We start from the raw sequence: 71,189 nt of genomic DNA on the forward strand, positions 1-71,189 counted from the left end.
TTTATTTAAAATTACATAAAAAAATCATATTTTCTAGGATGTATGGAATATCTTATCCTATAGTTTGGATAAAAAGTGACGAAATATAAGTAAATCAATTATGCTGTTGAATATAATTGTTTAATTCTGCAATCATTCAAGTTGTTGAAAGATTGATGATGTAAGTAGTTAAAAGAAATAAATAGATAAGGAAAAAATGTAAGTTGAGGAAAGATCTGGTGGATGTTGTTCTCAAAAAAATGCTTGTGAAATTTGGAAATTGCTTAGAAGATTTGATAATTAAGACTGATACAGTTGCAGTAGTTGAGGAGGAGACGGAAACAGGAAAAGAGTTTGAGGACCTCGACAAAGGTACAGAGGCTGAGTTGTTCTTGACTGAATTCGAGGACAAGAATAAGCATTTTGAAAAAGAGGAGGATTCAAATGAAAAACGGGGAAAACCTGTGGACCAAACTCATGTAATTGACGGAAAGAATCGAATCAAGAGCAGAAATGTGATTGGTTTGCTCTCAAAAATTGATTCTCTCGGAATCAAACAAAAATTAGTCAGTTCGGTTCAGCAAAATGTGAACCAAAATCATGCAATTGATTGGAACGGGAAAGAAGTTGACTGTTTAGTCAAAACTCATCTCAGAAATGATTTCGGTTCGGCCGAAGGGAAAGAGCTCGACGGCAACGTCGATGCTCATCTCAGTAACAACTCAAGGTTTGACGAATTTGAGACAGAAGTTGGTCGTACGACCAAAACTCATCTCCTTAACATCTCTGGATTTGCCGGAGAAGAGAAAGAAGTCGACTTAAATATCGAAACTTATCTCAGACCGAACTAAGTATTGACGGAATCGAGAAAGAAGTTAACGAAAACGTGAAAACTCATCTCAGTGGGGATACTAGTGGAATTGACGAAAATGTCCTGAGCATTGAACTCTGAATTCGAGATATTAGGGTTCTATGCAATGAAGGCAAATCTCTATTTTTTCAGGTTGAACATCAAGTCGGCGAAGAAATTAAGCAGAGGGGTTTTACTCATTAGCTCAAGGCGCGTCGATTGATATCTTCAATTTAGTAAATTTTTTCAACTTTACTTTTAGGGTTCTAATGTAGTTGCTATAATTTAGGATAATCTGCATTTGTGTTTAGCATTAGGAATTGCTGCATATAATTGTTTGGAACTAAATGTAAGCACACACTAAGTGTGACTTATCGACATGTGGTACAACTCACTTGGTTTTCATGTAAATGAGTTTTCATGTCATTCTAAGTGTTGAGAAAGCTCATCTTAGATCATCTAGTTTGTGAGAATATACAGAAGACACTCAAGGCATGCCGATAAGCATTATAGAGGTGAATGGAAGATGAAACAATAGCTAGATAGTCACTGTCTTGATTACTTGGATGACAAGTATCAACTGTTGAAATTGTGTCAAAGTGTTCGACCATCTGTGTTTCATTTGTGTGTGAGGCCTTTCAAGATATAGCTCAGCACAGTAAATCAAGACTCACCACAGAAGAAATTCTCAAGGAAGGAAGAGAAACAAAGAAGTGCTTACTGTTTTTACCATGTTATCGAAAGAAGACAAGCAACAAAGCAGGATTAGGCAATTAGCAGCTTTTTACCATTTCTGGAAAAATCAGCAAGATAACAAGTAGTGGTTTACTTTATCTGTCTTTTTCAGTTAGAATAAGAGTCGTTGGCAGTTCATTTATTTTGTAAGCAATGAACAAAAGGCATTTGTAATGGTCTGATTAGTAGTCACAACTAGAGTTTTGAGTCTGTAGTTGTAGATAAGTACTTTTGTAAGAACCATTTCACTTCTAATGAGAAATTCGACTGTTATGAGTTTAAGTTTTTTTTTGCTTCTCATAAACATTTCTTTTTCTAATTTCATATTAATACTGTTTGAAGATTAAAGATCAATATTATGACTTGACTGCAGAGGAACGTTGAGATTCTGATCTGCAGCTAGTTTGAAGGACTGATTTTTACTTCTATTCATTTTACTTTCTTTTTCCTGTTCTATACAACAATATTGCTAAACAAGACGATATATTAATTTAGTTCTCTGTTTCTAGTCTCAATCTTGTCTTGAAGACTGAGACAACTGAAATTACATTTCCATTTTTCTTCACATGCAACTGAAAACTTTAGAATTGAACGTAATACATTGGTTTTAGAATATGAATTTCTGATTCATATATTGGTTTTTGGTGAATAAGTCAATCCCGACATCTATTTATCGAAGAGTTATTTTTTCAGAATCTGCGAATATCACTCCCAAAAAATGTTGTATCTGAAGATCGATCTAACTACCTCCCATGGAGAATACAATATGCTTGCCGAATTACTGTTGTACACAACACCTTGTTGATAATACATATTTCAATCAACAACATACTAGTTATAAATAAAAACATACATATTAATAAAATGTTGGGAGTTATGATGCATATTCGGACAGCGGAAGGTAAGTTAAATATAATTAAACTTGCTAATACGAGTAGTACTAGTTTTTATGAGATTTAATGACCACGCAACCGATAATTGACCTGCCAATAATTAATATACCAGCTAATTGCAAGCAAATATTCGCATGCAGCTCATCAGAAATATTTTCCCTAACTACAAAAGGGAAAAAAAAACGAGACATTCTAATTTATCCACGTAGGTTATTCCAAATGTAATTAAACATACACCAAACCTTTTAATTTTTTGGGTGAACGATATATCAACTGCTATAATTGCAGGGTTTGGTAATGGTTTAATTTTATTGTATGCACCGTTGAATAAAAAAATTATAAAAATAAAAAAATTATTGTATGCATGTTAATTAAATACTCCGTAATAATAAAGACGATATCATATATTTATTGACCAAGGCATTATTTTACCTAATTAATCGAAATATTACGACCCTACGTCATTGAAATTTATGCTATTAGTTTGATAGAGCATTAGAAATTGTTGAAGTCAATTCTGGTGAGAAAAGTTGACATGTTAGCTAAGCTAATTACAAGAGAAGTTAATTAGGGATCACTTGCCGATCACACGCATAAGGTGATATCATTATTTGTATATATCGAATTCAAATGCAACCATCTATTTATGAAACAAATTCTAATATAATCCATTTGTTAAGATTGTTAAAATCCTGTTCCCACACTTAGGATTGGACACTCATACGCTCCTAAAATGACGAGGATTTTAGTTCATATATCATGGAACGAATGGATACCGATATTGATGCAACTTAATTCCGACACGTAAAATCGGAACTTTGGTCCTACCATTGCCATTTTTGGTACATGATAAAATTAAATTTATAATTTAATCAAATCAAAATATATTGACGGAGCTATACGGTCCCTAAAATTTTATCATTTTTTCCATTTCAAGACTCTAGATTTCACTAATCTTAATATTTTTTTTTCTAGTCTAATAATCGTAACTTGCGTTCCTTTACATTTCTACCGTTTTACGTTTCACACCTTCGTGCATTCTTCATCCATTATTCGATGGGAACTTGATTTGAACTATTACCATAAGTTTAATAAAATAAATAAAAAGAAAAAAAAAGTTACTGCGAGACTCGGATTGGGTCCATGGGGAGGCTGGGTACATATAGTCGGCCTAATCCGTAATAGGCACGAAGTCAAATGGGCCTAGAGCCCAAAATCCAGTTTTTTTCCCTCCTCAGCTCTTCCATGAAAATCGATCAACCCTCTGAAAAAAAAAAACTCCCAATTGAAATAGTAATAAAAACAATTTAATTCAACTATTTGGACGATCTACATTTTACAATGCCAAGAAGACGTCTTCGATTGACCTGCGCTTCTGACGATGGAGAAGACGACGATGAAGTCCAGATCCAAAACCCTCATAACCCACCACCCGCTAACCAGGAACCCGTTACAATCATCTCCGATGACGACTTTGTCGACGTCTCAGACAACCTGTCAAATCCATCTCCTACTTCCCCACCGCCGCCGCCAAATCCCACCACTTTCCAGTCCTGTGTATTCTAGCATGAGCACTGGCTCTCCAATTGGGGATCTTCTGGCGGGAATGGGATTGAGGCTTAAAAAGGAGTGGTTAGATGCTTGCGTTCGCGGACTTGAAGGTTCTGTTCAGGGTTTCGCAAGTTTTGATTTGAATACAAAAGCGAAGCTCTGTTTTGAGCAGTTTTTGTTCTCCGACATGAATCATTCTGGTGGCGGGGTGTTGCCAGAAAATGTGCACACTTTAAACATGGTTGATTTAAAGGGACCCTTTGTCTTGCAGGTGCGCATAGTGTGTTCGGTTTTAGTGATTTTTTACCTCTCATATGATATGTTTTTTATGCTAGTGAGTAGGATAGTGTGTTCATATGATTATTTTTTTGCATGCCTGATGTAAAGTTTCAATTTTGTAGGTAGATGAGATAGTTAATATCAGCTGTCCTCTAAGAGGCAGATACCAGGAAACACCTGCTGGAATCAGGAGGTGTCTCAAGTTGTCCATGACAGATGGTGTCCAGCGTGTTTTTGCCATGGAATACAAGCCCATTAATGATCTCAAGGTTTTCTCCCCTGCTGGGTTGAAGGTCTTTCACTTTTACTTCTTCATCTTCTTTTTGTTACTGTAAGACTATTATTCTGGGACGTTTTTCTTAGTCTCTGTTAGTTGTAGGTTGCTATTTGTAACGTTTATGTCCGGCGTGGTCTTCTAATGCTGGTTCCTGAAGCTTTTAGGAGGGATAGTTGAAGAGCTGGAAGCAGCTCGTGAGCGCCTCGTGACTGAAGTTAATAAGCCACCAAGGGGGAAAAGGTAGTCGTTAAGTGACCAGGATGTCTAGTATTTTTTTTTCCCGAAATACTGATGTTCATGTTGCATGAGTCATGAGTGACAATGGCAGGTAGGAAAAATCTGTTTTTCAAGAATGTTGTTTTGAATTACTGGCTGTTACCATCCTTGAATTAATTAAATTCAGATCTTGTCTCGTCTCCGACAGTAGGTCTGCACAATAAATTGATTTATGGTCCTCTAAAGGTCTTTGGTCAACACTGATTTGTGGAATCCATAATCTAACGAAAACTCATGTTCAGTTGTCTGTCCTCAATGCAGAACAAGAGAAGGAGCTGCAACTCCTTTATCAACTCGAGCCACTCACGCTGCATGGCCATCAAATGTCGGTGATACTCAAGAGCAGCCTAATGTTTCTGCACATTTTGCAACTCCTTTGCATGCTGGTCAACAAGATTGGTTTGTTTCCCTTACCCTAGCAATTTCCTATCGTTGTCAATTGTTTCTTCTTGCTCCTTTTCTTTCGGTGTCTTCTTTTCTGAAAATGGTCGACAGGAAAACTTCTGATTACACTTATAGTGATGGTTGATGTGAGTTTGGAAGTTGAGGGTTGTGAGATATGGATTGGCTATATCTTGGAGAATTCTGGACCAGTGTGAATTTCATATAATTAACTTTGTGAAACTGTAGATAAAACTGGAAACTCTTAATTGCACTGCCTAATATTTACATGTGGTTTACAAAATGCTCTATGGATTTTATCATGGAGCACTCCTAATTTAAGACTCACACTTACTTGGTTGCCGCTACTGTGTATTGCAGCTGCTACTTCAATTGGATCTTGCACAATTAGATGCCAAAGAATTACGGAAACTGTACCTGTTCACAGTAGAGTACAAACTTCCATGCCCCATCGATCATCTACTGTTTTTCCAGATGTCGAGGAAATGCATACTAATTCTGTTCCTGAGAGCAGGACTGATGTTACTCACAACGTGAACTCTGATTCTGAAATGCATGTTGATACAGTTCCTGTCAGCAGGAATAATGTTACTTCTCATATAAACTCCGATGCTACCATGCATGTTGATGCTGCTCCTGTCCGCAGACAGGATGCTGCTAATGACTCGAATCCAAATGCTGGAATAGCTCCTGAGGATATTCATATGGCAACTGAGTTTGAGAACCCCCACTTGCTGTCTGGAGTCAGTGACACCCCATTCACGTACATGGCTAGTTTATCTTCCAAGTGGGCTGCAATGAATGGGAGAGCATCTTCTGTTCAGGGAAAAATTAAGGTATGCATGATTTCGATTTTCTTGTCAGTTTGACAAGTATAAAAATAAAAACAAAACTTGAACCAATATCTTGTAGTGCTTTTTGACCGGCGTTAAAGGATTCCAATACAAACAGAGGACAACAAATGAACTACACGTTTATGTTGATGATGGCAGTCTCATTTCTGAGATCCTCATTGATCATAATGTGAGTTCAGCTCCAACTTTCACCTTTTGATTTCATCATTATATGACGTTTGAAGTTTCATAATACTGACATCATTTAAGCTATTCAGGTTGTGCAGAAAGGAATAGGTTATTCTCCGGGGGAAGTAACTGCCGGTCTAAGTTCCAGACAAGAAAATCTGCAGTGATATGAAACACACTCTCAAACAATTCCAGAAATTTTTAGCCAATTTCGAGGTAATATAGTCTCATCTGCTCATTAATGGTATTTTAGTGTGATATCCTTCTAATAATTGTGGATCTTTCGATCCATTAATAGCGTAGCATGTTTCCGTTTCAGGGCACAATGCTTGTACAGATAAATGAAAGTTATACTCTTCCTGTTGCCCTTGAGATGAGTCAAGGATGTACTGCATATGACGCAAGGGCACTTCTTAGAAGATGTAAGAAGTCCTTAACTCCGGCACAAGCGCCAGTACACGCTCCTATTGAGGCCATTGATTTATCTCCTTGAGAAGCTTGCTTTAAGTTGCTCAATTTTGGAATGGAGTAGAAAAGTCCATAATGGAAACCACTCGTCCTAGGTTATGAAACGTTTTTCACTCGGAAAGCTTTTCAGATTCAGGACAAAAAGATTCCTGTTAGGATGTTTAAATGTCAGAATTAGTTAGGTTTATTTATAGATGATGATTGAATTAGATTCCTAATTATAGAGATGTAAAGTTCAACTTCTCCAAAATCTACGATTTATGTTACATAAGTTCGTATTAATCTGGATTAAGTTTGTAGATTAAATACAAAGTAAGTTTATTTGTTGACCAGTGAGCTAATCCTATCATCACAGACAAAAAAAAAACTACAGTAGCAGTAAACGGATTCAATCCGACTTGATTTGAGTGTTGTGGAGAGTATCTGGGTAGAAAATGTTCTTGGCTCCGGTGAAATACGAGAAATCTTCTTGGAAGGAGCCTGGTATGCGGGCTCACCTGGTCTAGCGAAGTAGAGGAACCTGAGAGTCCACTCAAGCACATCTGGGCAAAACACTTTCCAGTAATAGCTCATCTTGAACCAACCCGGAACCGTCACGTATTTATCTCCTCGGCAAGCTCCATTCACTATTGCCTTAGCACAATTGCTCACTGACGCCAATGGCAATGCTCCCACTTGAACCTACACGTCAACATAATGTACTTAGTTAGTACTTCGGCCCTTTGGGACTAGATTTTCAGCTGAGGATTGTCGGTAATTCACACACTTTTGACTCGGTTGCAAATAAATTTAACTAATAATATCATATATAAAAATAAACAAATAATTGCTATGCAAGTATTAATACGTACATCTCTCAAGTCCGGGTCAAAAAACAGTTTCTCCTTCCCTCCTCACAAATTTGCCTTGGGTCATCTCAGACTCCACGAACCCAGGTGTGGCAATTGTTATCGGAATGTCCGAACCAAATTCGGTTCGGAGAGTCTCAAACACGCTCAACAATGCTGCTTTACTTGCATTGTAGATGCTCATTCTTGGAGTCGGCAGCCATGCCCCTGAGGAAGAAAGAACCACAATCTTGCCATTGTTTGCTCTCAAATGTTCAACAGCGAATCGAGTTGTATATACCGATCCCCAGAAGTTCGTATCCTATAAACCATCATCATTACAATAACTACTAAGTTACTTCATTTTATAAATTGCATCTATCAAAATTGAATTAAGATCAGGAAAATTGATGATTTACCATGACGGTTCGAAAATCAGTGATATCATCTGCCTCTTCTAGACAACAAACTTGTGCCACACCAGCATTATTAACAAGATGGTCCACTGCACCATTCATACATACTATCAAATAATTGAGACATCTTCATATACAAGTAACTAAGCAAAGACTACTAGCGTGTAGTACAAGGCAAGATAATTAAATTTTCACTTACATCTACCAAAATAGTTCACAGTTTCATCGACCATTCTCTTACAATCTTCAACTTTGGAAACGTCTCCACGAATAGTAATAACACCAGGCGAACCGGTTTGGCGAGCTGTCTCAGCTACTTCTTCTAGTTGTTTCTCTCTTCGAGCCACTATTGCTAAAAATGCTCCCCTGCTTCCATATTCATACGCCAAATGCTGCCCAAATATATATTTTTTATTTTATTTATCATTAAATCATGTATAAATATGATCATTACCGATATGTTTTGGGATTAATGAATATGATTATACCTCGCCAATGCCGGAAGAAGCTCCGGTGATGAGCACAACTTTGCCGGCGACATTTTCACTTGTAAAGAAGCTTAAAACAGAGAGAAAACACTTGTAGAAGTAGATCGCAGGCACAAGAAAACAGAAACAGAAGAAACTGAACATTGGAGCCATTAGGTTTAAGCTCTGATTAATCAAATCCATTCTGATGGACTAAAATTAAGAGACAGACAAAGATTCTAAGGATAAAATGTGAATTGTTGAATGAATATGGATTTTATAAATGAGATATTGCAATGGATAAAACTTGAAAGAGAGTAGGAGGTGGATGGCGGTGTTGCATGCTCGTTAAGAACACGACACGTCGTCAATGGAGAGAAGATCCAAGCTTAGCTGACGTTTTGTCTTTTTTCTCGTATATCTTGTATGTAACCGATACTTTTGCCGCTTTGATTTTCTTTTTCTTAAGAAAATATTATGCAATTAGTTTGGAATAACTAAATATGAACTCCTTGTATTTATGATATTTTGGCAAATGGACCTTCCAACTTTGCTATAGTTTCAATTTGGTCTTCAACTTTTAGTTTCACTGGACTAATAGTAGCTGAATTTGTCCCTCTCAAACTTTAATATTCAACTAAGATAATACAAACAACAAATTTATTGATTAAACTATATATTCCCCTAGTTAGTTGATCACATTAACTTATTGATTAAACTAGTAATTTAGCTTCTAGCACCCTTCTTCTATTAACCCTTGCTATGAAATCATCAGCTCTTCTGCTAAGATCCACATCAGATGAAGTAACCTTAGCCGTCTGATCAGTACCAATCCGGTTAGGTCTCTCCATTGATTTTCCCTGAACTGATTCTGGCCTTGTAATTTCTAGGATTTTTCCTTCACCTTGCTTCTTCACAACATTTCCTAGTGACAAATTATTATCTTCCATCTTTTTCATCGTCTTCACTTCACATCGTCGGAGTTTTTGGCTCCGGCTAATATACTCGTCATAATACACGTCGGTTATTATAGCTGGAGAGTTAGACTTACCGGAGGAAGTAAAGAACTTAGACTCTCCAATTAGGGCAACTATTATAAGATTGCCTAATACTAGAAATAAAGACTTTGGTGTAAGCAAGACTGCTGAGCTAATAATGGATTTCATAGAAGACGACAAGGTGAAGCATAATACTAGAATACAGATTAATGCTATCAAAAAATACAGCAACAAACTGTCAAAAAATTGATATTGCTTGTTAATCTTCTGCATCTTGGAGTAATTAAAATGAGGGTTTACTTTAGAATTTTATATTATTTGTGAGCTAATTAATTAAATTATAATTACCCTGCCATTTGTGAAAATGAAGAGAGACTCTGAGTTCAGAGGCAGATCTCCAAAAAGGAAAATGAGAGAAGCCGTCTGACTGAATTCAAACCAAAGCAAATACTGGGATTTTATAGCAATTGGAAAGTAACTTATTTTGTGGAACATTGATCACATGCATTAATTTGCTTTCTACGACTTTTGTAAAAGTTATATGGCAATGTTAATGTACATTAGGCACTTTCGTTTTATGTTTTTTATTTATTTACTTTTGCTTTCTTCAATTTTTTTCTTCTTATGTTTCATGAATTCACCACATGTGAAATTAATTTAGTTAAAATTCCGTTATGAAACACTTCTACGTTTCGAAATAGACAAGCGTTTCAATTCCTACCTCTTGAAGCGGGTGATGACGGAACCAGTTGTACCGATCCTAAAGCGTTTCAATTCCTATCTCTTGAAGCGGGTGATGACGGAACCAGTTGTGCCCATTAGGATCGGTAGGAATTTTGCTCCTACTATTTTTACTTTTGATCCCTGATATAATTAAACTTTTAATTTGATCCCTATCAGAATATGTTGGTGGACTACACAGGCCCTAAAGTTTTTCATTTTAGTCCCCATAATTCTTTTAATGTTATTTTCCGTCCAATTTATATATATCCTTAATTTTGGCGCCTTTCACGATGTAAGGGGTCGCAATTTCCAAATGTTAATGTGCTGATTATAGACGAGCACAGTGCTTTAAGAGACAGTGACTCGAATATAGACGAACACAAAGCTTTATGACTCTTAACTAAATTGAAGGGTAAAGTCCACTAAAACTATTTTTTTACACTCTCTGAGTTTGCTTATTGGAGAAGAAGTGGACGGTGTCATAAAGGAATTGCCTATCCTTTTCCCAAATATATCGACGAACCCCACAAATTACATTTGTTTAAAGGAAAAAAGTTGGTTCAATAATTCAGAGGAAGTGGAGTACTAAAGTAGTTGTCTCTGATAAAGTCATTTATCATATTTTATATCAATTGTGTAATTTAAAATCGCCTAATTAAGGTGGTCGCACGAGTTCGGTCCGAATCACGGTTGGTTTGAAATCGACAATTTTATAGACGATATATATCATTTCGGTTCATGAACTAGTAGTTTCGGTTCAACATCCTTGATTTCAAATTTTATAATAGATGATCAATTTCAACTACATAGAATAATTTATATTAAAAATGTATGAATCGGCTGGCCAGCCTCTTGACCGGCATTGAATCGAATCAAGATCTACTCGTAAGCCAAAACCGCATAAATCGGGCCGATCGGTTTGATGAGTTTCGGTTCTGGTCCAGTTGAGGGTTGGAATCGGCTCCAGACCACCACCTCTGGATGCTAATTGAAGATAAATAAATTGATTAATTTGCATATCTCCAGTCTGGCGCTGGAATCATCAAAGATTCACAATATATATTAAGTTTTTTCCAAAGTGCACGAGTGGGTTTTAATTAATCGGTTAATTACTTGTAATAAACAAAGTACGTATACCAGTACGTGCATGTACCGTATAGTCTGTGGCGCCAAATGAATAAACATTAGTAAAAGTAAAACAAGATACCGTATCATCAAAGGTACGTACAAAAAGCTTTACAGCCTAAAAGCCAACAATTAACATTCCTTCGTCCGTGAATTAACGGATGGAATTAGAATTCCGTTAGCGAGCGCACTGTTAACTGTAGCATGGGCCTTAGCCCACGATAGTTCCATTATTCAAATTCAAAGGAATGTGTCTAATGGGCCATCAGTTGATTACAGCCTAATTAACACAAAAGGCAGCAAGAAGTAACTTTTGTAGGGTTTTTTCTTTTCTTTAGTGTTTCAACAAAAGGATTAGGAGGCCGAATATTATTATTAAATAGTTAAAAGTAAAAATGACCGAGCTCAGTCGTCTTCTCACTAGATAATCTTCGGATGAAATTTATAACACTCCTAATGTGATTAAAATAGTAGGTATTATTCTTCGGATGAAATTTATAACACTTCTAATGTGATTAAAATAGTAGGTATTATCGAAAAATATCACTGCCTATTAAATTATCAAACTTTGTAGGTTAGGTGACAATATCAAAAAAAGGCGTCACACGTTAGGTGAAGTTTAGGTTGTGTATTAACATCAACAAAATCGAGATACAGATGTTTTTTTCAAAGATCATTACATTAATTGTATCCGATTTACAAATACACGAGACAGAATTATCACACCATTTCGTATGTATCTTGTATTATAAGTTACAATATTCAGCGAATTACAATTAAAAGAGAAAAAAAAAGATCAAAGCAGTCATTGAGAGGATGAAGATTACACTGAAAGCCACCCAGAAAGCAAAAGAGCCCCATATATGTACTTCCTTTCTTCATTAGTAAGCCTCATGATCCTGTAAAATTCCAAAACACTCACTTATTAAATGGAAACAACAACAATAGCAAGACTCAGTTTCATCATGTGGAGTCGGCTATATTTGTGTTTGAAAAACGAGAGAGAGTGGAGTAATTGATTTTAGTTTATTAGAAAAAGTGATAACTTACTTTCTTGGGTATTATGAAATCAACAAATTTTTTCTTGCCTTTGCCATTGGGAGAGGATTTGATAATATTGCTGCTGCTGCTGCTGCTGCTGCTCCCAATTCCTTGATGTTGTTGTTGACGTTTCTTGATTTGCTCTCTCACTAACTTGTCATACAAGTAAGCTGCCCCTTTAAATTGTGGAAGAACAAGCCATGCCACAAATACTAACTTCACGCTATACCATATCGGTATCCTAGAATATTAATCACAAATTAATTATATTTTGATTATGAAGAAACTAAAAAAAAAATTGGCAACGTCACGACACCTACCATTGTAGAATTGGTTCAAGCACCATCTCAGCAAGAGTTAGGAATGAATATAAGATCCAATAGGCAAGCCACTGCTCATCATCTTCCTTTGTTGGACTCTCTATAGCAACAACTGAAGCATATCTACCCGTAAACAAAATATTAATCTTAATTAACGTTATAAATTTGCTTAGTACACTGAGAACTTAAGATTGTAATTGAAGCAATCAAAAAAAAGATTGTAATTGAAGATATACTTACAAGGGGTATAACAACATAGTCACAGGCCTGCAAATAAAAAAACAAGCTGATTACTAATTGATCACCATAATATCCAAAATTAAGAAGAAAAAGATGATGATTACCCAGCAATTGAATGAGCATTAGTGAGAAAAGTCCAAAATCGGGTCATTTTCTCTTCGGGCTTTGTGGTTTTAATTAAAAGTTTGAATCAATCCAAACCAAATTAAAGAGATGGAGCAGAGTTTTCTTTTGAATGAGATTTTATTAGGAAGCTGGTTGTTGAAGGAAGATAATGGTGTGACTTGTGGAGTAAATATATAGGGGAGGAGAGAAAAAAAGAGACACGTGGCAAGATTTGAGCCAAGAATCGGATTCTGCCTTAAACCCATCGAACTAGATTTAGCACCGTCCAGACTGTATTTAAGTGGGTTTTGATATAATAAAGTATGTAACGATGCAAATTGATAAAGCTACAGCAATATTGTTTGTTATTTTCTCCCAAGGAAAAGCCAGGTGTCCATGTTACTAGATTTAAAAACAGTCGGCCGACATGATTTCCTAGGTCCGATGTAAAACTCTCAACACTTGGAAACAGATGATAGTTTTATAAATTAAAATAAAATTAAAAGGGTCACTCACACAGTCGTTTTCTAACTATTCCACTAATTATAATGATCTTTAAGTGTCGTTTATCAACTGGTCACTAAAATTAATGGAGTTGGAATTTTGTTTATGATAGTATGATATTATTGATATAGGAGTGGGGTCTACTCTCGCTATCAGCTCTCGTCACAAAAGGATTTTATGGAAAATGTTGGAAACTTAACAAAAAGAAACTTCTTTGTTCTAAACTTCTAAATGGCCCATGATCATAACACGGCAAAAAGTTAATCGTGAGGAGCCCTCTTGAACATTCATGGGTTAAAATCAGCCCATGAAAAGCCCATTTTAACTTTTTTTTTTTTTTTTTAATAGCAAGGCTGATTTCTTTTTCTTAGTTGACTTATGATGATGTGGAAGGTAGTGAAAACTCCGCTCCAAAACTTAGGCTGCTCCTACGTATTAAAGTGGACGAGCGTTCTAGTTCCTATTTCCGACATTAAGCTACTAGGACATGCTCCTACCTTTCTCACTGTTGGTCCCTAATAAAAATCAAAGTTAAAATTCGGTCTTTATTAGAATATATTAGCAGAATTATGGAGCTTCCAAATTTTTTTAATTTTTCATTTTAGGCTCTATGTTTTTCTGATATTATTTTCAGTCTAATAGTACTAGGAACTTTCGTTCCAACTGTTTCTACGATCTACTTCATCTCATCTGTTTTTAGGTAGTAACTTGATTTTGACTATTTTGACGATATGTATTAATTAAACACGAGATTTTGTCCCCTAAACAAAATTAAGCACAAGATTAGATTAGCTAGTTATTGGTATGAAAATCTTGTCTTCGTCTAAACTTATTTTTTTGATGAATTTGTCTTCTTCTAGACTTTCCAATCTAAACCACTACTGATATGTAAAGTAATCAAATGTCCCTTGAAGAACAGCACTCGAATTCCCCCATAATATGACCTACCGATGGAGACATCTTTTAAATTGGTTGAGCTGCAAAATTGACTACACTGTGTTAAATCAATAATAAATTTATTCATTTTTATCCTTCCTTTGTCTCTAGCCTATTCTCTTTTCTATTTTCCATTTTTAAATAATATAAGTAGTTGCACCCACTGAATTTTCTGATATTTTTCTTCTAAATTCCAAATAAAAAAACTGGACACACTCAGTACAAGAGATATCCTTCATACTGTGAACTAACTCTTTGTTGTCTCTTTACTTGAATGCTCACTAGTGAAAATTAAAATGACAACGATAACAGGTAATGCACCATTCAAGTCCAGTCCTAGAGACTTCATCGGCAAGGCACAAAAGAATTTTATGACAAAAGATTCTGCCTGGAGTAAATTGAAGATGCCAAAATACGAACAAACAAGATTCTTTGTTGTAGCCAACATGAAAATCCCGAAAATACTCTAGGAATGATCAATGGAAGGAAATTACTAAATGGGGCTTATATAGATCATGATATCGTAATTCAACAAGATCGTCTCGACGATCCTCTCCAGACGTGTTTGTTAGGAAAGTTCGTGGAGGGTAAGCATGTTTACAGGCAAACATTCATTATCAGGTCTTACGAAATTGGACCTGATAAAACTGCTACCATGGAAACTTGGATGAATCTCCTTCAGGTTTGTAATTTTTAAATACATAATATGCACTTCATTTTAGAAAAATGTTATTGTAACCCTGAACTTTCCTAGCAGGAAACGGCCCTGAATCACGTGACGAGCTCTGGCCTTGCTGGAAATGGGTTTGGCGCTACACGTGAGATGAGTCTTAGAAAACTCATGTGGGTTGTCACTCGTATCCATATCCAAGTTGAAAGATATAGCTGCTGGTACATATAGACATACATAGCATATTTTGATTTTATAAGTTAGCAAGGGAAATTAATTTGGGAAAATCAAGTTTGTAATAGATTATGAAATGAAAATGTGGCAGGGGAGATATAGTCGAGATTGATACTTGGGTTGATGCTGCTGGGAAGAATGGAATGCGCAGAGATTGGATTATCCGAGATTATTACACCAAGGAGATCATTACAAAGGCAACAAGGTTCAACATTTTCAACTTTAGGAATTGATATTTACTTACTACGAGTCTATGATGGGTCTGTTACAAGCTAATGGGAGTTACAGCACGAGTTAGAATTTAGTTTTATTTTAAATGAATATTATACCGATGAAAATATACAAATATATGCTCCAATACCGGCTAGAATAAACTATAAACTATTGTATATATATTGCGGACTACATTTTATATCTAGATTCGTCACTGTTTAATTATATTCCGTATATACTTATTTAGTAGTAGATACTAATGTGTACTTGTCAAGTTGTTTGCAGCACATGGGTGATCATGAATAGAGAAACAAGAAAATTGTGCAAGATCCCTCCACAAGTGAGGCAAGAAGTTTTACCCTTCTACTCTACCAGACTTGCGATTGCCAAAGAAGATAACGATGTTGAGAAAATCGACAAACTTACCGATGACACAGCCGAGAGAATTCGATCTGGTTTGGCTGTAAGTACATTCTTAATTAATAATTTTATCGATGATTAATTAATCAAAACGTAGTATCATATTGAATAGTTTCTCGTCTCATAAACAAATTACCAGCCGAGATGGAATGACATGGATGCCAATCAACACGTGAACAATGTCAAATACATTGGATGGATTCTAGAGGTAGTACTAAAGTAATTACAAACTAGATTAGTATTAGTTTACATATAAACTTGAAATAAATTAATTTAGGAGTATGATTTTTGTGCAGAGTGTTCCAATATTAGTTCTACAAGACTACAACCTGACAAGCATGACTCTGGAATATCGACGAGAATGTCGACAATCGAATCTACTAGAGTCATTGACTAATAGCACGACAGCAACCAAGAACAAACTGAAAGCAGAGTTGGAATACACACACTTACTTCGTATGCAAGCTGACAAGGCAGAGATTGTTCTAGCTCGATCTGAATGGAAACCAAAACAAATTAAGCACAAGTCTTCCTCATAATCACCAAATTACCTTTTTTGAGTATTTATTTTCCCATTATGGATATTAGTGGATCATTTTTTATGCGCAAATTCTAAAACTTTGCATCTCAATTCATAGGGCCAGCCATTGATTGTACGAGTGTTTGATAACTAAAATACTACAAAATAACATTTATATTCCGTTTAAGGATGCCTAAAATCCTCTTTTTTTATTAGAGTTTCGGATCTTCGCTTTAGATTCAAATATCAAAATCTTAAAAAGAAAAGAAAAGAAACCCTACGTATTTTTAGATTTCCTAATATACTCACAATCCATGAGACTAATCTTTCATTCCATCTGTCAGCACACGAAACGGTAAGGAATTGAAAACCCTTTGTATTTAAATGTATCTAAACATTAAAATTCGCGTTACATTCATAAACAAAATTAGTGCTAATTATGAATATGAACTTAACGGTGAATGATCTGCTTCAGGACAGGCCACCTTTCTGGAATTCAGACCTCATTCAAAGCTTATTCTCTCCACAGACTGAACAGGCGATTTTAGCCACTCCAACTGTAGATTTGTCTAAACGAGATAAATTAGTTTGGATGAATAGTTCAAAAGGGATTTATGAAGTCAAGTCAGGGTATTACATCGCTAAGATTCTGATTGATGAGAATAACAACACAATTCCTCACATTGAATATGGTTTTCACTATTGGTCAAAATTATGGGCTTTAAAGCTCCGCTCCCTCCACATGTTCGATTCTTTGCTTGGAAACTATAATCAGGTGTCATTGGTTTGGTTGAAGACGCTTTTCATGCTGAATCGGTGGCCTTGCAGCGAGCTGTGAATTGGGCAGCAACTCAGAACCTAAGCAGGGTTGTTTTTGAAGGTGATTGTCAGTTGTTATACAATGAAATTCTATCTCGCCAACCAAAATGGAATGGATGTGGTCTTCTCATTGAATGTATTAAAGTGCGGGCGTCCTTCATTTCGTTTCACTCTTTTACCTTTGTTAAACGTCTTGGAAATAAAGTGGCTCACTCACTAGCCCATCTTGTTACTAATAATCCTTTAGTTTGTTATTCGGTTTCAACATTACCGAATCATGTAATGACTTTGTTATCTTATGATTTTTCATCTTAATAAATTGAGATGAATGCCTCCTTTCAAAAAAATAAAAAATAAAATTTAGTGCTAATTATATTGGTCCACATCTTGAATTGGGCCTCTTGTGTTCTCAAGCCCTCTTTCAAAGAGTACTAGACCGAGACGTTTTTATTTACCTTACAATTAGGGTTTGAACTTGAATAGTTGAATGGCCTCCTATATAAAGAAATGTACACTTCAAGACTTTTAACTCTACAAAACTAATAGTATTATAGTCTCCAATTTAGGGTTATTTTATTTTTTCTTTCAGTAAAAGGTGTTTAAGCGTAGGTTTTGGGTGGTTATTAACCATAGGCGTGGATTTACAGTTTAATCTTTTTCATCCTTTAAATGCATGCCAGATTACCCTACCCCATTATTCTACCTTTGCCAATCATAATAACAATTTAGAGCACACCGAACCTCGTCTCTGCCGACCCATGGGATTCAAAAGTTCAAGGTCCTAATCAAGATTGTGTCATCATGACAACTTATGACATTGGACTTCCATCTGTGGCTAAATTAGGAGACGAAGCTTGGACAGATGTTCAGGCCCCTCGTCGGTGGTATTCCGACATTGTTACTACAAAGACAGATTTTATGTTGTATGCAACACCCTTGTGTATTCATGTGACAATATCGAAGGGAGCCAAGTTCCCGATGCAACTCCCATCGCATCTATTCCATCGGTGGTAGATATACTTACCAAAAAGTACCTTGTTGAATCAGCTGGGGAGCTGCTTTTAGTTTGCCGTAGTTTTGAGTTTTTTGATGATGAAGGTAACGAGGGATTAATTAATATATACTACTTCCATTTCACAATAGTCGATATATTGAGTTTCAATGGCATGTGTAATTAATTAGTAACATCAAAAATATTTTTGTAAAGAAAAAAAGAGTTTAAACTTTCCTAAATTGAGCAAAACAACATGCATAACTTAAAAAATATTTTAGTTTAAAAAAAATATCCTCATTATATCTATTAGTTACATATGCCATTAAAATCCAAAACATTAATTATTGTGAAATAGAGGGAGTATGTGACAAGATCTTTCCAAGTCTTCAAGATGATAAAGAAAAAAGAAACCAATAACTAGTATGAAGAACTCTAGACGAATATGAAGCGTATGGATACAAACCTTGGAATGAAAGATAATTCCGAATCAGCTTTGTCTACGAACAAGGAAGCGAATTCGAAAAAGTCGAAACTTTGGGTGATCGATAATTGTTTGTAGTTAAAGGTGCTTCGTTCTCTATATGCTCAATATGCTCAACAAGCTTCCAGGGATGCCATGGTGATTGTATCTATTTCACGGACGACTCCTTTGATTTTTACGATGCCACGGTGAATGGTGTTGGCTATGATATGGGTGTATACAATTTGAGGGATGGTACGATCGGACGTCACTGCGAAGGAGAATCACTCTCTTATTTTAATCCTCCATTTTGGTATATTTAATTTCCTTTTTTTTTTTTAACTATGGTATATTTACTTTCTTATTATAACATACTACATATATAGACTTAATTTTATTATTACAAAATATATAACATTTATATTTTATTTATGAATGTCTAAAATTCGAGATAATAACATTTTTAGTACATCAAAATAAATTTAGTTAACAATTTGGTATTTCGTGCGTTTTTTTAACAACTTGGTATCGCTCCGTCAGAAATTCTAACAAACTCATATCTTTTGTTTACGTGGCACGTTTATTCCGTTAAATTTGTCCGGATCAACGCCACATAAGCGACACATCACCACTTGACTCAGCTAATATGACACGTCAGCATCCTCAACCTTCCAAAAAAATTTGCAGATTCCGACCACTATTTTCGGCGATGTCCCAGTAGAATATCGATGGATTTCGAAAAATTTTGTACAGCCAGACTCGTTTCGACGAGGTGAACACCGTGGTGGTGTCGGAATTTTCAAATTCCAAACCTTTTGGTGCAGATCTAAGCTTAAAGTTGTGCAAACCGAACCTTTAACCTTAGATCTGCACCAAAAGGTTTGAAATTTGAAAATTCCGACACCACCAAGATGTTCACCTAGTCGAAACGAGTCCGACAATATAAAATGTTCCAAAATCTGACTACGTTAGACTGTGGCACCGCCAGAAGTGGTCGCCGGTCTCCGAATTTCGAAAAATTTTATATAGCTGGACTCATTTGAACGAGGTGAACACATATGGTGTCGGAATTTTCAGATTTCAAACATTTTGGTACAGATCTAAGCTTAAAGTTGCAGAAACCGAACCTTTAAACTTAGATCTGCACCAAAAGGTTTGAAATTTGAAAATTTCGACACCACCACAATGTTCACCTCGTCGAAACGAGTCCGACTATACAAAATTTTCTGAAATCCATCGATATTCGACCGGGGCATCGCCATAAATGGTGGCCGAAATCTGCAAAAAAAAATTGGAAGGTTCAGGGATAATAACATTTTACCTACCTTAAGACCCAAAATTATAACAAATTCCTATCTCGAAAAAGTCAACTAACAAAATCATACTTGTCCGTTAAGTTTCCTAACGAATTCATACTTCCGTCAAAAAAATTGCCTATGTGGCAGCAAATCTCCGTCAACTATACACAGTCAGTGCCACGTAAGCGACATGTCATCCAATGACTCAGCAAAAATGACACATCATCATCTTCAACCTTTTTCAAAAGAAATTGCAGATTCCGGCGACCACCGCGGTGGTCTGGCCACCACTTTTGGCGGAGCCGCCGGTCGGTAGGACCGGATTTCAAAAATTTTTATATGGACGGACTCGTTTCGACGAGTTAAATGTTGTGGTGGTGTCGGATTTTTCAAATTTCGAACCGTTTGCTGTAGATCTAAGCTTAAAGGTGAGGTGACCCAACCTTTAAGCTTAGATCTACACCAAACGGTTCGAAATTTGAAAAATCTGACACCACCACAATGTTCAGTTCGTCAAAACGGGTCCGGCCATATAAAAGTTTCTGAAATTCGGAGACTACCAACCCATGGCCACCAACACTACCACTTTTGGCGCCTCCGTCGTTGGTAGTCGCCGGATTTCAGAAATTATTATATGGCCGGACTCGTTTCAACGAGCTGCACGTCGTGGTGGTATCAGATTTTTCAAATTTCCAACCGTTTGATGTAGATCTAAGCTTAAAGGTTCAATCTCCACACCTTTAAGTTTAGATCTACAACAAACGGTTCCAAATTTGAAAAATCCGACACCACCACGACGTTTTGCTCGTCAAAACGAGTCCGACCATATAAAAATTTCTAAAATACGGGGACTATCGACCTGCGGCTCTGCCAAAAGTGGTGGCCAGACCACCACGGTGGTCGCCGGAATCTGCAAATTTTTTTGAGAAAGATTGAAGATGATGACATGTCATTTTTGCTGAGTAAGCAGGTGACATATTGCTTATGTGGCACTGACTGTGCACATTTGATGGAAGATTTGATGCCACATAGATAATTTTTTTACGGAAGTAATGATTTTGTTAGGAAACTTAACGGAGAGGTATGATTTTGTTAGTTGACTTTTTAGAGGTAGGAACTTGTTTAAAATTTGGGTCTTGAGGTAGGTAAAATGTTATTATCCCAGGTTGAGGATGCTGACGTGTCATATTAGCTGAGTCAAGTGATGATGTGGCGCTGATTAGGACAAGCTTAACGGAATAAACGTGCCACGTAAACAAAATGTATGAGTTTGTTAGGATTTCTGACGAAAAGGTACCAAGTTGTTAAGAAAATACGCGAGGTACCAACTTGTTAACTAAATTCATTTTAAGATCCTAAAAATCTTTATTATCTCCTAAAATCCTTCTTTTTTTTTTTCATTGGAGTTTCAAATCATCACTTTAGATTCAAAGAAAAAAAAAAGATATTTAAATTTCAGGTCTTGTATTGTATAAAAATAAGTCCGAATGACTCTATGTCAAAAAATTCGGTTTGAGAGTTTTTGTGTTCAACAAAAATGGAGGCGGAGGTCCCTATGTTATTTTTCTGCCAAGTTTTGCTAATGTGGAGCTGATTGGCCGACCTTTAAGATGCAGTTTACAACACTTTCTGTAAAACCGATAACCACATATTCGACTTTATTGACCCGAAAACAAATTTTCCACCCCTGTGAGATGAACCCAAATCAAATCTTCAAAAATTAATTATTTATACAAGTGAAACTATTGAATTTCACAATTTTTACGACCCAAAAGCACAGCCTCTCAATCCCAAGTATATTCCTAAAAAAAATAGACTTGCAATGACAAGGGAGGGAGGGAAGAAGGAGAGTAGGAGACTATACTCTAAAAGTTTTATCAGATTTAAACTCTTACAAACTTGTTTACCTTCGAAGATGCCATGAACGATTGCGTTTGAGTCATGGTGTGTAGTTGTGCAAATTTAATTTTTTTCAGATCTGGGTTCTTACTCGTGAAACCCTAATTTCAATTGGCTTCAATTTCTGACTGTAGATTCATCTTCAAGTTTTGATAATTGGTAATGGATATTTATAAATGGCAAAAGTAACCATTTGGTCCCTGTTTCAAACGTTGTTGAACTACATCGTCCCTCCAAATATAAAATGAACTAAATCGTCCCTCAAACGTTAACTTTTGAACTACTTAGTCCCTCGTCCGTTAGTATCGTTTGAGGGACGAGGAACTAAGTAGTTCAAAAGTTAACGTTTGAGGGACGATTTAGTTCATTTTATGTTTGGAGGGACGATGTAGTTCAACAACGTTTGAAACAGGGACCAAATGGTTACTTTTGCCATTTATAAATGGGTATAATGTTTTTTCTTCCCTTGATGCTGGTAGCGATGGGGGAGAAGATTTGACGCCATTGGGTGGCGGATGAGATAGGACGGTGTAGATTGAGATGGGGAAGAGGAAAGACGCGTCTTCTCTCCGTCTCTGATTCTTCTTTACTTTAATTTATTATTATTTTTTTTAAAAAAAAAACAAAATGTTATTAAGCATTCTGATGTCAGATTTAGATGAGGTGGCTTAAGCTTAGTCGGGTGGCGGAATGAATTTGAGCTGGATGATGTGGGTTGTACACGTCATCTGAAGGTCAGCCACGTAGGCTATTTTGACGTAGAACTAGCCGAGGGACCTCCGGTTCAATTTTTATTTGACACAGAGACTCCCAAACTGCTTATTTCGATATAGGGATCTCCGGAGTTGTTTTTGTACAACACAGGGACTTGGAACTCAAATATCACAGGAAAAAACATATTTATCTAATTTAATTTCTCAAATTTCAAAAGGACGATCACAATAAAATGGTTAATTTGAAACGAAAAAATTGTTCCTAATTTATTTTGGGCCAGATTTGGGGCTAGCTAGCTATGTTCCATTTACACGACTAGTCTTCCCTATAACAGAGTAAACCAGAGGCTTTGAAGCCTAAATGAACTAATAATAGTTTACGAAACATATTTGCATCGGCCCATATCTACACATTATGTTCTCAAGTATCGACACTTAATTCTGTCACATCGTAGTATCGATTCATAAGTATACATATGTTGGATTGTTGGTCATGGAGGATGGACCATATAATTAATAATGGAGAAGCAATAAGATCCAAGATGGGAGAGTTTGGTAATGGACAAGGAAGTAAGCCTAATAAACATTTGCAAGATTATGAATGAAGCTATCATGACTATGAGTAAAGGTTTGTTTGTTTTTTTGCCTAATTAACAGGGGCCCAGGGATTAGTTCTAAGGTCGAAATAACGAACACACATTAAATCAGAATTAATTAGCTAGTGCTAAAACAACATTAGAACTAATTCATCCATTGGATGAGAAGTACATAGTTTACGACCTTGGAGCTTTTTAAGAAAAATAATTCACCTTCTCTTTTTAAAATGTCAATTCAGGTCCCCTACTTTAAGAGGCAGAATCCGTGAAATGTTATTGGACGTTTATGATTAGTCCACGACGTCATTGAGATGTGCATGTACATTCTCAACCAAAAAATAATTATTTATTTTCCTCTAATTCCATATCAATGTATAGATAGGATAGGACTTTGACATGAAATATACAGCGAAAAAAGAGAATCGCCCATCATAATATTCGTGAATTTTCTGAAGTACATATCATAAACAGAGGAAGAATGAAGGAAGATATCATTAGTTAATATATATTCAATTATTCCTTCGAATTATAATAACCTAAAAGGCTAAGAATCCAGTTGTGGCAGTTTCGTAAGGAAACGAAATGATTGTTGTTTTTACATTCATAGTTTCATCTGCGTTGTTAACTTAACAACTTGTCTTCACTTGAGAAATTTTTAAAATTAATTACGGAAAATGAACTCTATGTTAGAGTTTTAGGATTATATAAAGTAAATTATTGCCTTGATTAGTGTAAACAATTACTCCCTCCTCTGTCTCTCTTTTTATATAAAAAAAGAACGTAAGAAGAGATCGGATATGTATTTAGAGATGGAGGTAGTAATGCATCCGTCTTAAAATACACGATATTTCGATTAATGTGACATAATTAAACTAATTTAATGAGATAAAATTTTCAAATTGAACAAAATATCATGCATAATCTAAAAAGTATTTTTTTATCATATTTATTTAATTACACTATCTTCCCTTTTAAAATACATGATATTTTGATTAATATAACATAATGTAATTAAGTAGATATAATCAGACACTATCTTCTTTGCTCATGCATAATATTTTGTTCAATTTAAGAGAACTTATCCAATTAATATTATTTTGACAAAAATATCATCATAACACCATATCAATTATATCATCAATTATATCATGCCACATTACTCTAATCAGAATAGGCGAGTAATTATTAATTACCTATATGATTTAAACGAAGACCGCTGTCAAATTCAATTCAACGTGGTATATATTTTGAAGGACTCGTAGTCATAAAAGGGCGGAAATAATTGGGTTGTGGATTGGATTTGGATCCTAAGTGATAAAATGCTTGCTTGCACGGCTCTACAGGTTATTATATATATATATATATATATATTTATTATGGAGTAGTATGTACTAAACAAATGTCATGTGAATCTGTATATATACACACATTTATTACAAGAGTTTTATGAGAATGATTAAGATGGTGACGGAGCAAAAAATAAAAAATTACATAGAAAAAACCCAATACATTAAAAACACGTATATTATAACATATAAACGACGATTTAGTTAAACAATTCGTCAATTGATCTCTTTTTTGTATATTAGCTTTGGGAAAGAAAAACCATCAATCGAATAATTTTATATGTTAAATAACGAGTTAATCCGTTACATTAAAACTAGGTAGTATATATGGAGGAGTATTTTATGTATATATATATATATATATGTATGTGGAAGGCTGCTAGACAAGACAAAGGAAGCAATTAGTGCCACCACGTGATAACCACACCCTTTGCTTGCGTCGTTTTCGTTTTACTCACTGCCATACAATTCATCTTCTGTACTTCTCTTCTTTTGTTTCTCTCTACTTAATTAGTATTGGTCTTTTCCAATTTAAAATTAGGATATATTTGGGGTGGACTACAGTCATGTGGTTTGAAAACGGAAAGTAAACATAAAATAGAGATATCGAAATCATAGTTTCCGATTTTCCTTTTTTATGGGACCCATATGTTTTTATGTTTTTTCGTTTTTATTTGTTAATATATTTTGGTCCTTATAAATTCTATAAATTTATAGTTTAGTCCTTATAATGTTTTTTCTAATTTAGATTCTATTGTTAACAAATGATTATTTAATTTATATAATTCTTTCTGTATATCATTATTTTTAGAGGTTGATGATTCCTCTTCTGATATATACTTAGTATTATCTCTAATTAATCTCATACTTGGTCTGCAAAATATTCGTTCTTTAACTAATGTATTATCTATTCTAGGTATTGAACTAATAGGTGTTGTTTTTATCGTTCCTACTTTAGCTGTTATGCCAAATAGATCTTCTAGATATATTTTATCTTTATCTTTAAATTGTATACTATGATGACTATTAGATAGTGCATATCCTATTTCATAAGTTATTGTGAATGGATAGTCTTCTTTAGCCATTAAATTATCCCTATAGAATTTATATGCTATTATTAATGATCTATCTAGATTTTCTGTGCATAAAGGTATTCCTAGTTGTAGTGATACATTAAATTTTAGTTTTGTATAAGCTAAATTACCATTTACTATTCCTATTATTCTATCTCGTGGATCTTGAATTCTATCATCACAGATGGCTAATCTTATCGGCGAATCTATTCCTTCCATGAATGTTGATTTTATTAAGATTTGAACAGTCGATATGTGAATGTAACCTATTTTATTTCTATCTTCTTTTTTTAGTTTATCAATTTTTTCTTTTATTTCTCTACCATTTATAATAGGTATACTTGTTTCTCCTGTTGTGGTTGAAATTTCTATTGGATATTCGGCGGTTATTTTTCCAAAATAGAGTATATTTTTTCTACTTAATAAGTTTCTTAAAGACTTTTTTATATCTTGTCCTTCTTTAAGATTTAATTCTTCTTTTTTAATTCTTTTAATTATATTTTTATTAACTAAAATATCTCTTTTGAAGGAACCTTTTTCTTCTTGTAGATCTAAATAGTCTATAGTATTGATTGACGATGATGTTGAAGCTATTTCTTTTTCCATTTTTAACTATTGTAAAGTCTGAGCTGTTCTAGTATAATGCAGTAGAGATCAATTTTACGCGATAGTTCTGATCGTAAAATATTTAAAGCTCTAATATTTTCATTATCTAATTCCATAATAATTCTAAGGTCGTTAAAACATCTTTCTATATATTCTTCGCAGTAATCTATTAACCAATTTAGATCTGGGCTGTTTTTTTCTAATTTCATAACATATATTCCCTGTGCTATGTTGTGAATATAACTCATTTTCTTTCTTCTAGCTCTGATACCAAAAATTTTAAACGCGGATTAAATTGATGAAAATTGAATAATTGACTAAATAAATAGATTTTTATTAATAAGATACAGATGTTTAATACAATCTAAATAGATTGGTCTGACCAATCTGCTTCCAATACTTCAGTGTCATAGTATGTATTAGTCTCATACAAATACTCTAGTTGAATTTCGATATGTGTTAAAATATCCATATTTTCTTCTATCTTTTGATAAGAATTATCTATCAACGAAGATAGATTTGCTTCATGTTTAGCTGTTATTTCTTTGGCTAATTCAGAAGGTAGTAGTCTTCTGAATGATATTTCTATCTCTTTAATAGATCTTTTGTCTATTTGCTGTTTATAGTCAGCAATTATTTCTTGTAATTGAGTTATTTTTTGATTTGTTTCATTTTGTAAAGAAAACAGCTCTCTGGTACTAAGATTGTCTAATAAGGATGCATCAATTGAATCTATAGGTGAATCCAAATATAAATTGAGTGTGTTAGTTGGTGAATCCATACCTGAAGCTTCTTGTGAATGCTCTTGCTGGTGCTTTTGCTGGTGATCTTTCTTGATTTCTTGATAATAGATTACTTGATGTTTTTTGTGATTGGTTGTAGTATTTATATGATGACGGATATTTGATAGTAGAACAGACTTCCTACAAACGGGAAATCAAAACGTTTGCTTTGTTTAACAACAAAGGAGAATTTTATTTCACTTCAGAAAACTCTGAGTTCTAAGTGAACCAGAGGGTACATATTTATACACACAGAAAGTGGACTATATTCCACCTAATACCCCTAGATATTACATTATATGTTACATTATTGGTGCCCTTAAAAATTTACATCAGGGCTTACGTTATACATTCACTTATTGCAAGAAGACAATGGTGTCTACATCTTGCTTTAGCTGGTGGATGGCATTGGATTCTCCTTTTTGCTAAGTGGTGGAAATTTCTTGTCTTCATCTTCTTCTATTATTGTGCTTGTTGTTCCTGTTGATTCTTTGTCTTCATTGCTTTTGAAAAGCATGCATATTTCTTCTCTTGTCTTTTGTGGTAATTTTTCTAGTGGTCCTGAGAAGTTATTGAATGGTTCCTCGAAGTTTTGTATAGCTATTATTCCTTCATCAGTTATCTTCTTGCTGAATTTTGAATATATGATTATATTTTCTGATTTGTAGTTGATGAAGCGATGACTGTTTCCTCCTATTCTTGAGGTTTCTCTTAGCATTCCTGCTAGATATCTTCCATTTAATTCTTCGATATTAGTTAGTTCCTGACAGAATTTATCCTCTCTAGGCGGATAGTTTCCATTAGAGATTCCTAATTCTATTGCTGCGTAACTTGGAACGATGGCTCTTCCTTCATCAAATACAGGGAAAGAACTATATATTTTTACGTATATTCTTCTGTTTTTAGCCATATTGTCTATGTAATTCCTAACAGTTTGGACTAGTTTAGGGGTGCATTCTGAAAGCTCCGTGGTATTATCTAGATAGATAGTGTCTATTAGTCCATGGACAAAAAATCTGTATACGGTCATTGGATTTGCTCCTGGGATAAAAATGGCTTTTGGGCTAGAATTTATCCTGGCTACTGGGTAAAAGTACTGGTTACTCATTTCTTTTTCTGTATAGTTGATGAGCATTGAATAACACTCATTAAATGTTAGTGGGGATAGTTGTTTGGCTCTGGCTTTTTCTTCTCTAGTAGGTATACTAGAGATTAATGATGGAATTTTTCCTATGGTGGTAAGCCTTCTTTGGGGGATATTTGAGGATGATGATGGGGAAAGAAGTTTGGATTTATAGTGGGGAATTTTTTCCTGGGCTTGATATTCCTCATAGGCTTTTTGGGCCTCTTCTCTAGTTGGGAATGACTTATGTTGAATATTGGACTGACCAGTAACAAAGGCAGAAACCTTGTGCCAATGATCATAAACTCCTTTCATAGGGCCATTCAGTATTGCATAGTATTTTGTCTGGGATGACCTTGTAGTATCATATTGTAGTGTTGGGGGAATAATTGTTGAGTCCTGCTTGGATGAAGATCCAATTGTTGTTGTTGTTTTTGTTGATATTGGGTCCACCACGCTTTTGCTAGTTGACTCTGATGGTTGGATTTTTCCTCCAAGTTGAATTATAGCTGCTTCAAGTTGAGCTATTTTCTTTTGTCGTTCTTCAATTTCTTTTCTAATGATAGTTATCTGATCCATCATTCCTTTGACGATTTCCTCCATTCTCTTGTCAAAGTATCTGCTATGACGTTGTTTTCTGATTTTATGTATTTTATGACTGCCGGAAATTGACGTAGCTCTAGCTGCCACCGAATTAATCTTCCTTGATTGAAGTTGCTTCGAATTTTATATTTTATGAATCCTGTAAGATATTTACTATCAGTACGGAGTTCGAACTCTTTGGGAAGAAGTTCAATTCTCCATTTTCTCATTGTTTTGAGACAAGCAAGTGTCTCTTTCTCATGAATAGGATATCTTTGCTCAGTTTCTGAGAAAGTTCCTGATATATATTTGCATAGTCTTTCGACTTGTTTATTTTCTGACTTTTCAGTCTGTATATTGATTTTTGCTTTCATACAGCCAGCCCAAGTTTCTTGAGAGGCGTCTGTTTCCACAATCAGATTATCATCACTTTGTGGATTGTATAATTTTGGAAGATCTTTGCAAGCATTTTTCAGCTTGTCAATAGTATTAGAATTATGAACATCCCAAGTCCATGGGACTTTTGTACTTAATTTCTTTTGTAACTGTTTTCGTTCTTTTGCTAGAGACTTAAAAAAGCCTTGATCAGAAATGTAATTCAAAGATCCTAAGAATCTTTGTAATTGTTTTCTATCTTCAATTTTTGAAGGGAAGTTATTTAATCTCTTTATTACATTATCTTGTAATTTTAACTCTCCATTTCCTGATATGGTTAATCCTAAGTAGTCTATTTCATTTTTAGCAATTATTGCTTTCTTTTTACTTAAAACTAGACCTTTTTCCTTTATTTTTTCTAGGACTATTTTTAGTTTTTGGTAATGGTCTTCTAGTGTATTGCTTGTATAGATTAATATATCATCAATATATACTAAGCAGAAGTCTTCTAATCCTTTAAGGATCTTATCCATGAATCTTTGATAAATTCCTGGTGCTTGTTTTAATCCGAATGGTAAAACTGTCCATTGATAGTGTTTATGAGGAGGACATGTAAAAGCTGTTAATGGTTTAGTGTTTTCATGTAATCTTAGTTGCCAAAATCCTGATTTAGCATCTAAAGTACTAAACCAATGACTTCCTTTAATTTTTTGAAGTATATAATCTTTTCTAGGTAATTTATAAGCATCTCCTATTGTTGCTTCATTCATTTTTGTATAGTTGATTACCATTCTTCTTTTTCCTCGTTTTATTTCATTATGGTTTTCTACATAAAATGCGGGTGCAGCATGCCTACTGGTAGATTCTTCTAGTATTCCTCTTTCTAGTAGTTCAGCACATTCTTTTGTAAATTCTTCTACATCAATTTTTGAATATGGGATTTTATTTTCTACATTTACCTCCTGATTAGGATCTTTTAATCTTATCTCTATTAATTCTTGATTGTTATTTTTAATTTGATCTAATGGATTATCACTACATACATCTTCTAATAGATTTTTTATATCTTTTTGTAAGTTATCTGGTATACCTAGTCTTTCATTGATAACCTTAAGTTTTTGAGCTATTTGTAGTTTATTTAATTTTACTAGTATTGGTATTTTTATAATCGTACTTTTCTGATTTTTATAAGATGGTGCAGTTAATTCTATATGATGTAAGTACTGGCAAAATGGTTGATATAGTTTTAGGAAATTGTTTCCTATTATTATAGATAATCCTGACTCTTGTTGGTATATTGATGGTACTATAAATGTATAATTTCTTATTTTTATTATATTAAAGAATGATGCTTTCCAAATAAGATGTTTACTACCATCTGCTATTGATATTACTAATGGTTTCTGAAGTTTATTCCATTGAAATGGAATTTTTGCCGAGGCAAAACATAGAGTTGCTCCTGTATCAATATATGCATCGTAAGACTTCTCTTTGTATTTTATTTCTATAAATGTACAATTCGGATTGGGTTTATTCATCTGAGGATGAATATTCTTCTTCCGAACTATTGGATTGACTACTATCAGATAGTAATTCATATATTTCTTCTATTTCAGAGTCTGAATCTTCTATTGGTTCTAGATGATTTTCTATTGCTATATTTAATATTTTAAGTTTTTCTTTATTTTCAGTCTTCCTTTTATTAGGGCATTTGTTTGCATAATGACCTTCTTCATTGCAGAGCCAACATCTACATGTTCTCTTATTTTCAGGACAATATTTTTCCTTTTTATATGGTATTTTTCTTTTAAAAAACTTTCTTTTCCTAAAGTTATTTTTCTTATAGTTATATTTTTTATAATTGTTTTTCGGAAATTTTCTCCATCTATATTTCTTTATAATTTTCTTTTTTTCTTTATTACATCCATAATTACCTGGTATTCTTGGATTATTTTTACAACATAGTTGCCCAGTAGGGTGTTTAAGTTGTTTCTTTATAGATCGTTGCAAGCATTGCTCGGCTATATAGTTTTGGGTTACCTCAATGGCTCCTCCTAAGGTATTAGCTATTCTATTATTCGCTATTTCTGATATAAATACATCTTTTATAGCTTTGTTAAGTGGCCATGGTAGTTTATTTAAGTAAGTTTCTTTATGAGTCTCTCTAGATTCTGCAGGTAATTTATAATAGTATTTTTGGAATTCACATGTATAGGGTTCTAAATCACACATATTGCAAATTTGTATGTTATTAAGATGCCATAAAGCTTTTTCTGCTTCAGCAGCTTCAGTTGCCTTTTTCTTATCTACATCATCTTTTCCTAGGAATTCTCTATTTATGGTATCTACTAGTGTGAAGAAAACTTCTGAATTTGTTGTTTTTTCTCTTAGTAAGATTTCTATTTGTGCTTGTGATAGAGTCTGTAAATAGTTTTTAACAGATCCTGTTACTTTGTAAGTAACAAAAGTCCAGACTAGATTAGGATTAAAATCTTGAAATATTTTTTCTAGTTGAATTAATAATCCTGTATTATTCATCCAAAGAGTTAAAGCCTCTTCTTTATTTTGAACACAGTCTAGGTTTAGAATGTCTATATTAGTTTTAATTGATGGTGTATATTCGTCAGGAAATTTTTTCCATTTGTCATTTTGTTTAGTATATCCTTTTTCATTCATATAATCATTATGATAAAATTCTCTTCTTCTTTTATGACCTGAAGTTGATTCTGGAATTTCCTCTAGTTTCATTCTAAATGGTAAATCTTCTTCTGATTCGTACCCATATACTACTTCTTCTTTATCATCATCTATATTGTAGTTTTTATGCTCATAAGTTTCTTTTTCTTCTTCAATAATTTTTAGTTGAGAAAGAAGTTGCCTAACTTCTGATATTTGGTCGGATATATTTTCTTGTTCCATCATATAATTCTTCGAGGTAATTCTAGAGTAATTATTCTTTTAGGTTTTGTAATAATGATTTCTTGTTGGATGTTTGGGTATTGAATTATAGATTTTCCTTTTTCTGAATTTAGTTTTTCAAATTTGTATAACTCTTCGTTTAATCTTTCTATAATATCTCCCTCTTCCTGAAAAATTTTTTCATTCTGATTCTCTAATAAATCTTTAATATTTTTAAGACAATTTTTTGAATCATTAATTTCTTGATATATATCTTTTGATTTATGTTGATTTATATATTCATTCATTGTAGAAAACGATTCTTCAATAGTCTTTTTATTTTCTATAATCATATTTTCTAGATTATTTAATTTTTCATTTAATTCATTTCTAATATCTTTTAAATCTTCTTTTATTTTTACTATATCAGATGTTATTGCCATTATGTAGTTTCTAATTGTACTTTTAGCGTTTCTAAAGTTTTCAGATATTCTTTCTCCTCTTTTAATTTTCGTCTAGTATGTTCATATTGATTTATAAGATAGCCTGCGTAATGTATTGTTTTCATCTTATGATGTGATCTTATTAATCCTTGAAGATATTGTATATTGTCTTCATAAATTTCTATCATACCCTTAGATATTAATATTTTTTGTCTTAAGCGGATTATTTGACTATGTAAAACAGAATTCATAATAAAGGCACTATTTTGTTATTTTGTCAAAACTTGAAAGTACTTTTGTAAATAGGTGAAACAATTTGAATAGTATGTTTTATTTGCATATTCGGAAATCATGTTTCCGACTTTGTTTTTCCCTCATAATCGGACTCACAGATTCCGATCTTCATAATTTTGTTTACACTGTCCACAGACATCAATAATTCTGTTTACAATTTATGTTTTTCTATTTATTTTTGTAATTAACTCGAATGGGAAAGGTACTTTTCTCGGGAAACAAACAAATTAGTAAAAGTTTTTCCGTCATATATATTTCGACTGTTACGTAATTAATCAATTGTCTGTCACAAATGAAGACAAACACAATTGAATAGCAATCGCCACGTAGAGCCATTCAACGTGCATGTTGTGTATTAGCTTGACAGCTTCTTCACTTCTTACCTTTTCTTTCTTTCTCCTCTTTTTTTGTGTTTGCTGCTACATGTAAACATCTGTATAGCTTTCTAAACAAAACGACAAAATGATTTGCCTCCGGTGCTAAAAAAGTGAGATCGAGGTGGAAGATTAATGTTTTTAACTTTATTTTCTCCATACAAGTAAGCAATCTTACCGTTCGAGATTAAGTGTCGGTTTACATTTTAATTTTTACTAATTTACTTTTCATCTTAATTTATTCATATTTAAATATCATATTTCATAATTTTTATAATATTTTACATTAATATTACTCAAAAATCAAATATATTATTATAATAATATTTAAATTAATTAGTGGATGGATGTTATAAGTGTCTTTTTTTTTTCTTTTTAACACTGAATCTCATTAAAAATACAATTTGACATTTAATTTCGACCGGTCGGAAGGAGTTGTAATATTTTATTCTTAATTTTGATTTATTTTCATTGAAAATTTTAATCACTTTCTTGTAGAAAAGATTGTTTCCAAACACATTTAATTTATCCTCAAAGAAACCATAAACTAATTAAGTTGATTTCATACATCATTTTTTTCTTGTTAACATTGTTGTAGTCTTTTCTTCTTCTTTTTATTGACAATACATTGTTGTAGTCTTAGGATCTTTTTGTACTTTATTTTAATTTTAATGGTGCCCTTTAATTTAAATTGAAGGACTTGTATAAAGCCCATACATACGAAGAAATGAATTTTAACCGTCGAATAATCAGATGGGGAAGTAATTCGAGTGTTGGTTTTGTATTTTGAAACGATATATATGGCAGTTAGTTTATAATCAACGGATACAATACAAAATGAATAGACACGCCTTTTCATTACATGCAACACAGGAAGACTCTGCCCCCACCCCTATATTATAAATACTCACACGCGGTGCTCATTTTTTGTCACACAATTTCTCTCAAGCTCTAATCTCTTAAACAAAAATGTTGGGTTCTGTCATCAACGTTAGTGTTCGGATTAGGTTGGATGGAGGAGGATCAAGTTCAAGTGGCCAACTTCCTGATACTTCTTCCAACCAGTTGCGTGTCTACCCTAATGTTGAGATCCTTCATCTATCCGACGCAATAATCCAACCGAATCAGGACCGGAATTGGCTTAAGCCTTCCAAACCCTCAAAAAAAACCAACATACGCGACGTTCATCATACACACGCCGAATTCAAACTTGATGGCGACAAACTTTCATCAGGAAATCCCGCTTCTTTGGATCTAGTGTCGGGGATGATTGACGAAATGGACCTTCCATTCTCTCTTAATCATCATAAGCTGAATTGGAGAGTTCAAGTTTTACCAGTGGAGCAGACACCTTGGACGGAATTGCAAAACAAAGATGACTTGGTGAAGAAGATACTAGACGTAGCTTGTGACTTGTGTGCCAAGGAAGCCGAGCGTCGATTAATGTATTTAAAAATCCAAAAGGTGGTGACATTGACAGAGACAGGCTTCGAATCACTGCTTAAAATGAGAGAAGAAGAAGAGGTTCAAGGAGGTATTGGTGAACTGGTTGGTAAGATGGTTCACTGGCAAGCCTCGATTAAGAAGAACTTTACGCAGGATCAATGGGCTGAGAACATCCGTCAAGAGTTAAGGAATGTTGATGTTCCTCTAAATGAAGAATCAATCCAGGAATTTGCGAACGGAGCATATGAAGAAACTCGGAGAAGGATTGCATCGAAACTGAAAGGAGCAAAAGTATCGTCCATCCAGGAATTAGAGAGAGTAGTGATCGAGGATCGTCAAGCGGAGGAATGTTCGATTTGCCATAGAAAGTACTTGATTGGAGAAAATGCCAACCGTATGCCTTGTGGTCATATGTTCCACGAAGCATGTATAACCGCGTGGTTGCACATCAATCATATGTGCCCTTTGTGTCGTGACAAGTTGCCAACACAAAAATTTGCGTAGCTTCTTATATCAAATTATGTAATAAGTCAAAGAATTAATGTTTTAACAAGATTATTATTGGTGTAATAACATATTAAATATGTGGAATTTTAAATGAAATATATTGCATCGTACTATATATTGAATATTAGAAATATATTCTCCTTTATGAAGTAAGAATGCTAAAATGTTGTATATAGTCCAAACATTTATATGAATCCATCATAACCATGGGACATTGCAATTAGAACACTATGGTACTTTGGAATTACATTTATCCCCTCAAAGAATCGAATGTAATTTTGTTAATTAGGTTCTCCAAAGCAGCAATACTAATTTGGCCAATCCTCAATCCTCCGGATAAGTGAAGGAGATGCTAAAACCTATTTCCAGTTGGCTGCATAATTTGAAAGACTCCGTTTCCGACTTCTTTCCGGCCGATGAGAAGGAGGATGAAGATTGCAGTAAGAAGAAAGATGAGGAGATGACAGAGAAAATAAAATTCCTATGTTCCAGTCCTTTTGAATAGGAATAATCACTACTAGTTCTTCTTCTATGATATGCATATTCTGACTTTTTCATTACTAGTACTGGTCCTACTCCTAGTTTTTGAGATTAGGGCTTTGAGCTTTTTGTTCGGCTTCGGCCCAAAATAACATTTAATGGACCGCTCCGAAGGACATTAAATCATTGTACAAGTGAACCTTACCACCCACCACCACCAGTAGCAATTTTTATTTTTATTTTAAAAGAACGAAGATTGATTTGAAACGATATTAGGTGGTACCAAAATGAAACGTTTCACAGTTGAGGGTGGTAGAAAACAAAAATGGGTGAAGTTTAGGGACTGCCCCAATAAAAAGAAGAGAAAAGAAATCACGAGCGCGCGCTCCATATAACGGCCAAGACCCGGCTTTCGTTGCAAGAAAATTGCCAAAAATCGATCCTTTTAACTCGCATCTTCTACCATCTATCTATCTATGATTATGATGATGATGATGATGATTATTGATATATGATATGATATGATTACAAATTCATTTCCATTTCTCTCTTAAAACTCATATGATTACAAATTCATTTCCATTTCTCTCTTAAAACTCCCTCCCTCTCTTTCTCTCTCTGTGTTTTTTGTTTGGTGGTTCATCTTTCTCTGTTTATCATGTCGACCACGGAGAAGGAGAGAGAGACTCACGTTTACATGGCCAAGCTCTCCGAGCAGGCCGAGCGTTATGACGGTATGTAACCCTAACCCATTGTTTAATTTCATTTTATATCAATCCATGGCACTTGCAATTTAATGGTCGAAATTCGAATGATATGAGAGATCAATTGCACGGAAATATAATTTCTAATCTTAAGTTTTGATGAGTATTCATTTAAGTTCTGGGCTGCAAATTTATGGAAATTATGTTTTAATGCACTTAGTTCAGTGAGCGGCTTTCTATGTACACAATAGTATGGGAATGTAATTTCTTATATGAAATTCTGGCTGCAAATTGGAAATTGAATGGTAAAATGTTAGAATTTTCTTACATCTTATATTATTATGTTTTAATGCACGGATCTAGTTCAGTGAACGGCATTGAAAATAATCCTTCAATATCGTTTTGTTTTGTTTGATTTTACAGAAATGGTGGAGTGCATGAAGAAAGTTGCAAAGCTTGATTGCGAGCTGAGTGTGGAGGAAAGGAATTTTCTGTCTGTGGGTTACAAAAACGTGATTGGTGCCAGGAGGGCTTCTTGGCGCATCATGTCTTCCATTGAACAAAAGGAAGATACTAAGGGAAACGAAAACAACGTTAAACTGATAAAGGGTTATCGCCAAAAGGTAGAGGATGAGCTCTCCAAGATTTGCAACGACATTTTGACCATCATCGATGACCACCTTGTCCCCTCATCCACCTCTGGAGAAGCCACTGTTTTCTACTACAAAATGTCAGTACTCAATTTCATTCATGCATTTTTTCTGATCAAAGTATAGATTATGAACTGTCTGACCTGTTATTTGTTATGCTTAGTTTTGTCTCATAATGGTACTTGTTCTAATTTTATGATGAGAATGTATGAACCGAGTTAGAGTTCATAGACATCGAGCATTTTTTCCCCTAATGTTATGGTTTTAATGCAACTCTTTCTTAGCGGATTTACTGATTATTATAAATCCTTAATTTACGATAAATTCCAGTAATTTAGTTTTCTTTCGGTGTTTGTTTGTATGAATTCAGGAAAGGTGATTACTTCCGTTACCTAGCTGAGTTCAAGGTCGATCAGGAAAGAAAAGAGGCTGCTGAGCAGTCATTGAAGGGTTATGAGGTAAATTCATTATTACAGTTATTATTATTTATAGTTGAATTTGAATCCAATATTTTGTTCGTAATTCTCTTCATCCATTCATTTTCCATCAGGCTGCTTTGAACACTGCAAGCACGGAGCTCCCATCTACCCACCCGATCCGACTTGGCCTTGCCCTCAACTTCTCTGTATTCCATTACGAAATTATGAATTCTCCTGAAAGGTATTAATATTTATATTGTATTGTGCATTCTATTCGAGCTAGACTAGTCAAACCTTCCCTCTATGATGTTTTATTTGGTTGGTAAATTTCTTGCAGAGCCTGCCATTTGGCCAAACAAGCTTTCGACGAGGCGATTGCAGAGTTGGACACTTTGAGTGAGGAATCATACAAAGACAGCACACTCATTATGCAGCTGTTGAGAGACAATCTCACCCTTTGGACCTCTGATTTGCCCGAAGACGGAGGTATCCTACAACTTTAATGCCATATCATATTATAACAACAATATTGTATATGCTTTAAACAATATCTAATCTTTTGTATCATAACATGGATTTTGATAGCTGAAGAGAACTTCAAGAGTGAAGAAACAAAACCTGCCGAAGCTTCTCAGGTGAGTGCTAATTTACTTGCATCTTAAGTTTGTATTCTTCTACTTTGCTGTTATTAAGAATGCATTCCTGCTTTGCAGCAACAGCAGAACTGATGAAGAACTTCAACAAGAGAAACCAATCCGTTTACAAAGGCTTTTACTCTGTGGAATTGGCTAGTTCGTCATATGAAGCTATTCATCTTTTTTTGATAGAAAACTTAGGCGATAACAACGATCATCATTATGTTCTTCCTTTTTCTTCTTTTTTGGACATCAAATGTTATCAGACCATTGCTTTATTATTTTTGCTTAATATGATTTCCTGCAAGACTTTTTCTGGTAGCACCTTTTTCCTTTTTTTATTTTTTTATTTTTTTTATTTTTTAGATGTGTTTCTTAATGTTTCCTGCCCAAATTTATTTATAGAAAATGTAGGATTCAATCACTAGCTGTTTATTTATCAAATCATAGAACACAGTGAATCCTTTTCAAAAGAGTCTCCCCTTCTGGGTGAAAGTTGACTCATCTCTCACATTTTTAAATTACTCGAAAAGCAGTTGATGAAGATTCTTTCTTTGAATTATAAGCCATAGATGACTTCCCCTGATAATCGAAGCTATATTTTTATTTGTAATCGTGGAATTATGACATAAAAAGTTATTTTGTTAGCTTAATAGTTTTTCAGCTTCAGTGAAACAAAATAAGTAATATTGTAAACAAGAATAAATTCATAAAAATGAACACTAGCACTATAATTCATCAAGTATTTTAAAATTTAATGACGTTGACCTTCTTTAATAATTTGGAGGGAATTGGAATATTAGGTACAAGACAAAAACGAACCAGAAGAACTTCCTATCCCTCTCTCTCTAACAAGCTTGTTTGATCATTTTCTTTTTAATTTGGAAAAACTTTTCTTCAATTTGCATTCCTATTTTTAGAATCAAGTCCAATTCTCTTTTGAAGTTTGATCTTACATAATACATTTTCAGTTAAAATCTCTCTGTATTCTCTCTCAACATTGTTTTTCACAAAATAATAATAATATTTTTCCAATTTTCTGTTTTCATTGTATATTTTTTTCATTGAAGTCTTCACTTTTTCTTCAACTCTTCTCCAAGACCAAAGCTTAAACAAACAATACTGAAACCAGTACAATAAATCATCAACTGGGGTATTTGATTCATATATACGAGTGAAGTGATGACATCTTTGAATAGTCTTGTTCATGTTCATCTGAATTCCTCAGTCAAAATTTGTGGGATTTCATCTATTTACTTATCATCCAGCAGAGTTTCACCAAAATCTGTTCTTTTCAAAACCCCATCATCACTAGCTTTTACTGCTTCCTCCTTGCCCATTAATAATAAGCCTTTGAATCTGACATTTTCTGGTTGGAATAATCCGTTGAGGCGCCGGAGCACCGTTGACTTTCCGGTCAGTAAGGCTGCTGCTGCTGATGCCGATGGCCAAGAAATCAAAGAATTTGATGGGTAAGGCTTGTTACTCTTCTGTAGTCATAGACTTTAATTGCCAAGTGCTTTGTCCTGTTTGGTTTCTTATTGAGAGGTGAAAAAAAACAACAAATGCATTGAACTTTTATGCTTTTGATGTACTTTCAGTTTGTGAATTTGCTGTCATGAGAGTATAAGTATGATCATCTTGTTGAGATTGATTAATTTGAGGAGAACTAATATTTTCTTTTCCAAGTCTCCATGGGGGTTAATATTTAGTACTTCTTTGTTACAGGTCTGAGAAGCCCTCAAAGAGTTTCGCCGACAACTATCCTGCACTTGTTACCGGATTCTTCTTCTTTACTTGGTAACTAACTCTCATAGCATAATAACTACATATCTGTCCTAATAGTTACATGTGAACTTTGTAATACTATGCTGTCTATTGCAATGGATGTGCCAGTCTGTCATATCTGACCCTATTCCTGTTTTGATTGAATATGCTGAATAATCTATGACGGGAAGTTTTCTAACTTGTAATAATGGTGTGTATGCAGGTACGTCTTGAATGTAATCTTCAATATACTCAACAAGAAGGTTTACAATTACTTCCCATACCCATAGTATGCTCTTCTTCACTTTCAGATTATAATACAACACAATTCCATCTCTCTGTCTGACAATTTTCCAGCTTTTTTCTATCTGATACTAATGTTTTCCCCATAATTACATATTTAGCTTCGTTTCTGTGGTACATCTTCTCGTTGGAGTAGTATATTGCCTTATTTCCTGGAGTGTTGGTCTACCAAAACGTGCTGTAAGAACTTATAACTACATCTTTTTTGTATCTCTATGATACTAATTCACAGTAACATAGTGTTCCGGTACTGATATGTTTTTCATTCATAACTATTAACCAGCCAATTGATAAAGAGCTTTTGATGGTGTTGACCCCAGTTGCATTCTTTCATGCTCTCGGACATGTTATGTCAAATGTCTCATTTGCAGCTGTTGCTGTGTCTTTCACACATACCATCAAAGGTATTAGGAAAAAGGTTTACAGATTGTGCTGTCCTCAAAATTATCAAATTAATACTTCTTTTTTGTTTTTTTACGAAGCCTTGGAGCCATTCTTCAGCGCTGCAGCCTCTCAATTCGTGTTAGGACACCAGATTCCATTGGCTCTGTGGTTATCTTTGGCCCCTGTCGTTATAGGTATGCATAATCTTACTCTCCTCTCCTTTAACGTTTTGTCTCATTATTTTGTTTTTGAAATCAGGGATGCTTTGTATCTTATGATTATGTATTTTCTTTTGTGCATCAATTGTCACCTCTTAGGTGTCTCAATGGCTTCACTGACCGAACTTTCTTTCAACTGGCTTGGTTTCGTTAGCGCGATGATATCCAACATGGCATTTACATACAGAAGTATCTATTCCAAGAAAGCAATGGTAATACTAATGAATTATATAAAAAATGTTTTCCATTAAGCTGAGCAAGTGTCTCCTTTTATAAACTCCATTAGTAACTCCGAGTTTGTTCTTCTTTTTAATACATTAACAGACGAGTATGGACAGTACAAATGTGTATGCCTATATTTCAATAATTGCTCTGTTCTTCTGCATCCCTCCAGCAATATTTGTAAGTTCGATATTGGATGCCTTTACTTTAATCCTCTTCAATTTCTCTTTGAGCTGTTCTGACTATTGTCTACGTCACTGTGTTTTAGATTGAGGGTCCCCAGCTAATGCAATACGGTTTTGTGAATGCAATCTCCAAAGTTGGTCTATTCAAGTTCATATCTGACTTGTTTTGGATTGGAATGTTTTACCATTTGTACAATCAGGTAAATATTTCTTCAAAGATTTTTTTATTATTTTCGAACAACTGTCTTGAGTTCAGATTAAACTGGAAATTATTGTTTTTTGCATGAATTTTTGTCTGTTAACATTGAAACTTGTTGTGGTAGGTTGCTACGAACACGTTGGAAAGGGTGGCACCACTTACACATGCTGTGGGAAATGTGTTGAAGAGAGTGTTTGTGATAGGCTTCTCTATTGTAGTATTTGGTAATTAGATACGTGCTTCCTCATCCCTCTAAACCATGTTTTGGTGAAGCAGTTATATCTCTCTCTTTTCTCACAACTAAAGCAAAAATTTCAGGTAATAGGATATCCACACAGACAGGTGTTGGTACTGGCATAGCAATCGCCGGAGTCGCGCTCTACTCACTTATCAAGGCGAACATTGAAGAGAAAAAACGGGTAAACTACTCATCTCAGTTCGATGAATGTTAAAATTTAGTTGAACAATGTGCTGACGGAATTTTCAACTTTTTCTGTGTTACCATTACAGAAGGTTGCTATTAGCTAGCCCCGCCTCATTGAGGAGCAAAACAGACAGAAAACAGACAGACTTGTAAAAGCATACCTAGAATCGTGAGAGAGGGTGTGATAATAATTGTAAGCAATGAAAATAACAGTAACCAATATTTAAACACTTTGCAAAAACAAATTACTAAATCGAAAACAATTTGAATTATTATATTCACTATTTATATTTTTTAGTTTACTCCAATATCTAAAACCAGCCCAAACAAAATTGAATCCAATATTCAGTGCTTCCCGTAACCAGTAATCAAGTAACCATCCTGTGTTTATGACCGTAGCTTTCTTTCATCCACCGTTAAACTTTTAGTTTCCTCCAATATTCCACATCTCTGATTCTTATCCTCCTCTTCTTCATCACTATCGCTCTCGACTATTTGTCCAGTTACCTCTTCTACTTGGTCTTCTTTCTCTTTAATACGGCATAGTACGAAACTTTGAGCCTGCACGAGTGAAAAATTTAGAAGTCAAATTAAAATAGTTTTTGTTTATTAGTTTGTGGCTGTGCATGAAAAATTTGGAAATCAAAGCAACACAAGAAAAGTAAAATTAAAAAGAGAGTTAGTTGTTTACTCACATTCTTAATGAAGTCTTTCTCTTCATCGCTTTTAAAATACGCAGTCGGGTTAAGTTTGAATGCACCCATGACCCAGTTAGTTTTTGATCCGTTTGGAGGCACTCCCCTGTAAAAGATGAACTGTTGCTTGAAACCAATGAATTTTTCTTCGTAAACAATTTGCTTCTGAGGTTTAACAGCCTTCCAATACCCTTCCCGGGTAAGTATTATCGATTCATCATCCCCTAACTTGCTAAAGTAGTAGGCTGCTTTGTATTCATCTCCACCTTTGTGAAAATCACCTAAAATCCAAATCACACACATTTATAAGTATCTCTCATAATCAAACCCACAGTCACAACATATTGGCTTACACAAAAATAACATAATGCATGCGCTTGACATATCCATGTCCATGGCATCATCCAATTGAATTACTACCATATCATACATGCATATAACACCTTAGCACAAAAAATTCACAATTTGATTTCTCAAACAAATAATCAAGATAGATCGTAAGTCGTAACTAAATTAATTTTGCACCACGATCAAGTCATGACTAGCTATTTAAAATTGACATTGTAAAGTTAGGGGTAGAAGTTACCTTGTGGAAGCAGTAAGGGGTCAAGTTCCTTTACAGAATCTTTCACAATGATATCAACAGGGTCGTAAAAGTCTTTTTCACCCTTGACGAATCCTTTGAGAAAGTAGTCGATAATCTGATGAGATTCCGGGCAAAACACAAACCCGATTGGCAAGCAGGGAGGTGCAGAGGCCATGATAATAGATATCAGATGGTGACGACGAACGCTTCAAGTAACCAAAACCTTGAATATTTCTTTCTTTCTTTTGAAGATCTTAGATACTCTGTTTCAGTTGAATAGAATTATGGGTATTTAATTTAATATTTATACGGTTCTCCGGCCCATTCAAATTCATAATCCTTTTTGGAGTAGGAATAGGCAAAGTCAAAAACCTTGGAGGACAAGACAAGACAAGACAACAAGGAGTTTATATTGGTCGTAACTTGTCTTGTTAGTAGCGGTTTCCAAATTAAATTCAAAATAATATTGTTCCGTTTTTTAATTATCGTTTTTACTATAAAATTTACATAAAAAACGTGACATATTATTTTTCAAAGCTGATGTGGCAAAAACTGGCCATGTATCACCATTTTATTCACGAAATGTCACTGTCGTTTTGAATTTGTTTTCAGAAGTCATATCGGACTCGATGAGTGCTATATTTCGACATTGGGGTCCAGAAATTATTTCTTCAACAATACTTGATTAATTGTAACTCAAGTTTCTTTAGTAAGTTTTCATTTTAAGATTGGTTGTAGTTTTTAGATTGTTCACAGGAGAAAACCAGCTATAGTTAAAGTTGAATAAAGATACATTTTTAAGATAAACAAATAAATACAAGCTTAATTTCCAATGTTAGAACTGGTCGTCATCGTCTTGGAATTTCAGTTCCATTGACAAATTTATTAGTTTTTACAACAACTTGCAATGCAAGCTATCAATGCAGATAGAATTCGATTGGACGTAGTTGTCGTCAGTTCTGCAAAAATGATTCTTAGCCGGCCATCTCCCATTTATAAAATTGAATTTAGATCGTTGAAGCAAATATTATAAAATTTTGAGTTGAAATAAAAAACAGTCCAAAGACTTCACATTTTTGAAAGATTCATTGAGAAATATGATTTTCAAAGGAGGAATTTTGTTAACAATTCTAATGATTGCTCTTGGGACACAAATAGGTGTGTCTCAGATCAGCAGGTCAAATTTTCCCGACGGCTTTGTGTTTGGGACTGCCTCGGCAGCTTTCCAGGTTTGTCTAATTAATTTATATCGTTTACATATAATTTGCATAATGTTCTGCTAGGAATTTTGAACTTGGTTTGTAGATTTTATGTTCTTACAGTATGAAGGAGCAGTGAAAGAGGATGGAAGGGGACCAACCATTTGGGATACTTACTCACATACTCACGGTGATTATTCAAATCGATCTGCTTCGAAAATGACACGATACAATTAGATGTTTTTAAGGTTGTATTATTACCGTCTGAAAGTTCTTGATGTGTAGGTAAAATTCTTGATAACAGTACTGCAGATGTTGCTGTTGATCACTATCATCGTTATCGTGTAAGATTGATTCCAGAATATTATTATTGTTGTTTATACATCTGGTTTGGAGATTAATTAGAGCCAATTCTTATATGACACTGAATTTTGGATATAGGAAGATATACAGCTTATGAAAGACTTGGGAATGGATGCTTACAGGTTTTCTATTTCCTGGTCTCGGATTTTTCCTAGTAAGTCCTTCAAATGAGATTCCATTAAATTGAGACAGAGATGAATAATCCGTGAAGAAGTTTTCAATTTTTTATTTTGTTAATAGATGGATCTGGAGAATTAAATGAAGCAGGAGTGGATCATTATAACAATGTCATCAATGAGTTACTTGCTTATGGAATTGAACCATACATAACACTCTACCATTGGGACCTTCCTAAGGCTTTAAATGACAAATACAAAGGATGGCTTAGTCCCCAAATCATGTAGACAACAATTCTCTCACTTTTTTCGATTTGACGGATCAAAATTACCAGCATTGATAATCAATCTTGTTATTTTTCTGCAGAGATGACTTTGCGAATTATGCTGAGACGTGTTTCAACAAGTTTGGTGACAGAGTGAAGAATTGGATCACATTTAATGAACCTCATACATTAATAATACTAGGCTATGATTTGGGAATGGAAGCACCAAGCCGTTGTTCTATAGGAAATCACACACTTTGTAAGTTTGGAGATTCTGCAACAGAGCCTTACATAGTTGGCCACAATATTCTGCTCTCTCATGCCATTGCAGCTAATATTTATCGACAAAAATATAAGGTAAAACAATATTAACTCGCACAATTTTAAGAGTTATTTGTAATAGAGTTCTTACTAGTTTGAATGTGGATGATGCTCTCTCAGTTCTTACTGTTTCTTTCAGCTTATTCGCCAAAACTTTAAGCACATTAATAAAAATTTATATTTTATCACAAAAAATACTAACTCTCAAACAATTTAAACTTTCTAGAAGCCTTAATAAAATTCGATACTGAAAATTTGTAGCCAAAGCAAAATGGATCAATAGCCATAACATTGGATGTTATGTGGTTTGAATCAAATACAAGTTCCATAGTAGACATTGAAGCAACTCAGAGAGCTCAGGATTTTCAACTTGGCTGGTAAAATTAAGTATTACCATTACTTTCCTTTTTGTCAAATCAAATCCTTTTGAAATGATTTTCTTTCTTTCTCAGGTTTCTTGACCCATTGATGACAGGGGATTATCCAAGATCAATGAGAAGTAGAGTAGGAAGCCGTTTGCCTACATTTTCGGAATCTCAATCTGCTCTTCTAAAAGGGTCTCTAGATTTTCTCGGAATCAATCACTACACTACTTATTATGCAAGTAATGATACATATGGTATGTTTCGTGGATTTAACGACACCTTTGAAGATGCCGGCGCTGTTACACTTCGTAAGTTAGTGATTTGTGCTAACATTGAATTTAAATTTTGCAAAATTTGACTCGAATACCTATTCTTATAATTCAATCCCAATATTTAACCTAGCTTTGTTTTTTGTTTTCAGCGGTCATGGGTGGCAAAGTCATTGGTGATAGGGTACGTACTCTCTTCCTTATATTTGAATATGAAGTTTACATTAGGCAAATTGGAAATGACATGAAATATTGCAGGCAAATTCTATGTGGTTGTATATAGTACCTCGAGGAATGAGAAGCTTAATGAACTACATCAAACAAAAATATGGCAATTTCCAGGTCGTCATCACGGAGAATGGTAATCCTATATTCCTATTCACAACTACAAGGTTTTTTCTAGTTATGAAGGGTTAGATAAGGTTAATCCTAGACTTGATGGAAAAGTTATTGTTAAAATCACTTGAAGTCATATTTTCATTACCCAGTTTTGCATGATGATTATGATAGGAATGGATGATCCTAATGACCCATCAATCCCAATCAAAGATGCTTTAAAAGACGATAAACGGATCAAATATCACAATGACTATCTCACAAACTTGTTAGCTGCTATCAAGTAAGTATCATTATTTTAAGATGTTTATCCAACATTTCTAAGTACTATTTAATTATGTCCAAAATCTAATAATTCATTCAAGTTTTGGTTTAAGCAGAGAAGATGGATGTAATGTAAAAGGGTACTTTGCATGGTCTCTGTTGGATAACTGGGAATGGACATCAGGGTACACTTCCAGATTCGGTCTTTATTTCGTCGACTATAACGACAAGCTGAAGAGATATCCTAAGGACTCTGTCCAATGGTTCAAGAATTTCTTGTCTACTTAAGAGGCTAAACTTAATTATAAAGTCATCAAACAAATGCCAATGTAAAAACACATGATAAATAAGAAAAAGGTTTCATTAATTCGTTTGTTTCATAATTTTACTTTTGTTGAATGCATTTTTTACTTTATTTTCAAGGGAGATGATCCAACCAACGACCAAGAATTTAATTCTAATGATATCTCTCCCAGGTGATCTTAATTTTCATCTTGAAAATTTATTGGGTAGATATTATCGATCACATCATATCATTTTGAACACCTAGTAGAAGAAACATTTAACTGCGAGGAGGATTAAGTTGATATTCTCAAACTACAGAGTTAAATTGATTTAAAATAAGTTCCAAGGACTAAATCATATTTTAGCAAAAGAGAAGAAAAAGTCGTCGAATAATTTATTTTCAACCTGACTGATGCCTTTTGTTCAGTCTCTCACTGTATGTTCAGCTGAGCTTGGCAGCCTCTCTCGCACAAAGGTATCTTCTTTCACTGCGTTTTCTTTTGGGGTTTTCTTCAGATTTCCTTTGTAACGTACCGATGATTTTGATCGTAATATGTTTACTGTATTAAAGCTTAATTTTCGTTCCATCAAATTAGGGTTTGTGAGATTTCTCTTTGGATTTTGCCTTCCCTGAATTGTGCTTTCATTTTTTTGGGGGCGTTCTTCGGAAGCGTAAACTGTTCAGTTAGTGTTTGGATTATAAATTAAATAAATGAATCATGTTGTGCACTTTTGAGCTTATTGAGCTCCAAAACTTCAATACATTTTGTTATGAGTTCATTTAACAGTATGGATTGAACCGTATGTTTAATGAAGTTGATCGAGTAGTTCTTTTTGGAATCTGGGTAAGACATGATTGACTATTCTTTTCAAATTTAACGTTTCTGATCTTTTCTGGATTGTTCAACTGTGTAGTATGGATGTCAATATGCATGAATGTTTGATAATAGATAACGAATGTAATTGGGAAGTGGGAACTAATGTTGAAAGAAGATTCCTTGTAAAATTTTATAATTTTATTATAAAGAAAGGAATTACATCATACTGAGCAATGAAGGAGCTTGACGAAAACTTAGTATTGATCTTCTTTTGGTCATTTTGGAACTCATAATAGAAGAGGATAGCAATTGGCCGTGTGAAAGTAGTTCACAAGAGTATTTTGTTTTAACCATCCAAGCCCCTCGTCCAAGTTTTTATCAAGTCATTTATATTATATAGTCTGTTCATTGTTGTGACCATGAACAAGGTTACTCCTTTAATTTAATGAGCAGGAGTGATGCTTTCTCTTGATTTTTGGTTCAGTGAATTTTTTCGGGAGGAGCATTTAATCATCTGATATCAAAACTCCAATCTAATTCAGATGGCATTGGTTGTAATTTGTGGACAACCATGCAGTGGGAAGTCAACATCTGCTCTCTGCTTAGCCGAAGCTCTTAACGAATCAGAATCAAAACAAACAGTGAGGATTGTGGATGAAACTTTATTTCATCTTGATCGGAACCAGAGCTACGCAAACATGCCAGCAGAGAAGAATTTAAGAGGAGTGCTCAGATCAGAAGTAGATAGATCTTTGACAAAAGATAATATCATTATAGTAGATTCTCTGAACAGCATCAAAGGTTACAGATACGAGTTGTGGTGTTTGGCTCGCGCCGCCGGCGTTAGATACTGCGTTGTATTCTGTGACGTCGAAGATACTGATTGCCGGAAATGGAACGGAGAGCGTAAGGATAAGGGAGAACTTACGTATGACGATGCTATATTCGAGGATTTGATCAGAAGATTTGAGAAACCGGATAAAAGAAATCGATGGGATTCGCCTTTATTCGAATTATGGCCACATAAAGATGGAGTGGAGAAATCTTCTTCTGCCATAGTCGATGCAGTTTCGTATTTGACAAAAAAGGTGGACTCCAAAACTCGAGATGTCAAAGTCTTACAGCCAACGATTGCAACACAGGGCACGCGATTTTCTGATGCAAATTCCTTGTATGAATTGGACAGAGCAACGCAAGCAGTTATCAATGCCATTGTCGAAGCTCAATCTCTGGGTGGCCCTATTAATGGGATTTCAATCGGACAGGGTTTGCCTACTGTTAATATTTCTGGATCAGTTGCTATTCCGGAACTACGAAGGTTGCGCCGCACTTTCATTAAGTTGACCGGTCAAACGAGTTTGAGTGGACCAGCTCCTCCTTCTGATGCTGACAGTGCAAAAAGGATGTTTGTCGACTACTTGAACAGAGAATTGGGAAATTCCGTTTGAGTTAATATGTTAGTATTAAGTAATAGAAAATTGTATCTCAAGCAATGTTTGTGGTTGGTTGGTTGCTTGTCTTTCTTCAGAAGTTCAAATATTGCATTTTTGTTATCCTTATTAATTGGTGTCATTTTGTTTTAGGCTGGTGTCATTTTGTCTTTTGGGCTCCACTGTACTACTATATTAGAATATCAATTTCTTCAAAAAATATCAATTTTTTATAGCTTGTCTGCTTCCCATGAGTCAAATACAAGAGCTATGCTACGCTCTGGTTCTGGTTGTCAATAGCTTTAGGTTATGGATATTCTTCTTGAAGTTATTTTTATATTTCTATGATGAAATTGAAAGTATTTACATTTTTGCAGTAATGAATGGGGCCAGGTGTAGTGAATTTAAGAAGAATAATTCTCTAATTTTTTCTTTTTTACATCAGAAGGGACAGACAGACATTGTCAAGTACGTGTACTGTAATTAAAAGCTTATCTATCTTCTCTTCCAATTGAATTTACTAACAACTGTACCAATAATTTGTCGATCAAAATAACTTGTCATGTAAGTTTTATGTACCAATTATGGGCACAACTCACTCTCAATGGGTGCCACTCTGTGTAGCACACAGAAAAAATTAAAGGTTGAACAAAAATTTGCAGTAATCAATCATGATGCATTACAGCTTGGCTTCGAATAACTTATTTATTGCCTAATTAAGCTTTTAACCCATTTTATTAATGACTATATGGCAGTTGCAACAATGCAACTTCGTTTAGCAACCGGTTTCTTTCTTCTTAACTACTTCCACTAATCAAGGAATTTAAATCCTTCCTTTAATCTAATAAAAAAACATAAATATATTGCGGTTGCGGCTGGATCACAGCCGTTCATCTCTATACGCAACCCAATGGATTAATAACACGTGTCATTCCAGATCACGTTTTCATAGTTTAAACAAACAAACATTTTTACTAATAAAGAAAAAAAAATACAAATCGAAGGCGCAGTCATGATTCATCATCACAGGCTCACAAACAACAAGAATCCGCTAAAACTGCCTCCATCGCTCCCTTTTAACTACAATTTAGCATTGAATCTAACACTTCAACAGCAAACAAACATCCTATTGCTGGTATGTGCTTGGATTCCTTAAAACATTTTTCAGCTCTCTACTCAATTTAATGTCAAATGTATGATTTCACTACTTCGTCATTTGCTTTTCCTGATCTGATCTATTCTGCGTTCCAGGAGATCTTGTTTTCTGTATATGATTCGAGGTTGAGATCATTTTCTCTTCTTACTTTTGCCACCAATGTTGTTTTTGAATCTTAGTGTATTTTTTTTTTTTTAATCCCAACAGCTAATATGTCGTCATGGAGTGCAATTTTCATGTATTGATTACAGGAATCTCTTGACTTTTTTGTAGGTTTGATCTGATTGGCTAGTTGCTGTTCACTTGTTTTACTGAATTCTCATTTTGATCTCTGCTTTTGGAAGTATTCAAGTTGTGGAAGGATTCATTTTTGGCCCGATTCAGGTGTAGATTAGAGCTACTAGCTCATGTTCATTGTTCGATTCTGGGGGTTCTACATCCGATCGCAGAATTTGTGATTACGAGTTTAATGATTGGATCTTGGAAAGAAGGCTAAGCTTGCACGTGTACATGCTTGTTGAAACTGCCGGGAACGAAGATAGCATTTATCAACGAGTTTATATGTCAAGTGTAAGATAGGCTGTGGTTTTCCAGACTTCTTGGACATTTAGTAGAATTGATTATACAGCCACATTTGAAACTTGATTGTGGTGTACGGGTTACAATATTTGGCCATGGGAAGCCCCTTATTCCACAAACTATCTGTAAAGTTTGGTCCTAGACCACCTATCAGCTTGCTGCTACTATGCCTTATAAGCGTGCTTGCATTAATTGTAGTATTTGGATCATCTTCTTCAAATTCGTTTGATTCTGCAACTCCATCTCCAGTTCCCACGGTGGTATATACAAATTACAGAAAGCTAAAAGAGCAAGCAACTGTCAATTATTTGGAACTAAGGAGCCTCTCATTAGGAGCTGGTCGGCAGGAGGTTGACCTTTGTGGTAAAGACCGAGAAAATTATGTACCATGTTACAATATTTCTGCAAATTTTTTGGCTGGGTTTCAAAACGGGGAGGAGTTTGATCGCCATTGTGAATATTCAAAAGGTGGTCAGAGGTGTCTAGTTCGCCCTCCTAAAGATTATAAGATACCCCTAAGGTGGCCGGCTGGTAGGGATGTGATCTGGAGTAATAATGTGAAGATAACAAAGGACCAATTTCTCGCTTCTGGTAGCATGACCAAAAGGTAGGCTATGATTGGACCTCGTTTTAGTTTTCTTGACTTGGACAGTTGTCAAATGGCTTTTTTTACAACTAAAAAATTTAGGTTTGATAACTGTATTGTTTGTTATATTTTATTCTCTGTTATCTATAATTACTTCCAAAAACATTTTAGGCTGATGCTACTCGAAGAAAACCAAATCGCTTTCCATTCTGAGGATGGGGTGATTTTTGATGGTGTCAAAGATTATTCTCGTCAAATTGCAGAGATGATTGGACTAGGAACCGACTCTGAATTTTTTCAGGCTGGGGTAAGTCTTTCTGTACTGTTACTTGCAATAATTGTGAAAACTCGGGTTTTAGAATTTGTTTATAGAGTTGGTGTATTTCCCTTTTTCTCTTTTATTTCATTAGCAGGAGTTTAGTAATCTTTAATTTTACCATCTTGTACATCAGGTCCATAATGTACTTGACATTGGCTGTGGATTTGGTAGCTTTGGAGCTCACTTACTATCACAAAAAGTGATGGCTATCTGTATAGCTGAATACGAGGTGACTGGGAGTCAAGTTCAGTTGGCTCTCGAGAGAGGTCTTCCAGCCATGATTGGCAACTTTATCTCGAGGCAACTTCCATACCCAACGTTGTCATTTGACATGGTTCATTGTGCTCAGTGTGGCATTGTCTGGGACCAAAAAGGTAATTATTGCATCTCACAGTTGACTGTGACTGTGAAAGCAGCGAAGTCAAAGCGGCTATTGTGCCATTTCCTACCAAAATTTCCAAATCTAACTCGGGGTTCATGAAGCAGATGGCATGTTCCTTTTAGAAGTGGACCGTGTTCTCAAGCCTGGAGGCTACTTTGTTTTAACATCGCCTACAGTCAGACCAGAAGGACATTCTGTAAATGCAAAAAAGAGAAGCATATCAACACCAGTGGAGCAATTCACTGAGAAGATCTGTTGGACTCTCATAGCTCAACAAGATGAAACTTTCATCTGGCAGAAAACGGCCGATGGTAATTGCTATGCATCACGGTGAGAAAAGCCCCTTGCAATAAGTCACGTTTCTTTGATTTACTTTTACTTTTAACTTCTTCAATCTTGGCTATGAATTTTCCTAAATGTAAATTTGAAATTTTCCTGGGTTCCTATAACTTCATGGCATACTTTATTCATGATTTCCTGTTTTTCTGGTTAATACAGAAATGGTATACCATTTTGTAAAGAAGGCCAAGATGACCTTTCATATTACCAGCCTCTGAAATCTTGTATCAGTGGGGCAACCAGCAAACGATGGATGCCAATTCAGAACAGGTCATCTACTTCTCAACTGAGCTCAGCTGAGCTCGAATTCCATGGAAAGTGTTGTTCCTATACTAAAAAGTTATTTCCTTAATAATCCTCCGATGCTTAAAGTCTTGTTGCTGTGTTGCTTATTGATCGATCTTCTTATAATTTGCAGGGGTTCAACCTGAAGATTTCTACGAGGACTCGCAGGTTTGGAGATCAGCTCTGAGGAACTACTGGTCATTGCTCACACCGTTGATATTCTCTGATCATCCTAAGAGACCGGGAGATGAAGATCCATTACCTCCATATAACATGATCCGAAATGTGATGGACATGAATGCTCACTACGGAGGTTTAAATTCTGCATTCTTGGGAGAAAGTAAATCTGTATGGGTCATGAACGTTGTGCCTCTTAAGGCTCGTAATACACTCCCTCTTATTCTTGATCAAGGCTTTGCGGGTGTTTTGCATGATTGGTAATTTTTTTCCTTCTTCTTTCTAAAAAAAAACTTAAAAGAGTAGAAGAACATGTTCTGATTGGACTGTCTATGCTCAGGTGTGAATCCTTCCCGACATATCCCCGAACCTATGACATGCTCCATGCGAATGGTCTCCTATCACATCTCAGTTTAGAACGTTGCAGCTTGTTGGACTTATTTTTAGAGATGGACCGAATTTTACGACCCGAGGTTATTTCTCATCTCCTTTTTTCTTTACTTCATTTTGCTTTTCTTTGTTGTTGCTGTTGCTGACTTCTGTATATATGTATTTCATTGGCAGGGCTGGGTTGTTATATCTGATAATTTGGCAACCATTGAGACGGCGAGGGGACTTGCTACGCAAATACGCTGGGAAGCGAGGGTGATTGACCTTGAGAATGGCAGTGACCAGCGCCTGCTTGTTTGTCAAAAACCATTCATTAAAAAGTGAACCCATTTCAGTACATGAAAATGTGTACAGAAATTTTCTCAATTTGTCATATAATTTTTTTTTTACCCTCAATTTACCTCTCCAATTCTTTCTATATTCAGTAGTTCTTAATTTTACATATATGCGTCAAAATTGATGCCAGAGAATGTTTTTTTTTCTTTTCTCCCCCGAAATGCTAAGATTTCGATGGAATTTGTTTTTATCTCATGGTGGTGTATAACCACAGCTAGCTTCTTACCTGACCAATAGTGTACAAATGAGATTAAGAATATTAATTTGAGCATCAATTTTGGTGTAATTTACTTTCACCGTTGCCAACTCAATTACGAATAGACAAAGTAATACTATTATTTCCCATTTTGTTGAACAAGTAACGAATTCGAATTGTTTGACCATTATGTTTTTCCGTAGCTATATAAAATAGTTACAATTACAAATCATAGTTCATTTACGTTAAAAAATACACAATTATCAAAAATAAAATAAAAATACTCATCAACTTTCTAAATATCTAAATGTCGTTTTAATTAGTTTACTTTTACTTAGGGTATAGAAACTTTACCCTATTCACGAATTCAAAGGAAGCTCTTCACGCTTTAGAATTTCATAATCGGTGCTATCATTCTTATGCAATAGTTATTTATGATATATTAGATGTTTATTTAATGGAGAATGACATGTTTTTCTTAATCATATATTTCGTGAAGAAAATTAAATTAATTTGCTGATTTTCTGATAAAGGAGAGTTCTCATTGAACGGAATCGATCCACCACCGACAGACGCCTGATCGATTATTCTAACTGACATGGTTGAAATATGTTTCTTAGGGACTAATTACTTTTTTTTTTTTCTTTCACTTTCTCTCTTAGCTCCTGATGTGTGTGTGTATATATATATATAAAGAAAAGGTACTCCCTCCATCCGACTCTGAAGCATAAAAATACATACTTTTTCCGTTTTCAAATAGGATAACGAAGATAGTATCAATTTTAGTTGTTGAAAATGGTATGGCTGATGTGATCATGTATTCTGAGAATCCGTCGGACCCGTTAAGGACGTGTGTTCCTAAGAATGTTTGCTTCATTCACGAGATACGAGTAGAAGTGCCCAAACTAAAACTCTCAACAATAGGATTAAGATATACTCCATCAATCCCTAATTAATTGTCACTTTTTTTATGTAAATTGTATTAAAAACGTGACAGTTAATTAATGACGGTAATAAATAATTGAATGCTTTTATATGAAAGGAACGAATTGAGCATAAGTTTACGCTCTTCCGTGAAGAAATTAAACAAAATTACGAAACAAAGAATTGGATTTATTTACGTACACTAATAGAAAATACTAATAAGTTTCGTCGGTAAATAAATTACGATGAAGCCATTTTTGCTGGTCATGGTTGTAGAAATAGACGCCATCATCTCTTATGCTCCATTTACATTCTCCATAGCATTTGTATCTAACGGTAAATGCCCAGAAAGATCCGAAAACGTCGTCGTTTACGCGAACATAACACCAACGCAAAGGGAACAAAATCTGCCGGATTTTCCAAGACGTGGCTTGCCCTGATTGGAGGAGATACAAACCGTCATCCGCAAGCTCTAAGCCTTTCACATCGCACGCGATTTGCACGCTATGGCTTGCATCATTTTTTAATGTCACCTTTGATGATGGAAACAACGTATCTACAAAGCTTTTTGCAGATGACATTGAAGGGCATAGGAAGAAATAGAAGAGGATGGTAATTATGATTTTCAGTTCCATTAATATTAATGGATGATAATTTTTTGTTATTTATTTTCTCTGGGGATTTTGCATTGGGAAAACTAGCTTCTCTCTGGAATTTTTGACAATTTTTTTTGGAGGATGTAGAAGTATTTTAGCAATTTTATGTACTATTTTGATTAAAAAAAGAGAGTAAAATTGCTAAAGAAAAATAGTACTAATGAATTTAGAGATTAATAAATGTCTCATTTTTGTATATCTAAACCGATGGAAATTTACAAGTCAATAAAAAATTGTCATGCTCTTTTATTATACTAGTCATTAGTTCCTGTCAATTGGACAATTGACGATGTTATTTTACCAGATAATTGTCCTATTGTATATAAGAAAAATCATGATCATAAAATTTATACAAATGAGATGTGATAAATAAAATCACTATATATGAAATATAATTAGTTTATTATATTTAGTTTGAGATATTATAATATTGTTTGGAGTTATGATTTTATTTAAAGTATGAAATTTATTTTAATAGTTAAAATAAATATGAAAAAAATAATATCATCACATATCAAATTTTAATTCAATAATAAAAAAAATATAATGAAATTATTAGTAGGAATAATTAGTTAGAAATTTTTAAAAAATAATACTGTATATTATAATTTGATTTGAGATAATTTCTTAATGATAAATAAAAATAATAATTATATGTTAAATTATAATTTTGAATTATTTTTAGCTGGTTCGAAGGCTCGTCAACAGACGAGAGCGTAACTATATAATTTAAATAAAAAAATTATCTATAAGAATTAATTCTAGAATAATATATGATGTATTTATACATATAAATAAAAAAGTTGTTTTAATTAGAAATTAAAAATGAAAACAAGAAAAAAATGACATGATGAGATAGTAATAAAGAATTTAATTAAAAAGTTGAAAAATAGTGTATGGCTATGAATGAATAACTTTTTAAATGATAAAGAAAAAAAATATATGTGTTACATTTTTAATTCGCCAATAAAAATTATGTGTTGAATTTCGATTTGATAATAAATTATGTGATTTGAACAACTCAATTAATATTTATACAAATTTGAAACATGACCTATTTATTTAATAAGAGAGGGTTCCTATGTCGTGTATGAATGTATATTTTTTTAGAAATTTATTTAAATATATTTTTTAAAAATAAATAAATAGATGATATATATGACTATTTTAGTACATTTTATATTTAAGAATGTTACATTATGTATGAGATATAATTTTTTTTAAATCATCTTAAACAAAATATAACTCATAATAATAAAAATAAAAAAGTTGTAACTATTAAATTTAACTCTAGATAGCATATGATGTATTTGTTGGAAGAGCTTGTTTCAGGAAGCTTGACATGATTAAGAAAATTGAAAGTCCATTTTCCTTACAAGTGAAGTCAACTAGAAAAGTTAAGATGAAACAAAGCGTGAGAGAAAAGAAAAGCAATCGATCAACATTTGTTTTGATCAACATTGGTGTAAAAATATTTGATGAGTCTTCTTTGAAGTATATGAATGTTTATGGATTGAAAGAAGTGGATACATAATGGTTTGAAAGGGATAAAATGAATTATACAGAAACACAAATCTATTTTACTTGTATGGATGAAGTTGCACATTGTCAAAAAGTGAAGGATCTTGTTGTAACTAGTTCAAACGTTGGGAATTCTGTCATAATTAAGCAAAACATGCTTACCGGAATTACAGTCATCGACGAAGCTCAGACAATTTATGGAAATGCTCGTGATGATGTCGCATATCCATCCATGACGTTCAATTATGCTTAAATTCATCAGAATAAAAACCCCTAATCGATTAGAGTTCTACTGTTGAATTTTGCCGATTTTGGGTACTTTCTATCTCTCACCATACTTGATGAAATTAATCAATTACAAGGGTCATTTAGCTTCAAATTGATGCTCCGAAGTTGTTAGTTAAGTCAATTTTAATTGATAACTACTAAGGAATAAAATGGCAGTTCGAATTGTTCAAAACTGAAAAACATAGTTCTGAATTGGGAGAATTTTTTGCAGGCCTCTTTTCTTGTTCATTTCAGTTCAATTAAGGTACATTATGTCTTATTAAGTTATAATGAAGGTGTATGCAAGATTTCAGCCAAAGAAAACGAGAATTGCCACTCAAGAAGTTGATATCAGTTCTTAACTCAAATAAGTCTAGTAGTCTTTTTCATTTTCAAGTCAAGTTAAAGAAAAGTAATATTCCAGTCTCATTTAGAATAGCATAGTAAAATTTTCTGCATTGGTAGTTTTTCATTTCAAAGGTTGAGTCGAAAAGTCAGCTTCAAGTCAATATATTAAGAAAATGGATGATCTGATCTACAAATTGTAGGAGAGGTTTTCCACTGCAAGTTTTTTACTATTCACACTTTACCTGAAGTTTAAAATCGATTTATAAGTGGAGAGCAAGAAAAAGTCTGCATTTAGAGGGTTTTCTTATTTTAACACAATTGCTTTTTTTCTAAAAACCACTGTACTACCTGATTTTGGTTTCCTCATATTGTTAAAAATCAGTTGTTATTTTTCTGATTTTCTAATATTATAATAGGAGATTAATGACGTGTAGGTTTTGTTTTGAACCACTATATAAAATCCTTAACATTATCTTCTTCTTTCTTATAGCTTAGAAATCAAAAATCAAATTTTGAATTCATCAAATTTTAATTTTCTTTCAGTTTTAGTTTAAATCAAGTCGAGAAAAAATCTTGTTTATCTTACTTTATGAAATTTTATCGATGAAGAGAATGTTTACAGTTTGCTTTAGATTTTGTTTTTCAAATTAAAATACAGTTTATAGCTTTAAAAGAGAAACAATGTTGTTCTCTCCTTTGCTTGCCATTCCATATAGCTGGGCTGGTTCTTCTTCCTGGTTAGGAGATCCGGTCTACAATTCTTCAATGGTTTTTTCTCACGTTTTGTTTCATCTTAACCTTTCTAGTTGACTTCACCTGTAAGGAAAATAAACTTTCAATCTTCTTAATCATGTCTGGCATCCTGAAATAAGCTCTTCCAACTACTCCTCCTTTATTGAAGGGAGCCTGACTGCCATAGATTATTTTTGAATCAGCAACATTACATTCCATCATTATTCCAGGATCAAAATATCTTGCATTCATCTCTTGTTTTCTTAAAATAATCTTGCATTTCACCACCATTGCTAAATTCTGAAAATAAGCACTCATAACAATATTTATATGTATATATATGTTTATTTTAATTAGGAAGAATGAGAATATGAAAATAGAATGTAGTGGGATTGTGGACCCCGCTCCCAACTGCCTCGACCGATCGGAAACGGTGCCTAATATACGTTTGTTAACTTAACTTTATTTCGATTTTCCATTATTCAAACATAATATCAAGTCGTTCACAAATATAATTATACAAAAGTCTTTGCGAAAATAAAGTACATATCATTTAAAATAACACGATATTTATGAAATAGTGAGAAATAGTCCTAATGCCACAGAGCCCACCTTATTCGTTATCGTACACTGATGAATGCCGCTAGCTTCTCTTTCGAAAATTTACTAACTCAACCTGAAGAGAAAGAACATAGATTTTTCGGAAAGGGTAAGCTATAATGTTTAGTGAGATTTTATTGAAAATATTTCTTTGAAATATCTTTAAGGATAAACGTTTGAATTATTAAACATCTCAAATCACTTTGTCATCAGAAATTCGTCATGAAACATCTTTAAAAATAGTCGAACCCCATCAGTGAACATATAGGGATGACTGACAATATGAGCGACCTACTGTAGTATCCTAATCTATGGGTAGCTCGTCAACATGGGTGCAATTAATCAAAACTCCAGCTAGATAAACTAGGGATGGTCGTACCCTCTGATCAGACCGTCAACATGGGGTCACAATGACCAAGTACTCTATATGGATTGGGTCGCCACAAAGTCGACTGAATCCTCTGTAAATAAAATATTTTAATTGGATTCGTATTTTATAATATGTATAATAAGGCACAATCTTTCTTTTAAATTCATTATTAAGAAGCAAAGATAATTTTGCTTTTAGGGTCTTTGAAGGTTCTCTCCAGTTTTCAAAGGTATAATACATAATTACGCCGTATATTTAATAAATCATAAACATCGATATAATCAGAAATCACGGCATAGTAATATATATATTTCATAAAGCATCAAAATATTTTTCATAATTAAAAAGAAAGTAACACTCACCTTATATTGCTCCTCGAATCATTCCGTCCTATTAACGTGCAACTTAGCGACCTATCGAATATCGATTATAAATTTCACATATACTAACGCTTAAAGGAAGATTTACTCGAATAAAATCCTACGCGTCACACTCGTCGCAGTAACTTTAATTTTTAAAGTTAAATATTAAGCCAATTTATTCTATTTTGGTATTTATCTTAAAGTCATTTTTTTAGTTTAATTATTTAACTAAATATTTATATAATAGGAAGATATTATAAAAATTTACAATAATATTCCAAATAATTGAAAATAATATCCTGACAGTTTTACATAATTTTCCAAACTGAAATATTACTTAAATAATTTTAAAAATACTTAATTATATATAAATTATTTCTTATAGCCTTAATTAACTCAGAAATCAAAATAAATTAAATCCATTTTCCAAAAATTTTGAACTTCTGATATTATGTTCAAAATAATATATTTAACTTACTGTGAAAATTTTTTAGGTTCGAGACCAGTAGAAATGATTTTATTAGGTTCGAAAAGTAAAATAAGTTCGGGTTTTTATGAAATAACTAGAATAGCCGTTGACTTAAATCTTACGCGGTGGTAATTTTGTAAATATTTTAAAAATAGAAGGGTATAGAGAACTTTTGACATAGGTGCGGATGATTTAAAATTGAACCGATCTGACAGTTTGAATTAAACCGAATTGAATCGAAATAAACCGAAAGAACCGATTTTTATACTGTAAAAAGACAATTTTAACCATTGACTTTTAATTGACTGAAATAAAACACGTAAACATTTTCGTAAATGTTTTAAAAACATAAGAATAATATAGTCTTTTATTGAATTGAACCGATTTCTCTTCTCTAGTATAAATATGATTGAACCGATTGGTTCAATTCATTTTCTTCTTCTTCTTCCTCCGTCTTCCACGACTCTCTCCGTTGTCTCTCTGCTGCTCGACGTCATCTTTGCCGATTTCGGCGACGTCAGAGCCCATACCATATTTCAAACTATTCGTCTCGACACAAGGATCATGAATCTACAATCAATTTTCTCTAACTCCAACCGGGTAAGTTTTAATTTCGATTCTTAAAAATTAGGGTTCATCGGGTAATTTTAGGCCTGGGCAAACGGCCTGTCCGGCTCGGCCCGGTCCGAGTCCGGCCGGGCTTTGACAAAAAACGATCCGAGCCGAGCCGGGCCTAAAAAATTTCCGATCCTCAAAGTCGAGGCCCGGGCCCGGCCCGCTTCCGATCCCGGGCTGATCCCGAACAACCTGTTTAAAAAAAAAAAAAAAACCACCACCGGGAACCACCTCCGACAACCACCTACCATCGCCTCCAGGAACCACCTCTACTCGCTGGCCACCATTTACCACCACCCAAAACCGCTTTGTCCACCACCTCCGGCATAAGTAAAAGAGTATATGGTTTCGCTTAAACCAATTCCAATTAGGGAGACCAAATTGCAAATGATTTCCTTAATGTTAATTATCAACCTCTCGCATTTATTAATTTTCTGAGAAGTTCTGATTTTGGATTTGCACCAGGAACTATCATGATTCATGAATACAAGAGCAAGCATACATTAAAAATAAATAAATAAATTCGATGACAAAACACATAAAACCCCAAATTCCAAAGATATGAATCAATTAAAATAAACAAATCCAGAAAGAAAGATGCCCATGGCAAATCAACAACAAAACCGAAGGAATAAACTTCAAATTCCAAAGATATGAATCAATTAAAATAAACAAATCCAGAAAGAAAGATGCCCATGACGAGAGACTGATGATTAGATCTTAGAGGAGAGGGAGGGAGAGACGAGAGCGGAGGCCGGAGATTGATTGTCTTTGTCTGATTGAGATTTGAGAGTGAGTGCCTGAGCAGTGACTAGGGTTTGTTTTGTGTGAGTGTCGTCTTGTCTGTCTGAGTGGTATATAGTATTGGACCGAGCTGAAACTTGTGTAAATAGGCTGAAGCCTGTGTAATTTTTTTTTTTAAGAAAAGCCCGCGGGCTGTCCGGGATCGGCTCGGTCCGAGCCCGCAGAAAGCCCGGGGTCCGCCGATCCCGATCCCAAAAAAGCCCGCTTTCTAAACGATCTTTTTTTTGAAGCCCGAGCCCGCTTATTTTTCGGGCCGATCCCGGGCTTTAAGCCCTAATTCCCAGCCCTAGATAATTTTGGGGATTTTATCTAATTTTCACATATGTTATTCTACTCCGTCTTCTAATCATTTCTATACTAAAATCGACTAATAAAATGCTTTAATTTAACTTGAATTGAAATTTGGGAGTTTCGAATTCTTACTGTTTATTGACTGAATTCGATTGTTCTGTTAATGGTTGACTTTGGTACAAGTTATAGACGCCGAATTGAGGCTCAATTTGGCTGAGAACGGCGACTCAGTTCGTGACTCGGTCTTGACTCGCCGTCGACTCAGTCCCTTCCGCTTGGCTGCTGGCTTAGCAGCATCGATAATGGTGGTCAGTGAAAGGTGAAGATCACGACTGAGGTAAGTTTTTATATTTTAGGGAAAATTTATTTTTGGTGTTATGTAGTTTGGCCGAATTGCTCTGTTTCTGGTTTTTTTAATGATTCTGATGATGATGCTTGTTGTGGTTGATGATGTTCTCTGCGTGAATGAGTCTGTGAGGTTGTTTATAACGTGATAGAGAACTGGTAGGCTTAGAAAAATAACAGTAGACTTGTTGACATTTTGGAGTTGATTTGAGGGTTTTCTGTTGAGAGTTGAAATTGTAAAGCTCTTGTGGCCAGAATGAATTTGTGCAGAGAGATAACATGTTTTAACTTGGGTGAGATGTTTGTTATTTTATGTAATGCATGTCCATTATTGTAGGCTACCATGTGGGAAAAATGATTGCCTTGATTTGTGAGTTATTTGGTATAGGAATGTCAAAGAAAGTATGCTTTGGATGACAAGCTGTGTTGTTTTTTTTGCACAGAGTGACTGCCAGATGGGAGTATTTTATGTAGGTAGGATTGTAAGTAGTATGTGTTGGAAGTAGATAGTATTTTTGGATATGTATTTTTGTATAGAAAATTACTTGTATTATCTATTATATTTGGATACTCCATTAGTAAATGGACTTGTATTAAACTTTCTTGTAATGGTTTTGTGTAGGAACATCTATGGTATATATATACTTCAAAACCAATTCTAAATCGAATTCAATTTTTTTTTTCACATTAAAAACCGAAACTTGTCGTAGAAGTAACGTACATCTAGCGTAAATAATCGAATTTAAATTTAACGTAAAATCGAAAGAAAATTGGGTCGTTACAGGGATTTTGATTAGGAATAAGAGTTTGATTAGGAAGTTGGAAAAAATAGTGTGTATTATAATTTGATTAGGAATAACTTTTTAAATAAAAAAAAATATATACCAAATTTCAATTCGTCAATAAAAAGCCACCTGTCGGATTTTGATTCGCCAATAATATTTGAAATATAAAATTTATGATTTAAAATATGTTTCATGCAAGTCATGTACCAATGAGTGATTGGTCAATTTACCAATTTTAGAAAATTAAAACTTTTTCTGATTTTTCCTTAAGTTTATAATAAAATAATATATAATGTGTTTATATTTGGAGTAATGTTTGGGATAGAGATTATATACAGTGATTAATATAGAAATTCATATCATGGTGATACGTACGTAGGATTGATAATCAAATATTCTTATTTATTTAATGTTAAAGATATACTTTAATTTTAATGAACAATATTATAAATCTAAAGAAGTTTTTTAATATTATTTTTATTATTAGATTACTACTTTCATATTAAAATACATGATGTTTTGAATTTTTAGATTCATTTATATAAATATGTATCTAGAAGATTAATGATTAAATATATATATATATATGAATATATATATAAATGAATCTAAAATTATAAACATCATGTATTTTGATACGAAAATGAGTATTTATCAATGTCATATATCTCTATATTAATCTCTATTTGAGTCTTTATCCCAATCATTTCTCATTGTATAATTATTTTGACAAATACTATAACATTAGTTTATGCGGGCCTTTAAATTAAGGATTCAATTGTTCAAGCATATGGAGGAATATCCACATGAAGTCTTCTCTTTTCAAGGAAAGCGGAACTTCTTTGGTGTATTACCAATATAATAATTACTGAAAATAAAAAGAAAGAAAGATAAAAAAATGGTTACCAAATTTGTTAACCCGCTAGCTCAAAGTGATACTAGAAAAAGAGAAGAAGATAGACATTCAGCATTTTCCCATGTTTTATTCACTGTCTACTTAATTCCTTGATCTAGCTCGTGCGAATTACAATACTATGATTTCTTACATGTTTTGGGTCCACTCAATTTGTTTAAAATTAAATTTCTCACATTAAGCCAAGACTTCATTAAAGGAAAAGTAAATAAAAGTCTAACTATATACACATATGTGCAAAGATAATATCGATCTCAAAAAAGGCTGAGCAGATCGAAACAAAATTATGCATTGACTAATTAGCTAGGAGATCCTTACAAAAAGGTCATTCTTCGTGTAATTAACATGACAATGAAAGGAAATGCTGTTGGAAATTATACCTTTAATCACTACCAAATGACAAATGTTTACCTGGGTGTACTCATTAATTTAGTTTAAATTACCAATTATACCATCTTGTCCGTATATAACTATACAAGTATGAAATAATTTGTGTTCTTTTTTCCCATCTTCTCTATATATCACTTCTACAATTTCGTGGTCGCAATTTTTGGAAGTAGCTATTACTATTATTGGTTCCAAGAAAGAAAGTATGTTAGGGCTAAAATTAAGGATCTAAGATCGTTTAATTAGAGATAAACTTTGCTAGGGTGGAGTGGTGGACTAACTATATTATATCAATATATATGTCTGGACTACATATTGACATTTTAACATACCGCTAAAAGTCTTAACATTAATTAATGTCATATAGTATGAAGTGCGTATTTTCTTTTAGACATTTTCAGCTTCATGTTTAAACAATTTGTCTGTATTAAATTCAAAGATCAATATTGTTTTGTTGGTGATGACTGATAAGTTCGTGTGACTGATGTTTCAAAACGTCACCTTTTAGGATTTTGTAACGGGCTTTTACTACCATTAATTCTCTTTTAATAAGCATGTCTGCCGTTATTTTAAGATATTGATTGATTCTCGCATAGTAATCACAGTAAAAACCTTATAGAGTAACATCAAAATGAAAAAAAAAAAACCTTATATATAGAAATGATTGATTAAGTTCAAAATAAAATAAAATAGAAATGATTGATTTTCCTTCTGAAGAAGATACAATTGGCAAGCTGCAGTGTAAAAGAAGAAGGGAAAAAAATCGTTTTTGAACTGTTTCGTCCCTTCAAATATAAAATTCATTATTTAGTCTCAACATTTATGTTTTTTTAACTCTTTGGTCCTTGACCCAACGGACGTTAATTTTGATCGATTTGACACTTACAGTCAATCATAACATGACACGTGTCAATTATATGTTAAAAAAAAATTCCACCCAAACTTTATTATCCAAATTTAAATTATCCTTAATACAATTCTTACATAAACCAAACAATTCTTACGTAAAAAAATACCCTCACTTCGTCATTTTCCAAATTGTCCAATTTCACAACAACCGTATCTACAACGTCATCGTTGTTTGAACCCATTATTATATATATTTACTAGAAAAAACAATCAAAATTGAAAATCGGAGGAAACACACAAAAGCAAATTAACAATTGTTGATAGCTAATAAATGGAATATTCTTCCGATGATGATGGTGATTATTAGGAAGTGAGGAAATCGACGCCAATTGTGGCAGATACGGCGGAAGCATCCTCATAGAAGATAAACCACTTCCACTTCCAATTCCACCACACTGTCGTCGTCATCGTTAAACTATCATCGGAACTGTCATCGGCGACACCAACGACTTCATCTATATTAATTCCACCTCCTCCATGGATCGATCTCTCTGTCCTCTGTCTCTTGCTCCTAGTCAATCGATCCCTCTCCGGTCCCGTTGCTCAAGCTCTCTTTTCTCGTTCTCGTTCTCATTCACGGTCTCTTTCTCGCTCTATCTCCTTGTCTCGATCTCGATCCCTGTCCTTCTTCCGATCTCTAAATCTTGCCGCCGTCGTACCTTATAGCTCCATAGCTCCATCCTCCTCTAGTCAAGAAATTCGCACCACCGTCAATAAAATACTCACAGTATGAGATGAAAATTAAATTGCATCTAAAGAAATGAAAAAGAATTAATAACCTGGCGAGTCTCTGAGACTATTGGTTCGGGTAGACTACTATTGTATGTATTAATCCTAAAAGGTGAACATGAAATATTATTCTCGTGAATGGAGAAACCGAAATCACTAATTTTTCAATTAAACCACTAACACATGGTCCCCTCATTTTATCTTTATATGTTTGTCTTTATTAAAAATATAACTTAGTCTTTAAAGTGTTTATAAACTTAATATTTAGTCCCTAAAGTGTTTGTTCTAATTTAGATTCTATCGATAGTAGATGATTATTTAATTTTGATAATTCTTTTTGTATATCTTTATTTTTGGAAGACGACGATGAATCTTCTCCTGCTATATAGTTAGTGTTATCTCTTATTAATCTCATACTTGGTCTACGAAATATTTGTTCTTTTACCATTGTATTATCTATTCTAGGTATTGAACTTATCGGTGTTATTTTTATTGTTCCTACCTTAGCTGTAACTCCGAATAAATCTTCTAAATAAATTTTATCTTTATCCTTAAATTATATACTATGATGACTATTCGATAGGGCATATCCTATTTCGTAAGTTATTGTAAATGGATAGTCTTCTTTTGCCATTAGATTATTTCTATAAAATTTATATGCTATTATTAATGATCTATCTAGATTTTCTGTGCATAGAGGTATTCCTAGTTGTAATGATACATTAAACTTAAGTTTTGTATATGCTAGATTACCATTTACTATTCCTATTATTCTATCTCGCGGATGTTGAATTCTATCATCGCAGATTGCTAATCTTATCGGTGAATCTATTCCTTCCATAAATGTTGATTTAATTAAGATCTGAACAGTTGATATATGAATATAACCTATTTTATTTTTATCTTCTTGCTTTATATTTAACTTATCAATTTTTTCTTTAATTTCACTACTACTTATAATAGGTATACTAGTTTCTCCAGTAGTAGTTGAAATTTCTATCGGATACTCAGCGGTAATTTTTCCAAAATAGAGTATATTTTTTCTACTTAGAAGGTTTCTTAACGATTTTTTTATATCTTGACCTTCTTTTAGATTTAATTCTTCTTTCTTAATTTTCTTGATTATGTTATTATTAGCTAATATATCTCTTTTGAAAGTGTCTTTTTCTTCTTGAAGATCTAAATAGTCTATGGTATTAATTGTTGACGAGGACGAAGCTACTTCCTTATTCATTATTTATCTATTGTAAGATCTAAGTTGTTCTAATATTATACAGTAGAGATCAATATTACGTGATAGTTCTAATCGTAGAATATTGAAGGTTCTAATATTTTCATTTTCATTTTCTAGTTCTCTAATAATTTTAAGGTCGTCAAAACATCTTTCTATAGATCATTCACAGTAGTCTATTAAGCTATTTAGATCTGGACTATTTTTCTCTAATTTCATTAAATATATTCCTTGAGCTATATTTTGAATATAATTCATCTTTTTCTATTCTAGCTCTGATACCAGATTTTTAGACGCGGATTATAATATTTGAACGATTGGCTAATTGAAAGGAAATAAATTTTTATTGATAAAACAGGAGTACAATTGCTAAATATTATCTAATTAGATTGGTCAGACCAATCTGCTTCTAGTTCTTCTGTATCATAATACATATTAGTATCATAGAGATATTCTAGTTGTATTTCGATATGTGTTAAAACATCCGTATTTTCTTCTATCTTCTTGTACGAATTATCAATTAATGAAGATAGATATGCTTCATATCTAGTTGTTATTTCTCTTGCTAGTTCGGAGGGTAGTATTCTTCTGAATGATATTTCTATCTCTTTGATTTTTTCTTTATCTAATTTCTGTTTGCAATCAGAAATGATTGAGTTATCTTTTGATTAGTTTCTCTTTGTAAAGCAAATATGAGTGGTACTGGAATTTTCTACTAAATTAAACATTAAATTATATGTGTCGTTTGGTGAATCTATTAAATGTAAATCAAGTGTGTTTGTTGGAGAGTCCATACCTGGATCCTTTTGTTCTGCTAGCTTCTTTGCTGGTGCTCTCTTTATTCTTCTACACTGGATTGCTTGATGTTTGAGTGTTTGAGTATTTGATATTGAACAGTGATATTTTTGGCTGATTTTTGAATAATTTGATAAGTAAAGACAGATTTCCTATAAACGGGAAATCAAAATGTTGGTTTGTTATCAAACAAACAAGGAGAAATGTATTCACTCAAATAAACTCTGAGTCCTAAACGAACCAGAGGATACATATTTATACATAAACTCAGTGGACTATATTCCACTTAATACCCCTAGATATTACATTATTTCTGAATTATTGATGCCCTTAGAAATTTACATCAGGGCTTACGTATTATACAAGAAGACACGAATGTCTACATCCTGCTTTAGGTAGTGGTTGTCATTATTTCGTCCTTGGATTCCTTCTGAGTGGATGTCATTATTTCGTCTTTAGATTCTTCTTGGGTGGATGGCTTTTTTCCTTTGTTCTTTTCTTCTTTGTCTTCTTTTTCTATGTTGTCATCCATTATTATTGAAATCGAGTCTGTAGAATTGCTGTCTTTTCCGCTATGTAAAAATGTGCATAATAATTCCTTCGTCCTGTAGGGAAGATGCTGTAATGTTCCAGAGAAATCCGCAAATGGTCCTTCAAATAATTGAACTGCTCTTATTCCTTCGTGACTTATCTCTTGACTGTATTTTGAATAGATTAGAATATTCTCACTTCTATAGTTTATGAAGTATTTTTCATGGGTATCTATCTTTCCAGTATTTCTTAATATTCCTGCAAAATACTTGGCATTGAGTTCTTCAATTTCATCTTCTGTTAGTGATCGATTTGTTGGTTCATCTCTTGGTGGGTAATTCTTGTTTGATATTCCAAGAGTCATGACTGCATAGCTGGGAACTAGTACTTTATCCTTATCGAAAATTGGAAAACAACTATATATTTTTACGAATATTTCCCTATCCTTCCCTTCTCTATCCTTTCCAATGCGATTCATATAATTTTTTATGGCACTAGCTGGTCCTAAAGGAAACTCTGAAAGTAAATTGGTGCCTTTTAAGTAGATGGTATCTATTAGGCCATGAATAAAGAATTTGTATAGTGTTAGGGGGTTTGCCTCAGGGAGAAATACTCCTTTTGGACTGGAATCTATTTTGACAGATGGGTAAAAGTATTGGCTCATTTCTTTGTCTGAGTAGTGACTGAGCATTGAATAACACTCATTGAATGATGAATATGATGGCTGTTTGGCTTTATGTTTCTCTTCTCTAGTAGGAATATTGAAAATACTAGAGTTGAAAATTTTACCTATTGGGGTCATCTTTCCTGAATGCCTAGATGAGGGTGTTGGTGAAGAGAGTAGTTTGGATTTATAATAGAGAGTTTGTGTCTGAATTTGCTGAATTTGAAATTCTTCGTAGGCTTTTTGGGCTTCTTCTCTGGTTGTGAATGATTGATGTTGGATATTAGATTGACCAGTAACAAAGGGGGAAACCTTATGCCAATGATCATATACTCCCTTCATTGGACCATTGAATATTGCATAGAACTTCTTCTGGGATGATTTGATAGCGTCATAGCGTATTGTCACTGGGGTGGATGGTTCGGTAGTTTGTGTTGTTTTTGATGCTGTTTTCGATGATGATGGATCCACCACGCTTGTGCTGAGGGACTCTGATGTTGAAATATGGCCTCCTAACTGAATGATTGCTGCTTCAAGTTGTTGTATTTCAGTCTGTTTGATCGCTATTTCATTTTTCTTCTGGACTATTTCTTTTCTTTTGATGTCGATCTGGTCCATCATACCTTTGATGATTGCTTCCATTCTCTTGTTAGTGTGTCGGTAATGACGTTCTGTTCTGATTTTATGTATTTTGTGATGGCTGGAAACTGTCTTAATTCGAGCTGCCACCTGATTAATCTACCTTGATTAAAGTTGCTCTTTATTTTGTAATTGATGAAACCTGTAAGATATTTACTGTCAGTACGGAGTTCGAATTCTTTTGTAAGAAGTTCGATTCTCCATTTTCTTAATATTTTGAGACAAGCAAGTGTCTCTTTTTCATGTATTGGATATCTTTGCTCAGTTTCTGAGAAAGTTCCTGATATGTATTTGCATAGTCTTTCGACTTGAATATTGTTGGACTGAATATTATTTGACTGTATACTGATTTTTGCTTTCATCCAACCAGCCCAAGTTTCTTGAGAGGCGTCTGTTTCCACACTTCAGATAGTCATCACCTTGTGGATTGTATAATTTTGGGAGATTTTTACAAGCGTTTTTCAGCTTGTCTATAAGTATTGAGTCATTAATATTCCATGTCCATGGGACTTTTGTACTTAATTTCTTTTGTAATTGCCTTCTTTCTTTAGCTAAGGATTTTATAAATCCTTGATCTGAAATGTAGTTCAGAGATCCTAGGAATCTTTGTAATTGTTTTCTATCTTCTATCTTTGATGGAAAACTATTTAATTTTTCTACTACATTATTTTGTAATTTTAATTCCCCATTTCCTGATATGATTAATCCTAAATAGTCTATTTCATTTTTAGCTATTATCGCTTTCTTTTTACTTAGGACTAGTCCTCTTTCTTTGACTCTTTCTAGGACTATTTTTAATTTCTGATAATGATCTTCTAATGTATCCTTTGTATAGATTAGTATATCATCTATATAGACTAAACAGAATTCTTCTAATCCTTTTAAATTTTTATCCATAAATCTCTGATAGATTCCTGGGGTTTGTTTTAATCCAAATGGCAATATTGTCCATTGGTAATGCTTATGAGGGGGACAAGTAAAAGCTGTTAATGGCTTAGTATTTTCATGTAATCTTAACTGCCAAAAACCTGATTTAGCATCTAAAGTACTAAACCAACGGCTTCCTCTAATTTTCTGAAGTATATAGTCTTTTCTAGGTAATTTGTAAGCATCTCCAATTCTTGCTTCATTCATTTTTGTATAATTAATTACCATTCTTCTTTTTTCTCGTTTAATTTCATTATGATTTTCTACATAGAATGCAGGCGCTGCATGCCTACTAGTAGACTCTTCTAATATTCCTCTTTCTAGAAGCTCAGTACATTCTTTAGTAAATTCTTCTACGTCAGTCTTAGAATATGGAATTTTATTTTCTACATTGACTTCTTGATTATGATCTTTAAGTCTTATTTCTATTAGTTCTTGATTATTATTTTTGTTTTGATCTAATGGATTTTCACTACATACATTCTCTAATAGTTTTTCTACTTCTTTTTGTAAGTCAATGGGTACACATAATCTTTCATTTATAATTTTAAGTCTTTGGGTGATTTGTAGTTTATTTAATTTTACTAATATTGATATTTTTATAACCA

The 71,189-nt window shown here is 33.8% G+C and overlaps 7 protein-coding genes and 1 pseudogene across 8 annotated transcripts; 6 read left to right on the forward strand and 2 right to left on the reverse strand.

Moving 5' to 3' along the window:
• The first annotated feature begins 3,798 nt into the window (after nucleotides 1–3,798).
• LOC139882059 (recQ-mediated genome instability protein 1-like) lies at nucleotides 3,799–6,757 on the forward strand. Its single transcript, XM_071866436.1, is given in 11 exon segments — nucleotides 3,799–3,999; nucleotides 4,001–4,279; nucleotides 4,410–4,580; nucleotides 4,667–4,719; nucleotides 4,721–4,804; nucleotides 5,102–5,364; nucleotides 5,603–6,078; nucleotides 6,155–6,265; nucleotides 6,354–6,409; nucleotides 6,411–6,480; nucleotides 6,584–6,757. Coding segments are annotated over 11 exon segments (1,938 nt in total).
• A 363-nt stretch (nucleotides 6,758–7,120) lies between these two features.
• LOC139882067 (11-beta-hydroxysteroid dehydrogenase 1A-like) lies at nucleotides 7,121–8,646 on the reverse strand (annotated as a pseudogene).
• Nucleotides 8,647–14,906: 6,260 nt separating this feature from the next.
• LOC139882060 (palmitoyl-acyl carrier protein thioesterase, chloroplastic-like) lies at nucleotides 14,907–16,510 on the forward strand. The gene is made up of 6 exons (XM_071866437.1): nucleotides 14,907–15,116; nucleotides 15,192–15,325; nucleotides 15,430–15,543; nucleotides 15,837–16,014; nucleotides 16,111–16,179; nucleotides 16,268–16,510. Exons 1-6 carry the CDS (start codon nucleotides 14,907–14,909, stop codon nucleotides 16,508–16,510), a joined length of 948 nt encoding a protein of 315 aa, XP_071722538.1.
• A 14,177-nt stretch (nucleotides 16,511–30,687) lies between these two features.
• LOC139882061 (uncharacterized) lies at nucleotides 30,688–32,076 on the reverse strand. The gene has a single exon (XM_071866438.1). It carries the CDS (start codon nucleotides 32,074–32,076, stop codon nucleotides 30,688–30,690), a length of 1,389 nt encoding a protein of 462 aa, XP_071722539.1.
• Nucleotides 32,077–36,257: 4,181 nt separating this feature from the next.
• On the forward strand, nucleotides 36,258–38,034 carry LOC139882062 (14-3-3-like protein GF14 iota). The gene is made up of 6 exons (XM_071866439.1): nucleotides 36,258–36,333; nucleotides 36,727–37,033; nucleotides 37,324–37,411; nucleotides 37,504–37,613; nucleotides 37,710–37,858; nucleotides 37,958–38,034. The coding sequence occupies exons 1-6, from the start codon at nucleotides 36,258–36,260 to the stop codon at nucleotides 38,032–38,034; spliced, it is 807 nt and encodes a 268-aa protein (XP_071722540.1).
• Nucleotides 38,035–39,189: 1,155 nt separating this feature from the next.
• Nucleotides 39,190–49,040, forward strand: LOC139882063 (triose phosphate/phosphate translocator, chloroplastic-like). The gene is made up of 12 exons (XM_071866440.1): nucleotides 39,190–39,479; nucleotides 39,736–39,807; nucleotides 39,998–40,063; nucleotides 40,179–40,257; nucleotides 40,361–40,481; nucleotides 40,560–40,655; nucleotides 40,779–40,891; nucleotides 41,004–41,081; nucleotides 41,170–41,286; nucleotides 41,410–41,509; nucleotides 41,604–41,704; nucleotides 48,633–49,040. Exons 1-12 carry the CDS (start codon nucleotides 39,190–39,192, stop codon nucleotides 49,038–49,040), a joined length of 1,641 nt encoding a protein of 546 aa, XP_071722541.1.
• On the forward strand, nucleotides 44,088–46,777 carry LOC139882057 (beta-glucosidase 40-like). The gene is made up of 12 exons (XM_071866432.1): nucleotides 44,088–44,219; nucleotides 44,313–44,379; nucleotides 44,475–44,533; nucleotides 44,631–44,706; nucleotides 44,793–44,952; nucleotides 45,036–45,291; nucleotides 45,517–45,632; nucleotides 45,708–45,928; nucleotides 46,042–46,073; nucleotides 46,148–46,250; nucleotides 46,400–46,508; nucleotides 46,606–46,777. The coding sequence occupies exons 1-12, from the start codon at nucleotides 44,088–44,090 to the stop codon at nucleotides 46,775–46,777; spliced, it is 1,503 nt and encodes a 500-aa protein (XP_071722533.1).
• Nucleotides 49,041–50,852: 1,812 nt separating the features above from the next.
• LOC139882058 (probable methyltransferase PMT4) lies at nucleotides 50,853–53,559 on the forward strand. 2 transcript variants are annotated; one of them, XM_071866434.1, is made up of 9 exons: nucleotides 51,015–51,161; nucleotides 51,195–51,364; nucleotides 51,515–51,650; nucleotides 51,796–52,036; nucleotides 52,149–52,374; nucleotides 52,543–52,703; nucleotides 52,802–53,105; nucleotides 53,186–53,318; nucleotides 53,410–53,559. In XM_071866434.1, the coding sequence occupies exons 2-9, from the start codon at nucleotides 51,354–51,356 to the stop codon at nucleotides 53,557–53,559; spliced, it is 1,362 nt and encodes a 453-aa protein (XP_071722535.1). In that variant the 5' UTR covers nucleotides 51,015–51,161; nucleotides 51,195–51,353. The 2 variants fall into 2 exon arrangements, with proteins under 2 accessions (XP_071722534.1, XP_071722535.1); XM_071866433.1 differs by having other exon boundaries at nucleotides 50,853–51,364.
• The last annotated feature ends 17,630 nt before the right edge of the window (nucleotides 53,560–71,189 follow it).

Source organism: Rutidosis leptorrhynchoides, unplaced genomic scaffold, assembly GCF_046630445.1.
Source record: "Rutidosis leptorrhynchoides isolate AG116_Rl617_1_P2 unplaced genomic scaffold, CSIRO_AGI_Rlap_v1 contig223, whole genome shotgun sequence".
NCBI lineage: Eukaryota > Viridiplantae > Streptophyta > Magnoliopsida > Asterales > Asteraceae > Rutidosis > Rutidosis leptorrhynchoides.

Bases quoted from the DNA above. Each gene is read 5' to 3' on its own strand.
- LOC139882060 (XM_071866437.1), top strand. From the start codon at position 14,907: ATGATCAATGGAAGGAAATTACTAAATGGGGCTTATATAGATCATGAT. The intron at 15,117-15,191 runs GTTTGTAATTTT...CTTTCCTAGCAG, and splicing joins CTTGGATGAATCTCCTTCAG to GAAACGGCCCTGAATCACGT. The intron at 15,544-15,836 runs GTTCAACATTTT...AGTTGTTTGCAG, and splicing joins ATCATTACAAAGGCAACAAG to CACATGGGTGATCATGAATA.
- LOC139882063 (XM_071866440.1), top strand. From the start codon at position 39,190: ATGACATCTTTGAATAGTCTTGTTCATGTTCATCTGAATTCCTCAGTC. The intron at 39,480-39,735 runs GTAAGGCTTGTT...TCTTTGTTACAG, and splicing joins GAAATCAAAGAATTTGATGG to GTCTGAGAAGCCCTCAAAGA. The intron at 40,258-40,360 runs GTAAGAACTTAT...ACTATTAACCAG, and splicing joins TTGGTCTACCAAAACGTGCT to CCAATTGATAAAGAGCTTTT.
- LOC139882058 (XM_071866433.1), top strand. From the start codon at position 50,853: ATGGGAAGCCCCTTATTCCACAAACTATCTGTAAAGTTTGGTCCTAGA. The intron at 52,037-52,148 runs GTAATTATTGCA...TTCATGAAGCAG, and splicing joins CATTGTCTGGGACCAAAAAG to ATGGCATGTTCCTTTTAGAA. The intron at 52,375-52,542 runs GTGAGAAAAGCC...TGGTTAATACAG, and splicing joins GGTAATTGCTATGCATCACG to AAATGGTATACCATTTTGTA.
- LOC139882062 (XM_071866439.1), top strand. From the start codon at position 36,258: ATGTCGACCACGGAGAAGGAGAGAGAGACTCACGTTTACATGGCCAAG. The intron at 36,334-36,726 runs GTATGTAACCCT...TTGATTTTACAG, and splicing joins GCAGGCCGAGCGTTATGACG to AAATGGTGGAGTGCATGAAG. The intron at 37,614-37,709 runs GTATTAATATTT...AATTTCTTGCAG, and splicing joins ATTATGAATTCTCCTGAAAG to AGCCTGCCATTTGGCCAAAC.
- LOC139882061 (XM_071866438.1), bottom strand. From the start codon at position 32,076: ATGGAACAAGAAAATATATCCGACCAAATATCAGAAGTTAGGCAACTT.
- LOC139882057 (XM_071866432.1), top strand. From the start codon at position 44,088: ATGATTTTCAAAGGAGGAATTTTGTTAACAATTCTAATGATTGCTCTT. The intron at 45,633-45,707 runs GTAAAATTAAGT...TTTCTTTCTCAG, and splicing joins CAGGATTTTCAACTTGGCTG to GTTTCTTGACCCATTGATGA. The intron at 46,251-46,399 runs GTAATCCTATAT...TGATTATGATAG, and splicing joins GGTCGTCATCACGGAGAATG to GAATGGATGATCCTAATGAC.